The 71,590-nt window shown below is 43.4% G+C and overlaps 3 protein-coding genes and 1 long non-coding RNA gene across 5 annotated transcripts; 3 read left to right on the forward strand and 1 right to left on the reverse strand.

Annotated features, from left to right (window-relative positions):
* The first annotated feature begins 7,901 nt into the window (after positions 1 to 7,901).
* LOC110515135 (fatty acid binding protein 1-B.1) lies at positions 7,902 to 10,434 on the forward strand. 2 transcript variants are annotated; one of them, XM_090239340.1, is made up of 4 exons: positions 7,902 to 8,002; positions 9,003 to 9,182; positions 9,550 to 9,642; positions 10,343 to 10,434. In XM_090239340.1, exons 1-4 carry the CDS (start codon positions 7,970 to 7,972, stop codon positions 10,391 to 10,393), a joined length of 357 nt encoding a protein of 118 aa, XP_090095466.1. In that variant the 5' UTR covers positions 7,902 to 7,969; the 3' UTR covers positions 10,394 to 10,434. The 2 variants fall into 2 exon arrangements, with proteins under 2 accessions (XP_090095466.1, XP_036836005.1); XM_036980110.2 differs by having other exon boundaries at positions 9,010 to 9,182.
* A 10,930-nt stretch (positions 10,435 to 21,364) lies between these two features.
* On the reverse strand, positions 21,365 to 33,526 carry LOC149982852 (uncharacterized). Its single transcript, XR_016496670.1, has 4 exons — positions 33,335 to 33,526; positions 22,386 to 22,614; positions 22,116 to 22,197; positions 21,365 to 21,868 (listed from the first exon to the last, which is right to left on the reverse strand). It is a non-coding gene; the product is annotated as an uncharacterized LOC149982852 (long non-coding RNA).
* On the forward strand, positions 33,463 to 47,781 carry lzts3b (leucine zipper, putative tumor suppressor family member 3b). The gene is made up of 7 exons (XM_021606490.3): positions 33,463 to 34,317; positions 36,902 to 37,339; positions 37,555 to 37,722; positions 37,866 to 37,994; positions 38,070 to 38,261; positions 38,422 to 38,652; positions 45,003 to 47,781. Exons 1-7 carry the CDS (start codon positions 33,574 to 33,576, stop codon positions 45,867 to 45,869), a joined length of 2,769 nt encoding a protein of 922 aa, XP_021462165.2. The 5' UTR covers positions 33,463 to 33,573; the 3' UTR covers positions 45,870 to 47,781.
* Positions 47,782 to 58,645: 10,864 nt separating this feature from the next.
* ubox5 (U-box domain containing 5) lies at positions 58,646 to 64,909 on the forward strand. Its single transcript, XM_036980111.2, has 7 exons — positions 58,646 to 58,806; positions 59,868 to 59,935; positions 60,696 to 60,797; positions 60,925 to 61,658; positions 61,802 to 62,574; positions 62,734 to 62,925; positions 63,558 to 64,909. Exons 1-7 carry the CDS (start codon positions 58,704 to 58,706, stop codon positions 63,827 to 63,829), a joined length of 2,244 nt encoding a protein of 747 aa, XP_036836006.2. The 5' UTR covers positions 58,646 to 58,703; the 3' UTR covers positions 63,830 to 64,909.
* The last annotated feature ends 6,681 nt before the right edge of the window (positions 64,910 to 71,590 follow it).

Here is a 71,590-nt window from a genome sequence, read left to right on the forward strand (position 1 = left end):
TCCACCCCAGTGTAGCTGACAAGGGGCTAAAGGTGCACCATTTGAGGGTGACTGGTTTCCCAGCTACAGTGTGGTTGGAAAAGCTAAGGACCCTGGGACTAAACACCTCCCTCTGCCACCCCCAGGTGGTAAGGGTAGGCAACAACGCGTCTGCCACACTGAGCCTCAACACTTGGGCCCCTCCTGTACTCCCTGTTCACCCACGACTGCGTGGTTAAACATGACTCACACACCAAGTTTGAGGTTCACCACAACACCAGTGGTAGGCCTGGTCACTGACAATGATGAGACCTGGCAGTGTGGTGCCAGGACAACCTCTCCCTCAATGTGAGCATCAAGGAGCTGATCGTTGACTACAGGAAAAGGCGTGCTAAACAAGCCCCCATTAACATCGACAGAGCGAGTTTCAAGTTCCTTGGTGTCCACATTACCAACGAACTATCATGGTCCTAACACACCAAGACAGTTGTGAAGAGGGCACAACACCTTTTCCCCCACCCCCTCTGTTGTACACTGCTACTCGCTGTTTATCTATGCATAGTCCCTTCACATATGTACAAATTACCTCCACTAACCTCTACCCCGCATATTGACTCGGTACCGATAGCCTCGTTATTGCTACTTTTAATTTTTACTTGATTTGGTAAATATTGTATCTTGAACTGCTTTGTTAAGGGCTTGTAAGTAAGGTGTACACTTGTATTTGGCGCATGTGACAAAGTTTGATTTGACGTGTCATGGACGTAGGAATTGAAGGGTTGATTTGTCTATATTTGTATAATAACGTGAGGTCACTACTGCCGGCTGTTAGTTTCTTGACACCTGCCGCCATAGGTTCGTTCATGCTTATTGGCTAGTACTTCAGGGCCTCGTGTGTGTAGAAAATGATACTCATTCTACTTAAACATCCGTTACTCAATCTGTCTTCACAAGCTAGGCGGGTTCATGTCATAAAGATGTATTTTAATCTTGCAGATCATCCTGTGTGAGTTTCATGTCTTGGTGTGGGTTCTTTGCAGGATGGCATAGGCCTTACACATGCAGTGTCCCACCTATTTTCCATACCTGCCAGTGGGGCACCCCTGCCTTCATTGTTACCATCCCCAGAGCGGTGTTAACTTGGTATCGTTTACTGTCAAAGTAATATTGAGCCATTTATACTGCACAAATATAAACGCAGTATGTCAAGTCTTTTCATGTGCTGAAATAAAAGATCCCAGAAATGTTCTCAAAGTGCACAAATTTGTATATCCTTGTTAGTGAGCATTTCTCATTGTAATAAGATAATCCATCCACCTGACAGGCGTGGCATATCAGGACAAAAGGCCACTAAAATGTACAGTTTAATCACAATGCCGCAAATGTCTCAAGTTGAGAGAGTGTGCAATTGGCATGCTGACTGCAGGACTGTCCATCAGCGCTGTTATCAGATAACGAAATGCTAATTTCTCTACCATAGGCCACCTCCGTCATTTTAGAGAATTTGGCAGTACGTCCAAGCTGCCTCACAACCGCAGACCATGTGTTACTACACCAGCCTAGGACCTTGACAGCTGATTAAACAGGAGTATTTATGTCTAATAAAATCGGCTATCTAGTCTATAATGACTAAAGAGTAGACTCACTCCCCACATCAGGGCTTTTTAGGCTGGGGGGCTCCGGGAATGCAAACGTGGTGTGTAAGGGACATGTGGTTGGAAAAGTGAAGGTGCAATTCAGGGAGGGAGTTGACTTGTGTCCTGCTCCATCCTTTATTTTAAATCTCATAGGGCTGCAGTGTGGACCAATCTTGGAAGGCCGAGGTGGAAGGTGACAATCAAATCAGCCAATCGGAGGGAAGCATCTCTGGTGACATTTTTCTAAGGCTCCTGGACTTAGCTGACCACAGCCTTCCTATCGAGTCCACCAATGAGCTGCAAGTGATGCTAGGGTTCCATGGGGTCACTTGAGAGATTGGATGATAGGATTTGTAGTTCAAAGTTACCCACCCATTTACTGACCTCCTTCTTCAGTATATAGGCAACATCACTGGAAGGGAATAAGCTCAGAATTTCACTCTTTGACATTTCATGTATGGCAAATATTGGAGTTAAATTCTTAGCTAGATGGGACCCTGAGCACCCAAATCAAATCGAGAGAATCGAAAACAGCAGGTCTGGGACAAGGTGGCATGTCCGGTGAACAGGTCAGGGTTCCATAGCCGCAGGCAGAACAGTTGAAACTGGAGCAGCAGTACGACCAGGTGGACTGGGGACAGTCAGGAGTCATCAGGCCAGGTAGTCCTGAGACATGGTCCTAGGGCTCAGGTCCTCCGGGAGGGGAGGGAGAGAGTATTAGAGGGAGCATACTTAAATCCACACAGGACACCAGATAAGACAGGAGAATTACACCAGATATAACAAGTATGAGTATAGCCCACAAAGATCTCCTCCACTGCACGAGCCAGAAGGGGCGCAAAACCAAACAGGAAGATCATGTTAGTGACTCAACCCACTCAAGTGACGCACCCCTCCTAGGAAAGGCATGAAGAGCACTAGTAAGCCAGTGTCTCAGCCCCCGTAATAGTTTTAGAGGCAGAGAATCCCAGTGGAGAGAGGGGAGCCAGCCAGGCAGAGAGAGCAAGGGTGGTTTGACGCTCCAGTGCCTTGCCGTTCACCTTCGCACCCCTGGGCCAGACTACACTCAATTGTAGGAACTACTGAAGAGATGAGGCTAAAGTAAAGACTTAAAAGCAGAGTCTGCGTCTCTCACATCGATAGGCAGACCATTCCATAAAATCGGAGCTCTATTGGAGAATGCCCTGCTTCCAGCTGTATGCTTAGAAATTCTAGGGACAATAAGGAGACCTGTGTCTTGTGACCGTAGCGTACGTGTAGGTGTGTACGGCGGGACCAAATTGGAGAGATAGGTAGGATCAAGCCTATGTATTGCTTTGTAGGTTAGCAGTAAAATCTTGATATCAGCCCTAGCCTTAACATGATGCCAGTATATAGAGGCTAGCACTGGAGTAATTTGATACAATTTTGGTGTTCTAATCAAGATTCCAGAAGCCGTGTTCAGCACTAACTGAAGTTTATTTAGTGCTTTATCCGGGTAGCTGGAGAGTAGAGCATTTCAGTAGTCTAATCTAGAATTGACAAAAACTCGGATTAGTTTTTCTACATAATTTTTTGAAAAAAGATTACTGATTTTTGCAATGTTACAAAGATGGAAAAAAGTTGTCCTTGAAATATTCTTGATGTGTTTGTCAAAAGAGAGATGAGGGTCCAGAGTAATGCCGAGGTCCTTCACAGTTTTATTTTAGACGACTGTACAACTATCAAGATGAATTGTCAGATCCAACAGAAGATCTCTTTGTTTCTTGGGACCTAGAACTAGCAACTCTGTTTTGTCTGAGTTCAAAAGTAAAACATTTGCCGCCATCCACTTCCTTATGTCTGAAATACAGGCTTCCAGGGTAGGACATTTTGGGGCTTCACCATGTTTCATCGAAATGTACAGCTGTGTGTCGTCCGCATAGCAGTGAAAGCGGTAGAATATATATATAGTGAAAACAATAGTGGTCCTAAAACGGAACCTTGAGGCACACCAAAACTTACAAATGATTCGTCAGAGGCCAAACGTTCCACAGAGATTAACTGATATCTTTCCGACAGATACGATCTAAACGAGGCAAGAACTTGTCCGTGTAGACCAATTAGGGTTTCCTATCTCAACAAACAATTGTGGTGATCGGTGGTGTCAAAATCAGCACAAAGGTCTGGGAGCACGAGGACAGATGCAGAGCCTTGGTCTGATGCCATTAAAAGAGATGCAGGGCAATATTATTGTTATTATTTTTTTAGAGGAATAGTATATTCGATATCGGCCGGGTCAATGTTTTGCTTTTCCAAGAGAGGCTTAATTACTGCCACTTTTAGAGAGTTTGGTATATATAGAGAGCCATCCATTATGCTCAACATAGGAGGGGCAAGCACAGGAAGTAGCTCTTTAAACTACTGAGTTGGAATAGGGGCCAGTACACAGCTTGAAGGTTTAGAGGACATGACTATTTTCATGTGTCGAGATACAGGATTAGAAAACTTGAGTGTCTCCATTGATTCTACGTCCTGGCAGTTATGTGCAGACTCAGGACAACTGAGCTTTGGAGAAATACGCAGATTCAAAGTGGAGTCCGTAATTTGCTTCCTAATGATCATGATCTTTTTGTCGTAGAAGTTCAAGAATTCATCACTGATGAAGTGAAATACATCCTCTCTTAGGAAAAGCTGCTTTAAGATTGTTCTTATTCTGCTCAATTAGGTTGGAAAAATAGGATGATCGAGCAGCAGTGAGGGCTCTTTGATATTGCACAGTACTGTCTTTTCCAAGACTTCCAGTTTGCTGGAGAGCCACTTCTGTTCCAATTTTCTGGAAGCTTGCTTCACGTCTCTGATATTTTCTGTATACCAGGGAGCTAATTTCTTGTGACACATTTTCGTACTAGGGTATTACGCTAGGTTAAATTTAGATCCTCAGTTAGGTGGTTAACCGATTTTTGTACTCCGACGTCCTTGGGTAGGTGGAGGGAGTCTGGAAGGGCATTTAGGAATTGTTGGGTTGTCCGAGAATTTATAGCGTGGCTTTTGATGATCCTCGGTTGGGGTCTGAGCAGATTATTTGTTGCAATTGCAAACGTAATAAGATGGTGGTTCGATAGTCCAGGATTATGAGGAACAACATTTAGATCCACAATATTTATTCCACGGGACAAAACTAGATCCAGGGTATGACTGTGGCAATGAGTAGGCCCGGAGACATGTTGGACAAAACCCACTAAAAAGTGATTGAGTAGGCTGCATAGATTTCATGACTAGAAGCTCAAAAGACAAACATTTTGTTGTTTTTTGTTGTCAATAAAAATGTGCTGTCGTGAATATTAGAAACGCCCCCGCTTATGTGGGATATGCGGGGGATATGGTCACTAGTGTAACCAGGAGGAGAGGCCTCATTTAAACAGTAAATCCATTAGGCTTGAACCATGTTTCAGACAGGCCAGTCACATCAACATTATGATCAGTGTTTAGTTCATTGACTATGACTGCCTTGCAAGTGAGGGATCTAACATTCAGTAGCCCTATTTTGCGATGTGAGATATCACAATCTCTTTCAATAATGACCAGAATGGAGGAAGTCTTTACTCCAGTGAGGTTGCTAAGGCGAACACCGCCATGTTTAGTTTTGCCCAACATAGATCGAGGCACAGACACGATGTCAATGGGGATAGCTGAGCTGACTACACTGACAGTGCTAGTGGCAGACTCCAACAAGCTGGCTGGCTGGCTAACAGCCTGCTGCCTAGCCTGCCTGCTGCCTGGCCTGCCCTCTATCTCATTGTGGAGCTAGATGAGTTAGGGCCCTGTCTACGCGACAGATAAGATGAGAGCACCCCTCCAGCTAGGATGGAGTCCCTCAATCCTCAGCTGGCCAGGCTTGGTCCTGTTTGTGGGTGAGTCCCAGAAAGAGGGCCAATTATCTACAAAGTATATCTTTTGGGATGTAGTAAACAGTTTTCTACCAGCGATCTATCTAAGAGATGGTTGCCGTTTTACGATCCCCGAACCAATTGTGCTATTGTGTGTGTTTATCCGCTTTATTTGTAATTCATATTGTACATAATGTTTCTGCCATCATCTCCTATGACCAGAAAGAGCTTCTAGATATCAGGACAGCGATTACTCACCCCGTACTGGAAGAATATATTTTTTTCTTTAACGAGTCGGACGCAAAGGATTTACTCCAGACACCCGACAAGGCCCTCACCCCAGTCATTCGCAGGAGAAAGAGATGGAGATATCGGGGACGTGGGTCTGGGTGCCTTGTAAGGTGGGTAATCTGCCTTTACCATAGGTCCTATTAGCCAAAGTACAATCATTGGATAATAAAATAGACGAGCAACGAGCACGTACAGTATATCCTACAAATGGGACATTAAAAACGGTAATATCTTATGTTTCACTGAGTCGTGGCTGAACGACGACATGAATAACATACAGCTGGCAGGTTTTACGCTTTTTCGGCAGGATAGAACAGACGCCTCTGGTAAGACAAGGGGTCGCGGTCTATGTTTATTTGTAAACAACAGCTGGTGCACGAAATCTAAGGAAGTCTCAAGTTTTTCCTATTCTTTGTATTTATTTAAAACCACAAACCAATGCTAGCACTAAGACCACACTCAATGAGCTGTATACTGCCATAAGCAAACAGGAAAACGCTCATCCAGAGGCGGCACTCCCAGTGGCCGGGGACTTTAATGCAAGGAAACTTAAGTCCGTTTTACCTCATTCCCGCAAGCATGTTAAATGGGCAACTAGAGGGGAAAAAAACCTCTATACCTTTACTTCACACACAGAGACAAGTACAAAGCTCTCCCTCGCCCCCCATTTGGCAAATCTGACCATAATTCTATCCTCCTGTCAATACAGGACTAGGATCGAATTGTACTACACCGGCTCTGACGCTCGTCAGATGTGGCAGGGCTTGCAAACTATTACATACAACAAAGGGAAGCACAGCCGAGAGCTGCCCAGTGACACGAGCCATCCAGACGAGCTAAATTACTTCTATGCTCGCTTCGAGGCAAGTAACACTGAAACATGCATGAGAGCATCAGCTGTTCCGGACAAGTGTGTGTTCACGCTCTCCGTAGCAGATGTGAGTAAGAGCTTTAAACAGGTCAACATTCACAAGGGCTAGAACGATTACCAGGACGTGTACTCCGAGCATGCGCTGACCGACTGGCAAGTGTCTTCACTTAACCAATTGATTAATCAGTGTTATTCTCTGAGTTTGTTGGACTTCAGAAGGAAAATAAATGTAGCTAATGGGTGAACGTTTGTTCTTTCAACAAACTTTGCTCACAGTGAGCTGTATGTATAAAAACTTGTTGAGTCTAATTACAATTTCATGTTTGTTTTTGGAAGTCAACACTGTATGTTGGTTCAGCTATATTCCCAGATGTGGAGCAAACTCACAACCCTATTGCAGCTGGTTGATTTACAATTGTACGTTGAATTGTTTTCTTTTTAGACTTGTGTTGTTTCATGTACATTGATTGGTTGATTATCTTAAGCTACACCAACATAAGTAACATACATTTTTCTAAAGTAATCCAATCTGTTATTAGTTTGACTTTTTGCATCTGTTACTGAGATGGCTGTGCCAGTTATTATTGAGACTACCTAAATCAAATAGAAGTATTTCCTGGCAGCCATTGTCAGTGCAGGTTGGGGGTGATTAACGTTCTCTGGCTGGATTCCAATTTTTCAAGTTGAATTGTATGTTCACTCAACATCAAATGAAAAGTTGAGTGAACATTAAAATTCAACCTGAGAATGTATGTTGGTTCAGCTATATGCCAAACATTTTTGCAAACTCACAATCCTATTGCAGTCTGCTGCCTTACAATTGTACATTGATTCAACTTTTTTATAGTGCAGGGAGACAAAATACACCTCTCAACTCAAAGTGCAATGTAGCCTAGTTTAATTTCAACACAGGTGTATAGCGAGATAAAGTCAAGTTGAATTTGAAATGTGTTGATTGATCCATACACTTGTATTACAATGATGAGACTGCTTATCATTTTTCTAAGGAGTCGAGGAGTTCTTGTTAATCAAATCAGATCAATGATCACTCACACCGCCAAAGTAGAAGAAGAGAGGATGAGAAGTGGAGTACAATAAAGTTGACCATTGCGATGTAGATTAGTTGCCCTTGGCTGGGAAGCTGATCCTAGATCTGTGCCTACAGGCAAGTAGCAGGGAAGACATGAGGGGAGGGGTTCTCAATTATAGACACCTTTAGTTAGTTAATGAGTGCAGGGCTGGATAGATGGGGGTATAAAGACGAGCAGGGAGCTGTGGCTGACTCTACTGTCACTGTCATATAGTCACCATGTCTTTCTCAGGGAAATACCAGATGGAGTCACATGACAACTTTGAGTCTTTCATGGAGGCTGTTGGTAAGTCTTGAAGTTGGGTTTGTACATTTGATTAGACTTGGGGTGTTAATTTCAGAAGTCATAGTCCTTTCAGTAATGATGTTCAATGGTGACTGCGAATGCAATGGGTACTTGCAATGGTGTTAGATTTAACAACAAATTATAGGTTTCTTTTGAATAACTTTCACTGAATGTTTAATTTAAGACTTAACACCGCTAGTTTGGTTTGGGCTAACTATTTTGAACTTCCAGCACCAATGGGATTGTTAAATGATTTGCCTAGGCATTAATCATTTATTGTGTCATTGATATTCAAACGTATGGTCTTCTGTCCTCTATCTGTGGAATGAATCCACTGTGCCACCAGGATGGAGTTGTCATGCATTAGTTTTGTAACTATAAATTTAGTCTCTTCAGACCATTTCAACAGGAACAAGCACTCATTAAGATCAGGTGTGGCCAACTACTGTGTTCAACACACTTAAGAGAAGATGGCGTTTGTTGAAGCTGAGAACGGAATGCGTTTTGATTAGTGTTTTTGTATGGCATGTTCTTAGTGTTCTGAGAACATGACTAACTAACTATGAGAACCTACAGAACATTATGCTAAAGTACTGACATTCCCACAGGAGAATATTTAAAGTCATCTGAACAACTTGAGAACATTCCCAATGTAAAATGACTAATGTTCCTAGAACTTTACCTTAAATTAAATGTTTGAACTTTCAGGAAATATTCTGATCAAATAATGAAATGCCAAGAAAATAACATTTTGTCAAATTCCTTAATGAGAATGTTTCAAAGCCAAGCAACTGTCCTGCACCATTGCCAGAATGTGGTATGCAAAATAACCAAGCCCTAAAACGTATTGTCCTCAGAATGTTATGTGCTAGCCATCATTGTGTTGCCATATTATAGTGCATCAGCGCTTTACTTCAGTAGTAATAATTCAGTGTTCATGTCCCACTTCACTTTTTGTAGTACTAAAAAGCACCGTATATGACTCTCTCGCTGCCGCAAGCATGTAGGTCTCCCTGATGAGCTTATCCAGGAGGGCAAAGACATCAAGAGCATCTCTGAGATTGAAGAGACTGGAGACCACTTCAAGGTGACTGTCACCACGGGGACAAAGATCCTCACCAACTCCTTCACCATTGGCCAGGAGACGGAGCTCGAGTCGCCGACCGGGGAGAAGGTCAATGTGAGTGGCGCATGTCACAACCCAACCATGAGTTTCATACATGTAGCCTGGGTTTATCCATCTCCCTACATATACAGCCAGTATCTAACTACACTATAAGTTCAGCTGATGTGGGGTCACTATGGTTAGTTCAGGTCCCAGTGATGTTGTGGGAGGACTGACTTTCGTTGGCAGAATCTCCTCTGCTCTCCAGGGACTGGGCGCACAGTTACGTCTCAAAACCAACTCGCACACCTGATGCACACTGTCACACTTTTTTTTCTTCTCCATATATGGCCATCCAACTTGGGCCTGTTAAATTGGTCCTAGTTGACTGTAGTTGGTGACCACTGCTTTCAGATCTAACCGTTGACCTCTCCTGTTTCAGTCTGTGGTGACGAGGGAGGGTAACAAGCTGACGGCCATCCTGAATGGGATTGAATATGTCACAGAACTTACAGACGCAAACACCCTCGTCAACGTGAGTCTGGGGCATATGGCTGGGGGTTTCACGAAGCGACACAATTTCAGGGTTAATTTATACCATTAACAAAATGGGTAGTCTATGACAGTGCCGTGAACGCAATTCAACAGTTTGCTGCCGCCAATGTCCTAATTACATGCTGACCCCACCGCTCGCGTCGCAAAATAAATGTTCAACCTTGCACCCACACTGCTCGCGCGCCTCAGCAAGCATCTGCGTGGCCAGGTGCTAAAATAAAAATTGGTTCTATTTGATGTGCTGCAAGTCTGGCCTCTCCAATCTCCTCATTGGTTCTTAGGAGCATATACCCATGTGGGTGATTGAAAGAGGAACTTTAAGGTCCACACTCTGGTCAGTTGTAACGTTGGTTGTCAACCGCCATATAAAGGAGGCGAGATGATGAGAAACATTCGGTTTTCTGTGGCTTAATTGTCAGATTTCAGGTAAAATAACAACCCAATGTTTATATACTAGGACAAATTAGCTAGCCTAGCTAAATTGTCATAAATATGAAATGCTTTTTGCCCCAAATATAACTGTTCCGGACTTTGTTTTGATATTTCAACCTGCATGTCCTGATCGCTTCTAGTGTGGGTGAACAAAATCAATGTGAGAACGAGCGCGTCCGGTTTGGTAAGCATAGCGTACTGGCATGGATTTATTGAGTGTAATGATTACAGATGCTTTCTCTTTTCAGACCATGACTCTGTCTGGCATGTCATACAAGAGGACCAGCAAACGAATGTGAAGATCTACTGCACTCTTTGGATTAATAAAATGTGAAAGGCATTGAATGGTCTCAGCATTTCATATCAATGGGTAGAACTTCAGGGGAAAATTGAAGTTTGTAATAATGAGGCAAGGTTTGAGTTGGATGAATGTGGGATTCAATAGAATAGCGTAGTTCCGTCAACATTACACTTGGGCCAAAATGGATTTTCTACATTTTAATGTGACTGCTTTATAGCAAATGTCAACCCAGCAGTGTAGAAATGAAGGCTTTGCTAGTTCCATCTAGTCTGTTGCAATATGGGTCAGAATCCTACCACATTGGGTGCATCAGTTTAAAAGCAGATTCCTCAATTTCCAGTTATTTTTGAAAATCAAGTTTCAGGCAATGTTTTTGGACATTGCTTTCACTAGTTCCACCCCAGTGTAGCTGACAAGGGGCTAAAGGTGCACCATTTGAGGGTGACTGGTTTCCCAGCTACAGTGTGGTTGGAAAAGCTAAGGACCCTGGGACTAAACACCTCCCTCTGCCACCCCCAGGTGGTAAGGGTAGGCAACAACGCGTCTGCCACACTGAGCCTCAACACTTGGGCCCCTCCTGTACTCCCTGTTCACCCACGACTGCGTGGTTAAACATGACTCACACACCAAGTTTGAGGTGCACCACAACACCAGTGGTAGGCCTGGTCACTGACAATGATGAGACCTGGCAGTGTGGTGCCAGGACAACCTCTCCCTCAATGTGAGCACAACAAAGGAGCTGATCGTTGACTACAGGAAAAGGCGAGCTAAACAATCCTCCATTAGCATAAAAAGTCACTAATGTGCAGGTTTCTCAAGTTGAGGGAGTGGGCAATTGGCATGCTGACTACAGGATTGTCCACCAGAGTTTGTCAGAAAATGAAATGCTCATTTCTCTACCACAAACCAATGTCATTGAGAAGTTGTCAGGACGTCCAACCAGCCTCACAACCGCAGACCACGTTTAACCACACCAGCCTAGGCCCTTGACATCCGGCTTCTTCACCTGCAGGATCGTCTGAGACCTGCCACCCGGACAGCTGATTAAACTGGAGTATTTCTGTCTGTAATAAAGCCCTTTTGTGGGGAATGACTCATTCTGATTGGCTGGGTCTGGCTCCCTATTGGGTAAGACAGGCTCCCAAGTGGGTGGGCCTATGCCATACCAGTCCCATCCTTGGCTGCGCCCCTGCCCAGTCATGTTGAATCCATAGATTATGGCCTAATTAATTGATTTCAATTGACTGAATTTTTTATGAACTGTAACTCAGTTAAATTGCTACATGTTACATTTATATTCTTGTTCAGTATAGTTTCTTGCCTCTGTCACTATTGACCACTCCTATGAAAGATCTTGGCTATGTTGACTTTCTCCCCACATCAGGGCTTTTTAGGTTTTATGCTGGAGAGCTTCAGGAATGCAAATGTTATGTAAGGGACAGGTGGAGTATCATGCACTCTGTGGTTAGAAAAGTGAAGGTGCAATTCAGGGAGGGAGTTGACTTGTCTGTCCTATGCAAAATGAGGGGGGGGGTCACTAAATGACACTATTTTAGGGTTAATTTATGGTTAAAAAAAGGGATGGTCTTTGCTGCCCCTTATGTTCTAATTACAGCTGAAGCCTGCTCTACTGGGGTAGAATTACTGAGTAATGATTAAATGGATCTAGTACATGCTCTTTCTCTTTTCAGACCATGACTGTAGCGGGCATTGCTTACAAGAGGATCAGCAAACAAATGTGATGATCTACTGCACTGTTTGGATTAATAAAATGTGAAAACAATGTTCTGGTCTCAAAATATTATTTACATGGGTAGAACTTCAGGGAAATTGAGGTTCTGCAATGAAGTTTCCATTTGAGTTGGAAGAATGTGACCTAACTCAGTGGGATTCAATACAATAGCAAAGTTCATTTAAACAGTATATGCTGCCCAACATATTTCTAAACAATTAATGTGATTACTTAAAATTACATTTTAGCCCAGCAGTATTTAAATTAAGGCTTTGCTTTCACTAGTTTCTCACCAGTGTAGCTGACAAGGGGCTGAAGGTGAGGGTGACTAATTTCCCAGTTATGGTATGGTGGGTGGGAGCAATGACTATGGGTTGATTCCTCTGACAAATTCTGTGACCTCATCTCCAGGTATATACTGTTGGGTCAGTACTTCTGCTGGTGGTTTGTTTCTTGACGCCTGCTTCATTTGGTTTGTTCTTGCTTATTTGCAAGTTCTTCAGGGACTCCTGCATGTGTATTCTCCTTAACTCATCTCGGTCTGCAAAGCATGGCGGGATCATGTCGAGGAGGCATTTCAGTTTGCAGGTCGTCCCGTGTGTTTCATGTCTTACCTCCCAGATCTTTGCTGGGATGTGTGGGTTCTCTGCAGGTTGACATGCCAGTAGGTCAACACCCCCCCCCCCCCCCTCCTCTAGTTGCCATCCCAAGGGCAGACTTGTTCAGATGGTATAGTTTACTAACAAAGTAATAGTGATCCCTTTTGTACTGTGCAAAAATAGAAACGCAACATGAAGTGTTAGTCCCATGTTTCACGTACTGATAATTCCTGAAGTTGTCCTTGAGCACAAATTGCATTTAATGGTTTACATCCCTGTTAGTGAGCATTAATCCTTTAGCCAAGATAATCCAGCCATCTGATGTTTTGGCATAGCAAGATAATGATTTAAAGGCATGATCATTACACAGTTCCACCTTGCGCTGGGGAGAAAAGCCACTCAGTGTTTTTTTGTTTTTTTGTCACAGCGCCAAGGATGTCTCAAGTTCAGGGAGCGTGCAATTGGCATGCTTACTGCAGGAATGGCCACCAGTGGTTGACAGGATTGAATGTTAATTTCTCTACCATTTTAAAGAACTCTGCAGTATGTCGAACCGGTCTCCCCACTGCAGACAGTGTACCCACGCCAGCCCTCCACATCCGGCTTTACCTACGGGATCATCTGAGAACTGCCACCCGGGCAGCTGATGAAACTGGGTTTGCAGAACTGATGCATTTCTGCTCAAATTGTCTTGCGGAAGCTCATCTGCATGGTCGTCGTCGTGACCAGGGTCTTGACCTAACTGCAGTTCGATGTCGTCGCAGACTTCATTGGGCAAATGCTCAATTTCACTGGCACGCTGGAGAAGTGTCCTCTTCACGGGTTTATCAGCGGTTTGCTGACGTGAACAGAGTGCCCCATATTGGCGGTGGGTTTAGGGTATGGGTGTGCAAAAGCTACGGACAAACACAATTGCATTTAATCTATGGCAGTTTGAATGTGCAGAAATCCCATGACCTGGAGGATGTGTCGTTCAATTTATCCGCCATCACCTCATGTTTCTGCAAGAATGCAAGCCCCCATGTTGCAAGGATCTGTACACAATTCCTGGAAGCTGAAAATGTCCCTGTTCTTCCATGTCCTGCATACTCACCTGACATGTCACCCATTGATTATGTTTGGGATGATAACATTCCACAGGCACTGATGAACAGCATGATCAACTCTATGCGAAAGTGATGTTGCGCTGCTTGACTTAAATAGTGGTCACACAAGATTCTGACTGGTTTTCTGATCCACGCCCCTATAGATGTGTACACACATATACATACATAGAAATTGTTGCATTTTATATTTTTGTTCTAAGATTTTACTGAGTTACAGTGCATTCGGGAAGTATTCAGACAGACCCCTTGACTCTTGACATTTTGTTACGTTACAGCCTTATTCTGAAATTGATTACATTTTTTTCCCTCAACAATCTACACACACCGTTTTTAGAAATGTTTGCACATCCTTATTTACAGAAGTATTTAGAACTTTTGCTATAATACTCAAAATTGAGCTCAGGTGCATCCTGTTTCCATTGCTTATCCTTGATGTTTTTACAACTTGATTGGAGTCCACCAACGGTAACTTCAATTGATTGGACATGATTTGGAAAGGCGCACACCTATATCAGGTCGAAGGAATGTCCGTAAAGCTCAGAGACTGGATTGTGTCAAGGCACAAATCTGGGGGCAATGTATAGAGATCCTTGATGAAAACCTGTTCCAGAGCGCTCAGGACCACAGACTCGGGCGAAGGTTCACTTTCCAACTGGAAACAGCCCTAAGCACACAACCAAGACAATGCGGGAGTGGCTTCGGGACTCTGAATGGCCTTGAGTGGCCCAGCCAGAGCCCGGACTTGAACCCGATCTAACTTCTCTGGAGAGACCTGAAAATAGCTGTGCAACGACGCTCCCCATCCAGCCTGACAAAGCTTGAGAGGATCTGCAGAGAATAATAGGAGAAACTCCCCAAATACAGGTGTGCCAAGCTTGTAGCGTCATACCCAAGAACTCTTCCTCACTTCACATTGGCCTGCCGTCAGAACTCTTCCTCAGATGCTTGTTTGGCGTCAATTCCACTTAACGTGCTGTTGTGCGGTTTGTTGCTAACCTTACTTTGCTACCTGCCAACTTGACGGTTTTTACTTTTTAAATGGTTCTTAACTTTTTATATTTACATTTTTTTTCCCTCGCTCAACTTTTTTCATTCAACCTTTTCAACCCGGACGCTTTATCTGGACGTAGTTCGTCAGGACCTCCACCAGCCTAAGCTTAGTAGTAACATTAATATTATGCCTTCTAATTGCAGTTGCTGTATTCATAAAATACAGGAGAACAATCGTCTTACGGCAGGGATAGCTGTGCTGCAACACAAGCTTCAGACGCAATCATTAGGCAAGGGTAAATTAAGTGTCTGAAAGGATGAAACAGCATCAGTGCCACCAGTAAGTACATATAGTAGTATAAATCCCCTCGCACAGTCCCTGCAGCCGGACAACTTTCTCCTGGCTTCTGGAAGGAAATGCTGTAGGAAAGCTCAACCGGTGTCGCTCATTAAACAGACAAACTTTCAACCGGTTCTCCCCATTAAGCAACGAGTCAGAGGCCGAGCTCTGACAAATTGGAAACCCTAGTCATTGGCAACTCCATTACCCAAAGTATTAGACTTAAAACGAATCAACCTGCGATCATACACTGTTTAACAGGGGGCAGGGCTTCCGACGTTAAGGCTAATCTGAAGATGGTGCTGGCTGAGGCTAAAACTGGCGAGTGTAGAGAGTATAGAGATATTGTTATCCACGTTGGCACCAACGATATTAGGATGAAACAGTCAGAAGTCACCAAGCGCAACATAGCTTCAGCGTGTAAATCAGCTAGAAAGATGTGTCGGCATTGAGTAATTGTCTCTGGCCTCCTCCCAGTTAGGGGGAGTGATGAGCTCTACAGCAGAGTCACACAACTCAAATCGCAGGTAAACTGTTTTCTGCCCCTCACAAAATATATAATTTGTGGATTATTGGCCCTCTTTCTGGGACTCACCCACAAACAGGACCAAGCCTGGCCTGCTGAGGAGTGACGGACTCCATCCTAGCTGGAGGGGTGCTCTCATCTTATCTACGATCATTGACAGGGCTCTAACTCCCCTAGTTCCACAATGAGATAGGGTGCAGGTCGGCCAGGCGGCTTAGTGGAGTCTGCCATTAGCACTGTCAGAGTGTTGTCAGCTCAGCTATCCCCATTGAGATTGTGTCTGTGCCTCGATCTAGGTTGGGCAAAACTAAACATGGCAGTGTACGCCTTAGCAATCTCACTTGAATAAAGACCTCCTTCATTCTTGTCATTATTGAAAGAGATTGTGGTATCTCACATCGCAAAATAGGGCTACTTATTGTCAGATCCCTCACTTGCAAGGCAGTCATAAGTCATTGAACTAATCACTGATCATAATCTTGATGTGATTGGCCTGACTGAAACATTGCTGAAGCCTGATGAATTTACTATGTTAAATGAGGCCTCTCCTCCTGGTTACACTAGTGCCCATATCCCTGCGCATCCCGCAAAGGGGACGGTGTTTCAAACATTTACAATAGCAATTTTCAATAAAACATTTTTTTTTTTGTTTACGTCTGCGTTCTTGTCTTTTGAGCTTCTAGTCATGAAATCTATGCAGCCTACTCAATCACTTTTTATAGGTACTGTTTACAGGCCTCCTGGGTCATATACAGCATTCCTCACTGAGTTCCCTGAATTCCTATCGGACTTTGTAGTCATGGCAGATAATATTACAATTTTTGTGACTTTAATATTCACCCACTACAAAAGGTTTTCGGGTTTTGTCCAACAAATCTCCGGACCTACTCACTGCCACAGTCATAGTCTGGACCTAGTTTTGTCCCGTGGAATAAATGTTGTGGATCTAAATGTTTTTCCTCATAATCCTGGAATATCGGACCACCATTTTATTATGTTTGCAATTGCAACAAATAATCTGCTCAGACCCCAACCAAGGATCATCAAAAGCCGTGCAATAAATTCTCGGACAACCCAAAAATTCCTAGATGCCCTTCCAGACTTTCTCCACCTACCAAGGATGCCAGAGTACAAAAATCAGTTAACCACCTAACTGAGGAACTCAATTTAACATTGTGTAATACACTAGATGCAGTCGCACCCCTAAACAAAAACCCCTTTGTCATAAGAAAATAGCTCCCTGGTATACCCGAGCTCTGAAGCAAGCTTCCAGAAAACTGGAACGAAAATGGCCACACAAACCGGAATCTTCCAACAAGCGTGGAACGACGGTACCGTGCATTATCGAAGAGCCCTCACTGCTGCTCGATCATTCTATTTTTCCAACTTAATTGAGGAAAATAAGAACGATCCAAAATGTACAGTGCCTTGCGAAAGTATTCGGCCCCCTTGAACTTTGCGACCTTTTGCCACATTTCAGGCTTCAAACATAAAGATATAAAACTGTATTTTTTTGTGAAGAATCAACAACAAGTGGGACACAATCATGAAGTGGAACGACATTTATTGGATATTTCAAACTTTTTTAACAAATCAAAAACTGAAAAATTGGGCGTGCAAAATTATTCAGCCCCCTTAAGTTAATACTTTGTAGCGCCACCTTTTGCTGCGATTACAGCTGTAAGTCGCTTGGGGTATGTCTCTATCAGTTTTGCACATCGAGAGACTGAAATTTTTTCCCATTCCTCCTTGCAAAACAGCTCGAGCTCAGTGAGGTTGGATGGAGAGCATTTGTGAACAGCAGTTTTCAGTTCTTTCCACAGATTCTCGATTGGATTCAGGTCTGGACTTTGACTTGGCCATTCTAACACCTGGATATGTTTATTTTTGAACCATTCCATTGTAGATTTTGCTTTATGTTTTGGATCATTGTCTTGTTGGAAGACAAATCTCTGTCCCAGTCTCAGGTCTTTTGCAGACTCCATCAGGTTTTCTTCCAGAATGGTCCTGTATTTGGCTCCATCCATCTTCCCATCAATTTTAACCATCTTCCCTGTCCCTGCTGAAGAAAAGCAGGCCCAAACCATGATGCTGCCACCACCATGTTTGACAGTGGGGATGGTGTGTTCAGAGTGATGAGCTGTGTTGATTTTACACCAAACATAACGTTTTGCAATGTTCCCAAAAAGTTCAATTTTGGTTTCATCTGACCAGAGCACCTTCTTCCACATGTTTGGTGTGTCTCCCAGGTGGCTTGTGGCAAACTTTAAACGACACTTTTTATGGATATCTTTAAGAAATGGCTTTCTTCTTGCCACTCTTCCATAAAGACCAGATTTGTGCAATATACGACTGATTGTTGTCCTATGGACAGAGTCTCCCACCTCAGCTGTAGATCTCTGCAGTTCATCCAGAGTGATCATGGGCCTCTTGGCTGCATCTCTGATCAGTCTTCACCTTGTATGAGCTGAAAGTTTAGAGGGACGGCCAGGTCTTGATAGATTTGCAGTGGTCTGATACTCCTTCCATTTCAATATTATCGCTTGCACAGTGCTCCTTGGGATGTTTAAAGCTTGGGAAATCTTTTTGTATCCAAATCCGGCTTTAAACTTCTTCACAACAGTATCTCGGACCTGCCTGGTGTGTTCCTTGTTCTTCATGATGCTCTCTGCGCTTTTAACGGACCTCTGAGACTATCACAGTGCAGGTGCATTTATACAGAGACTTGATTACACACAGGTGGATTGTATTTATCATCATTAGTCATTTAGGTCAACATTGGATCATTCAGAGATCCTCACTGAACTTCTGGAGAGAGTATGCTGCACTGAAAGTAAAGGGGCTGAATAATTTTGCACGCCCAATTTTTCAGTTTTTGATTTGTTAAAAAAGTTTGAAATATCCAATAAATGTTGTTCCACTTCATGATTGTGTCCCACTTGTTGTTGATTCTTCACACAAAATACAGTTTTATATCTTTATATTTGAAGCCTGAAATGTGGCAAAAGGTCGGAAAGTTCAAGGGGGCCGAATACTTTTGCAGGGCACTGTATTTTTGATATTGTCGCAAAGCTAACTAAAAAGCAGCATTCCCCAAGAGAGGATGGCTTTCACTTCAGCAGTGATAAATTCCTGAACTTCTTTGACGAAAAGATCATGATCATTAGAAAGCAAATTACGGACTCCTCTTTAAATCTGCGTATTCCTCCAGAGCTCCGTTGTCCTGAGTTGTGCACAACACTGCCAGGACCTAGGATCAAGGCAGACACTCAAGACACTCAACCTTGACCGAGAAAATATAAAATATTCTCAGCCTATAGTGAATCTCCCATTCCTCTCAAAAAAAAAAAAGCTGTTGCACTGCAACACACTGCCTTCCTGAAGACAATGTATAGAAAACGCTTCAGTCTGGTTTTAGACCCCATCATAGCACTGAGACTGCACTTGTGAAGGTGGTAAATGACCTTTTAATGGCGTCAGGCCGAGGCTCTGCGTCTGTCCTCGTGCTCCTCTTAGTGCTGCTTTTGATAGCATAGATCACCACATTCCTTTGGAGAGATTGGAAACCCAAATTGGTCTACACAGACAAATTCTGGCCTGGTTCAGATCTTATCTGACGTAAAGATATCAGTTTGTCTCTGTAGATGGTTTGTCCTCTGACAAATCAACTGTACATTTAGGTGTTCCTCAAGGCTCCGTTTTAGGACCACTATTGTTTTCACTATATATTCTACCTCTTTTAACATGGTGAAGCCCCAAAATTTCCCATCATATTACTCCAGTGCTAGACTCTCTACACTGGCTTCCTGTTAAGGCTAGGGCTGATATCAAGGTTTTACTGCTAACCTACAAAGCAATACATGGGCTTGCTCCTACCTATCTCTCCGATTTGGTCCTGCCGTACATACCTACACGTACGCTATGGTCACAAGATGCAGGCCTCCTTACTGTCGCTAGAATTTCTAAGCAAACAGCTGGAGGCATGGCTTTCTCCTACAGAGCTACATTTTTATGAAATGGTCTGCCTATCCATATGAGAGACACAGACTCGCTCTCAACCTTTAAGTCTTTATTGAAGACTAATCTCTTCAGTAGGTCCTATGATTGAGCGTAATCTGGCCCAGGAGTGTGAAGGTGAGTTGAAAGGCACTGGAGGCACTAACCGCCCTTGCTGTCTCTGCCTGGCCATTCCCCTCTTTCCGCTGGGACTCTCTACCTCTGACCCTATTACGGGGGCTGAGTCACTGGCTTACTAATGCTATTCATGCCGTCCAAAGGAGGGGTGCGTCACTTGAGTGGGTTGAGTCACTTCCTGTCCGGGTTGGCGCCCCCTCCTTGGGTTCGTGCCGTGGTGGAGATCTTTGTGGGTTATACTCGGCCTTGTCTTAAGATAGTACATTGGTTGTTGAAGATATCCCTCTGATGTGGGGGCTGTGCTTTGGCAACGTGGGTGGGGTTGTATCCTGCCTGTTTGGCCCTGTCCTGGGGTATCGTCGGACGGGGCCACATTGTCTCCCGAACCCTCCTGTCTCAGCCTCCAGTATTTATGCAGCAGTATTTTGTGTCGGGGTGTAACGGCTGTCGTCGGTGGAAGAAGGTGAGGAACAAGGTGCAGCGTGGTGAGTGTTCATGGTTTTTAATAATACTCAAAACTGAACACTGAATAACAAAAACACAAAGAAACAACCGAAACGGTTCTGTCTGGTGCAAACACACAAAGACTGAAAACAACCACCCACAAAACACAAAGGAAAACAGGCTACCTAAATATGGCTCTCAATCAGGGACAACGATAGACAGCTGCCTCTGATTGAGAACCATATCAGGCCAAATACAGAAATATAGAAAAACTAACATAGACTGCCCACCCCAACTCACGCCCTGACCATACTAAATAAAGACAAAACAAAGGAATAAAGGTCAGAACGTGACACGGGGGCTAGGGTCAGTCTGTTATATCTGTAGTATTTCTCCTGTCTTATCTGGGGTCCTGTGTGAATTTAAGTATGCTCTCTCTCTAATTCTCTCTCTCTCTTACACTGAGAGTACCTAATCCCTAGGACCATGCCTCAGGATTACCTGGCCTGATGACTCCTTGCTGTCCCCAGTCCATCCGGTCCTGCTGCTGCTCCAGTTTCAACTGTTCTGCCTACAGCTATGGAACATTGACCTGTTTCCAGACGTGCTACTTTGTCCCAGACCTGCTGTTTTCAACTCTCTAGAGACAGCGGGAGCGGTGGAGATACTCTGAATGATCGGCATTGAAAAGCCAACTGACATTTACTCCTGAGGTGCTGACCTGTTGCACATTCGACAACCACTGTGATTATTATTATTTGACCCTGCTGGTCATCTATGAACATTTGAACATCTTGGCCATGTTCTGTTATCTCCACCCGGCACAGCCAGAAGAGGACTGGCCACCCCTCATAGCCTGGTTCTTCTCTAGGTTTCTTTCTAGGTTCCGGCCTTTCTAGGTAGTTTTTCCTGACCACCGTGTTTCTACACCTGCATTGCTTGCTGTTTGCGGTTTTAGGCTGGGTTTCTGTACAGCATTTTGTGCCATCAACTGATGTAAGAAGGGCTTTATAAATAAATGTGATTGATTGATTGACTCAGAGCTGTAATTGCTGCCAAAGGTGATTCAACAAAGAACTGAGTAAAGGGTCTGAATACTTATGTACATGTGATATTTCAGTTTTTTTTTTATTTTAAATACATTTCCAAAGATTTCTAAATGTGTTTTCCCTTTGTCATTATGGGGTATTGTGTGTAGATTGATGGAAAAAGTCAAGGGGTCTGAATACTTTCCGAATATACTGTATATTTTGCAGTAAATACAACCATGGTACAGTAGTAGCAGATACTGTAACTAATAAATCAATACGGTGATCAAACAATTTGTATTATTACAGTATAATTACAATAGTTTGTCTTTACTTTAACCCATTACCCACTATCTCCTTTCCTCCACCATGTTCTGGCAGTTTCTCTTCTCTCTCTTCTCTCTCTCTCTTTTATTTATTTATATATATCTGACCCTCTGACTAGGTGGGGTGTCAAGTAGGATAGCATAAGGCCAGGTCAGCAGCTGTCCCTGTGCATTCATGGAGGTCCAGGACAGATGCACATCCCATGAGCCCCGCCATGCCTCCGCCTGCATGTACATGTCCAGAGGACCTGTGGGAACACACAGTAGCAGAGGGATTTGGGTAGGGCCAAATGGAATCAGATGATATCTGAGGAATCATTCCTTAGAATTGCAGCTAATGCTGACAGATTATTATTAACACCCTACATTTGCTGCCAGTCATTGCTTTGTAATGTCTATTGCTTTGTAATGTCTATTGCTTTGTAATGTCTAGACCGGGCCAGGCTGGAACCTCGCACACCACCTGGTAGATCAAATACATTGGGGAGTATTTACCCTCGTTCCTCCTCAGCCAAGTCTCTGAATATCATCTCTCAGGCAGCCTTCCCTGTACAGTAGAGCACCAGTGGAGGCAGGCCTGCATGGAGAACAGAGATGAGTTACCCCAATATCCATGCAAATCTCCTGTGCAAGATTTGTGTGATAGTTCAAGTTGCATGTGAATTTTCTGTAGTTCGTGTTCAACACTAATTGATTATAACCACTCTCTCACCAGCAATCAGCAGCAGAGAGTAGAAACAGGAAGAGAGCAAGAAGGCATCTCACCGGTGTTGTTGATGAGCGGCACATGATCGACATCGAGAGTGACCTCTTCCCGGACAACCCAATCTCCTCCACCCCCTCTCTCCTGCTCAGGTCTGCAGGAACACAGCGGACCACCAGCCCCCCCTGAACCACCACAGAATCCTCCAGATCCTCCCTCTGCATTCTTAGCTGGTCCCCAGACCGAGCCACCAGGAGAAAGACCGGGCCAGGCTGGAGCCTCGCACACCACCTGGTAGATCAAATACATTGGGGAGTATTTATAGTTACTGTACTTTTCTGACAGTGGTCTGGTTTCTCCACAGATGGATTGATGGACAGACAGAAACAAAGAAAGAACTCAAAGCCGCGCTGTTGGAGTCAGAAAAGAGGAGGTTGGACATGGACATTAGATCAGCCTGCATCCTCGGACTAGAAAGGAACAAAGAGAAAGAGAGATTAGCGCTGATGAAGGGAGAATATGCAACGAGAGGGATTGTGGGTTTTGCCAATGAGAGATGAGTGTATTTTATGATGGAATGGACATTGCACTCTGGCAGAACTAACACTATCTCGTGTGGATGCTATATTTTGCATGACTAAATGTCTTAAGATACATCCTGAGATATCGATTAGATGTTGATAGTTGGCCAGTTAATATTGTGTCACAGAATGTTACGTGTCATGGAATGGGAAAACATTATGATTCTTTTCATCCATGACAAACAAATTGACAAACAATATTTTTCATTTTGTGAATAATGTGTTAAAGGGACTCAGATTTGAAGGAAATTGACAGGATATGACATATTTAAAGGTATCATTAACATACTGTATGACCTATTTGAGATATGGGCAATTCCACAGTAACAGGGGGATGCTGAGACTCAGTTTTTTAACTTTCACGTGCCGATCCCCCACACTTTCCTCTTGTCCCATAACCCTTGCTTCATGTACAGTAACAACAGAGCTGCCAGCTATAGAGGACACTGACACGACCAGTGCAAACCATGAGGCACATCAACTTCAAACTTTAAAAAAAGAAAAAAACTATGTAGCTAGACTGTAACACGCTAGTAAACAAATGAAGTTAATTATGGGATTTCACTTTTTCACTTAACAGCCTGTGTTTACTGTAGGCTACGTATATAACAATGTTGACCTCACAATTTATTTTTTTATAGCAGAACATTACTATGTTCGTATCCATAACCACATCCTAGGATGCATCTCCAATCTGCCTTAGTCACCGTGCAGATTTGCAGCCTCCACACATGGTGCAGTCAGACAATGCATTATTTCCGGGTTTCAGGTTGTCACTGATCTCTTTGTTTCCTGTCAACCCTGCTATGTCACATTTCAGTGTCACCTTCATTTCTATTACATAAAGGATATCCAGTTCTTTTGGGATCGAGATAAAACTGGGCAATACGTTCTTCTTCTTCTTCACATACACTCTCTTCCCTCTCCTCTTCCTTGCTGCATTGCAACCCCTTCCCCATCTGCTTGACATGATCACAGAGCAGATGAAGCATGTTTCCATGGCAACTCCAACGTGTTGGTATCACTTGAGAGAGAGAGATTGTCATGTTTGGGGCTCCATTCATCTCTGTTACCCTGAAGTACAATTCTCCAGAAAGTTTGTCACGGCCTGTTTTACACAGAATCTGTTTAAGAGCAATTAGGGCTCCATAGAGTTATCAGAACGTTCTGCTACATTAGGCTACATCCACAAGGTTTCCAGCATGCTTCTAATTAGCATGATGTCCTTTAATAACTAAATTTGCCCTTGCACTCCTAAACAACGCATTTTTTAGAGAATTTGGCAAAGGTTAAAGTCTACAAAAATTAGTCCACTCTGTAACATATTCTAGTTTGGAAATTTTTTATTTTGTATTTAACCTTTAACTAGGCAAGTCAGTTAGGAACAAATTATTATTTAAAATGACGGCCTGGAAACAGAAAATTGTATTGAAAAACTGTATTCACTGATGAGAAGATTTGCAGAATGTCGGCCAAAATCCATCTCACTCCATCTTCTACCACTTCCAGCCACTGGGCTTCCTCTCACCACCATATTTGGTAGTGAGTGGAAACGCCAACCGAATGCTTCACATTTATACATCCAGTGAAATATCTGTCTCATTGTTCTATCTGTGGCAAAACTGTCCCTCACGCTCTCAGCTTCTGGTTATCCATCCATATGCTGCGTTCATAAGTTGGAAACTCAGAAAATATTACTGGAAACTGGAAACGAGTAACGAGTTGTGTGCGTTCATGTGCTTTGAACCCGTTGAGAATGGCTTTTGACTAATGGCAATAGCTATCATGCTCGCAAACAAATTATAGTGTTCAAAAAACATATTAATTGATTGTTTTTTTATAAATAATGTTTTGTTGTTGCATATAACTGCCGAAAATGATGAGTTCAGCATGAGAGAGTCGAAGCCATAGAGATACAGTATATAGAGGACTCTTTTTTTCTCTTTTTATTTAAAAAAAATATTTCACCTTTATTTAACCAGGTAGGCCAGTTGAGAACAAGTTCTCATTTGCAACTGTGACCTGGCCAAGATAAAGCAAAGCAGTTCGACACAAACAACAACACAGAGTTACACATGGAATAAAGAAACGTACGGTCAATAACACAATAGAAAAGTCTATATACAGTGTGTGCAAATGAGGTAAGATGAGAGAGGTAAGGCAATAAATAGGCCGTAGTGGCGAAGTAATTACAATTTAGCAATTAAACACTGGAGTGACAGATGTGCAGAAGATGAATGTGCAAGTAAAATACTGGGGTGCAAAGGAGCAAAAAATATAACAATATGGGGATGAGGTAGTTGGATGGGCTATTTACAGGTGGGCTATGTACAGGTGCAATGATCTGCAAGCTGCTCAAACAGCTGATGCTTAAAGTTAGTGAGGGAGATATGAGTCTCCAGCTTCAGTGATTTTTGCAATTCGTTCCAGTCATTGGCAGCAGAGAACTGGAAGGAAAGGCGGCCAAAGGAGGAATTGGCTTTGGGGGTGACCAGTGAAATATACCTTGCTGGAGAGGGTGGTATGGGTGGGTGCTGCTATGGTGACCAATGAGCTGAGATAAGGTGGGGCATTACCTAGCAAAGAGTTATAGATGACCTGGAGCCAGTAGTCGGTTTGGTGACAAATATGAAGCGAGGGCCAGCCAACGAGAGCCAGCTAACGAGAGCATACAGGTCGCAGTGGTGGGTGGTATATTGGGCTTTGGTGACACAACGGGTGTCACTGTGATAGACTGCATCCAGTTTGGTGATTAGAGTGTTGGAGGCTATTTTGTAAAGGACATTGCCGAAGTCAAGGATCAGTAGGATAGTAATTTTTATGAGGGTATGTTTGGCAGAATGAGTAAAGGATGCTTTGTTGCAAAATAGGAATCCGATTCTAGATTTAATTTTGGATTGGAGATGCTTAATGTGAGTCTGGAAGGAGAGTGTAAAGTCTAGCCAGACACCTATGTATTTGTAGTTGTCCTCATATTCTATGTCCGAACCGTCCAGAGTAGTGATGCTAGACGAGCAGGCAGGTGCGGGCAGCGATCGGTTGAAGAGCATGCATTTAGTTTTACTTGCTTTTAAGAGCAGTTGAAGGCCACAGAAGGAGAGTTGTATGGAGGTTAGTTAACACAGTGTCCAAAGAAGGGACAGAAGTATACAGACTGGTTTCGTCTGAGTAGAGGTGGATCTGAGAATCACCCGCAGCAAGAGCGACATCATTGATGTATACAGAGACAAGAGTCGGCCTGAGAATTGAACCCTGTGGCACCCCCATTTGACACACTGAACTCTATCTGAGAAGTAGTTAGTGAACCAGGCGGGGCAGTTATTTGAAAAACCAAGCCTGTTTAGTCTGCCGATACGAATGTGGTGATTGACAGAGACGAAAGCCTTGGCCAGGTAAATGAATACGGCTGTACAGTATTGTCTTTTATCGATGGCGGTTATGATATCGTTTAGGACCTTGAATGTGGCTGAGGTGCACCCATGACCAGCTCGGAAACCAGATTGCATAGCGGAGAAGGTACGGTGGGATTCGAAATGGTCGGTGATCTGTTTGTTAACTTGGCTTTCGAAGATCTTAGAAATTAAGGGTGGGATAGATATAGGTCTGTAACAGTTTGGGTCTAGAGTGTCTCCCCCTTTGAAGAGGGGGATGACCTCGGCAGCTTTCCAATGGAAAGCTTCTTTGGTAATCTCAGACAATACAAAAGAGAGGTTGAACAGGCTAGTAATAAGGGTTGCAACAATTGCAGCGGATATTTTAGAAAGAGAAGGTCCAGATTGTCTAGCCCAGTTGATTTGTAGGGGTCCAGATTTTACAGCTCTTTCAGAACATCAGCTATCTGGATTTGGGTGAAGGAGAAATGGGGGAGGCTTAGGCAAGTTGTGTGCATTATATCATCTGTGACTGCATGGGCAGCGTGTGGAGGCTATAACTCATAGGAATCCCTCCCCAGTTCACTACTTTGACTAATTAAAATGTCGGAGGCATGGTGGAAGCCCTCAAAGGCCCTGCCCATGCTAAAATTGCATTTTTGCCACTAGAGGCCTCTATCATTCTCTATGGGTGGGGCTCAGCGATGGCAAGAATTTCCCATTATTTTCTAATTGGAGGGGCCTTCAAGTGGATTATTCCCAGTGGTATGCTGGTATTTGCACATTTACGAGGTGTTATGAACACAGCAATAAACCTCTCAACCCTGTAGCAGTATGGACAGTCACTTAACAGCCATGACATCTTGATGAACACTGTCCATGTCTCAGACTCTGTGTGTTGACTTGAGTTTCTCTCTTCAACATACTGTTACACCACAAATTACTTTATGCACCTAGAGTCAATAATACTGGTAGGAATATATTCCCAATTTCCTTTAATTGCGCCATCCCAGACAAATTGTATTTAAAGGACTATAGGTGGTCGAAAATATGATTACAGCTATTTCCAATACTTTTGATTGATAGATGATGACAGTAGCCTGTAGTCTTTGCTCTTGTATGGTTGAGTGGTGCAAAAAGGGGCGTTTCTGTCGTGCAGAAGAAGAGGCGTGTCTGGTTGTTTGGTTACAGCTGATTATCGCGACATCCGCTGCCTCCATCATCAATACAACACCGACTGCGACTATTATCGGGGAAAAAAACATCCACTGACAACATTTCATTATCCTTCAGAACCGACCGGAACGGGGCCAAGGCTATTTTTAACGAACAAACGCCTGTTACGATCATCGTGTCTCGAAACCAACAGTGGTGCTGAAAACAGTGAGTAGGCTATGTTATAGACAGGGCATACGGATGTAATGGTTCGATACGGTATCCCAGGCTACATCAAAGCGGCTCAGATAATGACAAATACGTGTTATTTGACTTCAACTGTAATCATTTCAATCTAATAATAACTGTTGATGTTTCAGGAAACCCAGTCGTGCTATTCGAATCCTGATATAGTCACGTTGAGATGGAGAGAGAAGGTGGGAGGGATGAGAGATGTGGATAGAATCATGGGTGAGAGTAAAGGAGACCATATCAGTAGAGAGACCGTGTGTTAGTTAGGCTGCTACTATAGCTTACCCGAGTGGAATTAAATAGTGTTGAAGGACATGGAGTGGGGGTTATAGCCTATCTGGCAGGAGCGACTCATTCTTTCTCTCCCTCTCTCTCTCTCTCTCTCTCTCTCTCTTATCTTCTCTTCCTCTCTCATGTCACTGCATTGAGCGTACTATTGAATACTGTATGCCGTCACACATTACAGTGTGTAATGTCTTGACCGCAGGGGAGAGTTAGTTAGCAATCGCTCCATCTAAATTTCATTGCAGATTGAAAGGTGCAAGAGTAGCAAGATGTCACCTAGTGTAGTTGTCAACAATTGTGTACCTACGCACACACAACCACACTTCATAACAGCACGTGCCTCTTTGCCGCGCTCTCACTCACTGCCTTGTAGGCAGGACCTAATCGCCCACTCAAGCTGCACAAAGATACGCACGTGCACACACACACACACACATTCACACACACACACAAGTAATTTATAAGTTCAGAAACAACCTGAATAGTAACTAATAGTAACTGAATGTTTGCTATTCTGTACAGTTTATTGCTCAATCTTGGTCAGGTCCTTTTTGTAAAAGAGAATGTGTTCTCAATGTCTTACCTGGTTAAATAAAGGCAAAATAAATATAAATATTGGACGTTGCATACAGTGGTTGCTCCACTAAAAGATTTGCGATTATGCTGCTGTACTTAAGAGGTAATTTATGGTTTAGTACGATACCCTGCGTCATCACTTCATTGTTCCAGACCAGCGCAAGGGGGAGTTAGAGCACTGATTATGCTTTTGGGGCCTACTGTCTCTCTAACTGACAATGAATGGGTGACATAAACCTAAATAGAAACTGATAATTGTGCACGACTTCAGTATTACTTACTTAAACTGTAGTTACACTAAGGTTTTTATTATTTTATTTTATTAGAATTATTTTGCTCTTACTGTAGTAGTGAAGCCCACTCCCGACCGCACCTGAGTGGCGCAACGGTCTAAGACGCTGCATAGCAGTGCAAGCTGTGCTGATGCTGGTTCAATACCTGTGCCAGCCTTGACTGGGGGACTCATGAGACGACTGTAGGTTTTTGGTTTCTCTCCCTCTAAAAAAATAAATTGTCACACCCTGATCTGTTTAGCCTTTTTGGGATTGTCTCCACCCCCCTCCAGGTGTCGCCCATCTTCCCCATTATCCCCTGTATTTATACCTGTGTTCTCTGTTTGTCTGTTGCCAGTTCGTTTTGTTTCGTCAAGCCTACCATCGTTTTCCCCTCTGTTCTTGTCTCTCGATTGTTCCTGTTTTCTAGTTTTCTGCCTGCCCAGACCCTGAGCCTGCCTGCATTTCTGTACTTTTGCCACACCTATCTGGATTACTCCGCCCCTGCCTGCCTTGACCTGTCGTTTGCCTGCCCCTGTTGGATTAATAAACTGTTGCTAATTCAACATTGTCTGCATCTGGGTCTTACCTGAAACGTGATATAAATAAATAATTCTAAATAGCAAACTGGCTTTATTTACAAATTAGTAACAATGTCACCCGATGTTCAAGAATGGCCCTTTTCTCACTCATTTTACGTTATATGGAATAATCTCCAAAATATTGTTATTTTTTAAATAAACTGTTATTATTCATTTTGAATTATATAAAAGCATTAGATATTCTCACAGATATATTATTAATCCTGTTATTAGCAGGACAATATATATTGGTCATATTGGTCATGGCTCATGAGTGGCGCACAATGGGATTGCCTTGCATTTCTCCAGCTGTATCCACTGAAAGCATGCAAGGTTCAAGGCACTAGGGCAGGGGGCATGGGAGGGGCCGCAGTGCCGCGCACAGAAGATGGATCTAGCCCATGGGGAAGGCAGGGGGAGGGGTGGAGCCACACTGGGTAGCACAGAGTAACACTGTAAGGGTCACTGTAAGGGAGCTGACTAGGGAAATGTTCCCGCTGTTCTTAGTGCCAGTCTGCACTAAGTCAAACTAAAACAATGTAACTAATAATGTCATCTTTATGCTTTCGTTAATTAAATAATGATAAAAAATACTCTTTCAGAAGCCGATGTTTATTTAGTTATGGATCCATAATGAATTACTATGGGAATAAATATCACTGAATTACAGAAATATTGGAACAAAGTTGTCTAATGCAGTTAAACAAATGGTTGATTACTGGAAAATACCTTTTCAAACTCACACGGTCACGTTGTACAGTGCCATTATGGCTATTAGCAGGTAGTTGGACAATAGACTTGCCTAGAAGGAGAGTAGGGGGATAACTCTATCGTCAAATGTATTTCTTAGTTAGGTTGGCTGTATCACAACCGGCCATGATTGGTTGCAATTTCAGTTTAATCCACCAGAAAAGACTAAACAAATAATACTACAAAATGTATTATTATAATGTATCACATCCAACCGTGATTGGGAGTCCCATAGGGACTTTGCCTTTACAAATATTATTTTGGCCATTATTCAGATTACAATCGCTCACTTTTGTTTTTTTGAAAACAAAATAACCTCCAAAATATTGTTATATATTATCAAGTTGATGGCACAGTCATTTAAAAAATATATATATTTCACCTTTATTTAACCAGGTAGGCCAGTTTAACCATGTAGGCCAGTTGAGAAGTTCTCATTTACAACTGCGACCTGGCCAAGATAAAGCAAAGCAGTGCGACATAAACAACAACACAGAGTTACACTTGGAATAAACAAACGCACAATCAATAACACAATAGGAAAAAATATATATATACAGTGTGTGCAAATGGCGTGAATAGGCCATAGTAGCGAAGTAATTACAATTTAGCAAATTAACACTGGAGTGATAGATGTGCAGATGATGATGTGCAAGTAGAAATACTTGTGTGCAAAAGAGCAAAAAAGTAAATATAAACAATATGGGGATGAGGTAGGTAGATTGGATGGGCTATTTACAGATAGGGTGTGCACAGCTGTAGTGATCGGTTAGCTGCTCCGATAGCTGATGTTTAAAGTTAGTGAGGGAGATATAAATCTCCAACTTCAGCGATTTTTGCAATTCATTCCAGTCATTGGCAGCAGAGAACTGGAAGGAAAGGTGACCAAAGAGGTGTTAGCTTTGGGGATGACCAGTGAGATATACCTGCTGGAGCACGTGCTACGAGTGGGTGTTGTTATCGTGACCAGTGAGCTGAGTTAAAGCAGAGCTTTACTGGTCTGGCGACGAATATGTAACGAGGGCCAGCCGACGAGAGCATACAGGTCGCAGTGGTGGGTGGTATATGGGGCTTTGGTGACGAAACAGATGGCTATGTGATAGACTGCATCCCATTTGCTGAATAGAGTGTTGGAGGCTATTTTGTAAACAACATCGTCGAAGATCGGTAGGATAGTCAGTTTTACAAGGGTATTTTTGGCGGCATGAGTGAAGGAGGCTTTGATGTGAAATAGGAAGGAGAGTTTACAGTTTAGCCAGACACCTAGGTATTTGTAGTTGGCCACATATTCTAAGTAAGAACCGTCCAGAGTAGTGATGCTAGTCTGGCGGGCGGGTGCGGGCAGCGATCGGTTGAAAAGCAAGCATTTAGTTTTACTAGCGTTTAAGAGCAGTTGGAGGCCACGGAAGGAGTGTTGTATGGCATTGAAGCTCGTCTGGAGGTTAGTTAACAGTGTCCAAAGAAGGGCCAGATGTATACAGAATGGTGTCGTCTGCGTAGAGGTGGATCAGAGAATCACCCGCAGCAAGAGCGACATCGTTGATATATACAGAGAAAAGAGTCGGCCCGAGAATTGAACCCTGTGGTACCCCCCATAGAGACTGCCAGAGGTCCGGGCAACAGGCCCTCCGATTTGACACACTGAACTCTATCTGAGAAGTAGTTGGTGAACCAGGCGAGGCAGTCATTAGAGAAACCTAGGCTGTTGAGTCTGCCGATAAGAATACAGTGATTGACAGAGTCGAAAGCCTTGGCCAGGTCGATGAAGACGGCTGCACAGTACTGTCTTTTATCGATGGCGGTTATGATATCGTTTAGTACCTTGAGCGTGGCTGAGGTGCCCCCGTAACCAGCTCGGAAACCGGATTGCACAGCGGAGAAGGTATGGTGGGATTCGAAATGGTCAGTGATCTGTTTATTAACTTGGCGGCACCTATATAAAGCTGAGTGACTCGCTCATTCATGGCTTTGGATCAAAATAAATAAGTACCAACATTCTTTCTGATCGTCTTTAGCAAAGAAATGTTTTGGTTATTCTGACCTGGACACCATGCACAGTATTATAATAACCCATTTTGGGCTATTAGCATGACAATATACCTTGACCAACACCTGTCTGTATTTTGATCATTTGTGGATGGGGCCTCCCCAGTGGTGCAGCTGTCTAAGTCACCACATCGCAATGCAAAATGCGTTGCTACAGATACCCGTGCCGGCCGCCACCGGGAGACCCATGAGGCGGCTTTTGGTTTTAATTTAGAATCCTCCAATCCTCTATATGTAATTATTTGCGGAGAGTCACGTCATATTTTTCAATATACTGTAGGCCTACCGTAGGCGACATGAGTCTCACTCGTGTTGAGTAATGTGCTGTTAAAAGTGGTGTAGGTCTTATTTATTTAAAGAGCATATTGAAGTCTAGAAGGATTTAAAGCAATAGCCTACAACTATTTTAGCACCATTTTGCACTGCTCTGAGACAAGCATGGGGACTGGTCTTGATAAATCAATGAGATTTTTATTTTCACTGAATCTCCGTTTGGATATTGGTTAGACTAGATTTAGAAAATGTGTGTGTAGAAATGTTATGCTCTTAGCGTAACCTTTATTTAACTAGGCAAGTCCATTAAGAACAAATTCTTATTTACAATGACAGCCTACTCCTTCCTTCCTGTCGGGGAAATTGAACCCCAGTCTCCCACAACACAGGGATTCTTTAGCTAAATGTAGTACTGTAGTCTACTCCCGACCATCACATTGTACAGCGAAATATTTTCCGGAGGGTTCGTTTTTCTTGGAATAGAAACACCATAATATTAATCTAATTAATTAAGCAACATTTCTTAAAATCAGTCCCATATACTTTGTTCTTACAATAAAAGGTTTTACATTCTCTAGTACAGCCTCTATTGAAGACTATCAAATGCTTCTCATAGATGCCCTCTGGTGGTCAAACTAGCACTAACTAGCAATAATGGTACCAGTGGTTGGCACTTAAATAACCTGCCATAGAATTCTGCGGCACCACGCAAGCTGTGCTGCAGTAGGCTGCAACTTTTAAAGGACGAACCACTGTACTACAGCACCATTTGACCGGAACTGTTATATTTTTAAACATTGTTTTTCACTGTGTAGCATAATTGTTTAGACAGATGATCCAACCTCATTCATAGACGTCAGTGTAAATACCTGTATTACTGCCTCTGCCTTCTGCTACCATCTGGATGAACAGTCTATTTGCATGAGGGTACTTATGAAGAGCACATTATTAACTTCTCTCTCTCTCTCTTCCTCCTCCTCCTCCTCCTCCTCCTCAGTGTGTGTGCCTCCAGTACCTCCTTTAGCCCTTGATGACCCACACTGCTTCCCAGTGTGTGAGGCTGAGTGACTCTCTGTCCCCTCTAACCCCTCACCCCTGACCCCTCATCATGGGCAGTGTGGGTAGTGGAGTGGCAGGGGAGCAGGAGTTTGCCATGAAGTCCGTGGGCACTAGGACCACCCTGCCTCGCGCTCCGCCCCTGTCTCGCCGTTGCCCCGCCGACCGTAGCTGCAGCGCCGAACGACTCCCCCCACCCCCAGCGACAGCCTCCGAGGGAACCGTGTCTAGTGAAGAACGAGGAAGTATTAGTATTGGGACCGTAACTGGGAAAGACCGGCCTCCGGACTCTGACACAGACCGTACCACTACAACTGCATCCAACTGTGACCGGGGGGATACAGGGGTGGGATACGGAAATGGAGCAGGAAGGAGGGAGAGTGGAGAGAGGGAGAGTGGAGGGAGGGAGAGTGGAGGGAGGGAAAGGGAGAGTAGAGAGAAGGATAGGGAGAGTAGAGAGTGGGAGAAAGAGAGGGAGAGAGAAAGGGAGTGGGAGAGGGAAAGAGAAAAGGAGAGGGCAGAAAGGGATAGAGACAGGGTAGAGAGGGAGAGGGATAGAGAGAGGGTAGAGAGGACGAGAGAGAGGGTTGAGAGAGTGAGGGAAAGAGAGCCACGAGGAGGGGTTGTGAGTCTGGATGTATGCAGTAACTTGGTGGGACTGGGAGGAAAGGATATTGGTACTGGGATGACCCCCCACCAACAAAGAGACACTGGAGGGACCAAAACAGACAATCACAACAACCCTCCAAACCACAACCCACCCAAAATCCTGCCTGTCTCTGGCAAACTAGAGCAGGTATGTTCCTTTTCTCAAACAATTATGTTTGTAGCTAGGGTCATGTGGCTTATTGGCATAGTGAGTTAGTTCACAATTAGATCACAGCAAAACCAGGGTTGTGTGGGTTTGATTCCTGCATGGGACACACATACTCTGCTGTATCCCTATATCATTGCAGTTACATAAAGACTGTATAATTACACTGTTATATAATTACTTGACTATCTTATAATAACTGATGAAATAGAATTTGACATGGTGAAAAGGTCTTACAAATAAATATTGCCATAGTATTTCATAATGATTTCTAGTGTTTACTGATTTTAGACATTGACGTTAATGCTTTAAACGAGAATAACGGCACATTTCGAAAATCAAATACGCACATCTCGGTCACTCGGAGAAAACGCTCACTTCAGCTCTAGATAGAACTTAGCTCTGTCACGGGGAAAATACTCCATTCGGCAAGTCCAATCGATTGTGAGATATGGCATATACATTTTACGTCATAAATTTGGGTCATTGGTTCACTATTTGACCTTTTCTGAGATCTCTGCCAAGCAAGGCGGTAACCGCAGCTAACTCCTGCAACAACACACGCACGAGGGTTGCTCCTCATGAACACAACACCGGCAGTTTTCAAAATAGCCCAAATCAGACTTTAGCACATCACCCGACCCAACACAACACCCCTCAGTAGTAGCCTATTTCATTTGTCTTCTTTCATTGCTCTGGAAACCAATCAGAAAATGATGTGCACTAAAGATGGTATTGTAGCCACACAAATACAATAGAAGACCATTGTCGATCTCATCGGAAACACTGATCACAACCTTTATCTCCTAAATTATGTCGCTGGTGTCATTTTGTTAGAATTTTGGAATATATAAGGTTTTTACCAGTTTCGAGTCTATCCAGGCTCGAGTCCCGTAAGCGAAACAACACAGCTGAAGCAAAGTTTCAACCAAATTTGTATTTATTCTTTTTATATATTTTTTGTAATTTTACCTCCTTTTTTTCTCATCAATTTCCCGATATTACGATCTTGTCTCATCACTGCAACTCCCCAACGGGCTCGGGAGAGGCGAAGGTCAAGTCATGCGTCCTGCCGAACATGACCCGCCAAACCATCCTTCTTAACACCCGCTCGCTTAACCCGGAAGTCAGCCGCCCCAATGTGTCAGAGAAAACACAGTTCAACTGACGACTGAAGTCAGCCTGCAGGCGCCCGGGCCCGCCACAAGGAGTCGCTAAAGCACAATGAGCCAAGTAAAGCCCCCCCGGCCAAACCCTCCCCTAACCCAGATGACGCTGGACCTATTGGGTGCCGCCTTATGGGACTCCCAATCCCGGACGGTTGTGATACAGTCTGGGATCAAACTCCAGGCTGTAGTGACGGCGCAACACTGCAATGCTGTGCCTTAGACCGCTGGAGGTGTTTCACCCACATTTTCGTTTAGAAAGTATCCACCTAGCTTTGTCATGTCACCCATCCAAATCAAATAATTCCATGTGTCTGCCTTTTGTCTTTATAAACTTGTACATAGCCTATTCCATGACATGGTGTATTCCAATGACAAACACTGCAGCTGTTGATTGCAGTGATCATTATTCATCACATATGCTATATATAATCAATACACAACTTTGAAGGAGTAGGGTATTTGATGCAAACATAGGCTGTTCATTTGATAAAATTAGCCTACATTTTCACATTCTCTTGCTCGCTCGAGGAAGGCAATTTGTCCCTGCTTGCAAACGTAATCTCCTGCATAATTTCTGTAAATTATTGTCATTATTCTACCAATTTGTAAATGTAGGCTCATAATAAATGTAAATAAATCATATTTGATCTACCCCAATGAGCATCAATCACATACTGTATCTATCTATCTATATCTCCAATGATATGTTTGCTGTCAGCTGGCTACTGTAGAAAAGTTAGAATGTCATGAAACATTTGTTGCATAACTTAGCCTTTTAGCCCATATGTGTCATGCTATGAAGTAGACAATTATGTGGCACACTCAGTAGTCTTTCCCTCTCCTTTTAGTAGATATATTTTGCTGTAATGATCTGATCACACCATGCAACGAGGGATGTAGCCTACAGTCAGAGAGGGAAGATGGACAATGTTGACAGGCAGGTTAAATTATGTCCAATGGGGTGTGAGGCGGGATTAGGTCGGCTCCTTCCCTCTTTGCTTGGCAGAGATCTCAGAAAAGGTCAAATTGTGAACCAGCGAGCCAAATTTATCACATATATCACAATCGATTGGACTTCCCAAATGTAGTATTTTTGCTGTGACAGAACGTTTATATTTTTCATAGATTTGCGTTATTCCACAAAGTTTTCTCTAGCGCTGCAATGAGTGTGGGATGTCTAACCCTGTGACATTGCTCTGCCTCTACCTCGCTCTCTCTGAGTGAGAGAGGTTCGCACTTTGACAGAATTTTTTTCCTTTGAAATTTGCTGTTATTCCCCTTTAATGTGTTGTTTTGCTAACAGTTTCCTCTCCTGTTTCTTTATAACCATCTCTACCCGTATCGCTCTTTACCCAAATCTCTCTCTCCTTCCTCCCCCTTTGCCTTCAACTCTTTAGAACAACTCCGGGCTGGTTCGTCCTTCTGCCTTCAAACCAGTGGTTCCCAAAAGCTTTCACTCCATGCAGAACCTCGTAGGCCAAACCAGTAGTGGTGAGGGTAGGGGTGCGGGGGGGCGTAGAGAAGGAGGAGCAGGGGGAGGAGAACCAGGGGCAGTTCCAGAGGCCCTCCTTCTAGACCAGGACAGCCCAGGAAGAGGCAGCTTCCGGGCAGAGGGAGCAGGAGTGGGTGAGGGTAAAGGAGGGGTCCAGGGGGGGATGTCAGATTCGGGGAGAAACTCCTTGACCAGCCTGCCCACCTACACAGGCTCTGGGTCGGGCTATGTGCCCCCAGCGGCCCTGGGTACTCTCAGTGCTTCTACCAGCCATATCAACAGACTGGGGACCACAGCTGGAGCTGCAGTGGCTCAGGACAAGCTGGAGAAACCAGGCTACCAGGTGGGTAGGGTCTTTTGAACATAATTACAGACACTGCAGTCGACTCCAAATGAGTTCACATTTAATAAGCATTAACATACTTTTAGCGTAGTGCAGTTTACCAGCAGCGATTCATATACCGTACATTGTTTTTACTTGCTCTGGGTATCTGCACCTATCCAGTTTGGTATCAGTCCAGTGTGGACTGTATATGAATCTATGTGAGACTATTCCAGAATGGGCTGAGTGCCTCGGACAGTGGCCACTCCTCTTCAGGAAAGAGCTCCTCATCCTATCAGAGGCTCTGCCACCTGGGGGACACCCCAGCACCCCTTCGCCCCTCGCCTTCCTCTGATGACGTCATCCAAGACCTGGAGGACCGGCTCTGGGAGAAGGAGCAAGAGGTGAGAGGTGAAAGGTCATTTAGTGGTCAAGGGTGATTTATTTTAGTAGATTTCATGGATGTAGCAATTATCATTGCTTCAGTCAGTGCCAACAATCCTTCCCTCCTCTCCTGAGCTCTCTCTCCTCTCCTCCCCTCTCCCAGGTGCAGCACATGCATCGTAACTTGGACCAGAGCGAGGCAGCCATCGTCCAGGTTTTTGAGGAGAAGCAGCGCGTGTGGGAGAGACAGATGGAAGAGCTGAGACAGAACTATGCCTCCCGCCTGCAGCAGGTGACCACACATTCCACAGCGGCATTAACCAATAAGAATCCACCAAATGTTGTTAATCTCTTCCTCTGTGTACAGGTGACGCGCCGCGCCCAGCGCTCCCAGAATGCCCTGCAGGCCCAGATCACCCGTCTGTCGCAGGACAAGCGGCGCCTGCAGGAGGAGATGCCTGCCTTGCTGGCCCAGAGAGAAGAGCTGGAGAGGAAGTGTCTGGACTTCAGGAAGGAGCAGGCCGACATACTGCCACGCCTGGAGGAGACCAAGTGGGAGGTGTGTGTGGTGGGTGGGTGGGTGGGTGGGTGGGTGGGTGGGTGGGTGGGTGTGTGTGTGTGTGTGTGTGTGTTTGTGCATGGTGCGTCGGTGTGAACAGCCCCATAACACTGCAGCTCTACCTTACAACACTATATGCTTTCCCTGCTGTGTGGTCCAGGTATGTCAGAAAGCGGGGGAGATCTCCCTGCTGAAGCAGCAGCTGAGGGAGAGCCAGGTGGAGGTGACCCAGCGGGCGGGAGAGATGGTGGCCCTCAGGGGTCAGCTGAAAGAGGCCAACGCTCAGCTGAGAGACCGTGAGGAGGTCATGCTGGGCCTCAAGGACTCCTACACCAACAAGAGCCTGGAGCTGGAGCGCTGCCAGGGAGAGCTGAGAAGGACGCTGACTGAGGTAGCTATACACATACAGACCTGTAAGTCAAATTTCTGATGACACAAATATGTGACACTAGATGGGATATCCTGTTGTTTTAGAGTTAGGGGCCATACACACACAAACAGTATATGCACACTAGTGCTGAGTGATTAAACAACTCATTGACCGACGTCGGTTCAATTATTTGAATTCCCTTGATGTATTTATTTTTCTGTGAGCTCAATGTGCACATTACACAGTTCCTTTAGTGACAAATGAGATCCAAACTTAACAGTTCATTTACGCCTACTAAGTTAGGTCAGTGTGGTGCAGACACGGAGAGGAACAGAAGAATGTGTGATCGTGACGTGATATATAGAGAAGCTGTTGCTTCGCAAAGTGTCTCTACCTGAAAATACATGCTCTAAGTGATTGATAGTTGGTATTCAGCAGTCTTAAAAGTATGCCTTATTTACTTTGAAGAACTACAAAACAGTGATTTTGTCAGACAGTGTAGGCAGCAGCTCTATAGAGATGAGATGATGACTTGGAATGAAATGATAAAGTCAGCAAATAAAACAAATGTACTATACACAACAATTTTATTAAAGCAAAGTGAATAAATGATGGTAGTAAGCAGTAATGAGCAGTCACTACTAAGGTTTCAGATTTGGGGGAATATTCAAAGGTGGAAACTTTCCGTGGGAATTAACGGGAATATATGGGAATTAACGGGAATATATGGGAATTAACAGAAATATATGCAAATTAATATTAATATAATTTAAATATAGATGTTTTTTGCATTGGATATATTTACCATATCATATGGAGACAGAAACATAAACCTTTTACCTTATCATAAGTAGACATAATTGCAAATTATTAAATCCTTCCGATATAAATGTTAAAAACTATTTAGTTAGGAATTGAACTTTAATTAAATGAGTTGACTCTTCACATGGGATGATTTCACTGAACAACAAAAGAAAGGGAATATTGAATGATCCCCAATGATCCATCGCATCTCCCAAAAACGTTTTCAACATGAGAGTCTAGAAACTAAAGCTTTGGTTGTCTGCCTCTCAGGCTTCCATGTCCTCTCCCTGGACCTTGTCAATGTCCACCTCTTGAACATCAGACTCTGAAGCCTCATCTTCACTGTCACTTTCCAACCTTGTTGAGGATGGCTCATTGTCAGGCTCAAAAAGCCTCAAATTTGCCCAGATGGCCACCAATTTTTCAACCCTTGTATTGGTCAGCCTGTTGCTTTCTTTGGTGTGTGTGTTCCCAAACAAGGACCAGTTGCGCTCTGAGGCGGCTGATGTTGGTGGGATTTGGAGGATGATGGAGGCAACAGAAGAAAGAACCTCAGATTCACAAAAGTCCCTTCCATCAGGTAGCTGATGAGATATGTTGGCACGATTGCCATATTGCATCTCCATCCCAAAGCCCTTGTTGGAAGTGTACTTCGCCAGACTGCCAAGAACCTTGCCCTCATCCATATGTGATATGGCCATTTCTTGGAGAGACTCCTTCCCCTCCAGGAGACTGTCAAACATGATGACAAAACCACCCCAATGGGTGTTGCTGGGCAGCTTCAATGTGATGCTCTTATTCCTCTCACTTACAGTGCCTTGCGAAAGTATTCGGCCCCCTTGAACTTTGCGACCTTTTGCCACATTTCAGGCTTCAAACATAAAGATATAAAACTGTATTTTTTGTGGGACACAATCATGAAGTGGAACAACATTTATTGGATATTTCAAACTTTTTTAACAAATCAAAAACTGAAAAATTGGGCGTGCAAAATGATTCAGCCCCCTTAAGTTAATACTTTGTAGTGCCACCTTTTGCTGCGATTACAGCTGTAAGTCGCTTGGGGTATGTCCCTATCAGTTTTGCACATCGAGAGACTGACATTTTTTCCCATTCCTCCTTGCAAAACAGCTCGAGCTCAGTGAGGTTGGATGGAAAGCATTTGTGAACAGCAGTTTTCAGTTCTTTCCACAGATTCTCGATTGGATTCAGGTCTGGACTTTGACTTGGCCATTCTAACACCCGGATATGTTTATTTTTGAACCATTCCATTGTAGATTTTGCTTTATGTTTTAGATCATTGTCTTGTTGGAAGACAAATCTCCGTCCCAGTCTCAGGTCTTTTGCAGACGATCAGGTTTTCTTCCAGAATGGTCCTGTATTTGGCTCCATCCATCTTCCCATCAATTTTAACCATCTTCCCTGTCCCTGCTGAAGAAAAGCAGGCCCAAACCATGATGCTGCCACCACCATGTTTGACAGTGGGGATGGTATGTTCAGCTGTGTTGCTTTTACGCCAAACATAACGTTTTGCATTGTTGCCAAAAAGTTCAATTTTGGTTTCATCTGACCAGAGCATCTTCTTCCACATGTTTGGTGTGTCTCCCAGGTGGCTTGTGGCAAACTTTAAACGACACTTTTTATGGATATCTTTAAGAAATGGCTTTCTTCTTGCCACTCTTCCATAAAGGCCAGATTTGTGCAATATACGACTGATTGTTGTCCTATGGACAGAGTCTCCCACCTCAGCTGTAGATCTCTGCAGTTCATCCAGAGTGATCATGGGCCTCTTGGCTGCATCTCTGATCAGTCTTCTCCTTGTATGAGCTGAAAGTTTAGAGGGAAGGCCAGGTCTTGGTAGATTTGCAGTGGTCTGATACTCCTTCCATTTCAATATTATCGCTTGCACAGTGCTCCTTGGGATGTTTAAAGCTTGGGAAATCTTTTTGTATCCAAATCCGGCTTTAAACTTCTTCACAACAGTATCTCGGACCTGCCTGGTGTGTTCCTTGTTCTTCATGATGCTCTCTGCGCTTTTAACGGACCTCTGAGACTATCACAGTGCAGGTGCATTTATACGGAGACTTGATTACACACAGGTGGATTGTATTTATCATCATTAGTCATTTAGGTCAACATTGGATCATTCAGAGATCCTCACTGAACTTCTGGAGAGAGTTTGCTGCACTGAAAGTAAAGGGGCTGAATAATTTTGCACGCCCAATTTTTCAGTTTTTGATTTGTTAAAAAAGTTTGAAATATCCAATACATGTCGTTCCACTTCATGATTGTATCCCACTTGTTGTTGATTCTTCACAAAAAAATATGGTTTTATATCTTTATGTTTGAAGCCTGAAATGTGGCAAAAGGTCGCAAAGTTCAAGGGGGCCGAATACTTTCGCAAGGCACTGTAGTTAATTATTCCTTGCCAACGAACAATCGACCACCCATCAGAGATGATTGCAATACAGTCTGCTTTCTCTATGATTTTCTTGACCTTCACTTGAACTCTGTTGAACTCTGCACCCAGCAAATGAGTAGATAAAGCATGTCTGGTTGGAGGGGTGTATGCTGGGCGAAGAACATTCAGAAATCTCTTCCAATACACATTGCCTGTGAGCATCAGAGTTGCATAGTTGCATACACAGCTCGAGCAAGACATTCATCAGCATTTCTCTGACTACGTCACTCCATTGAGTCAAAAAAACGTCTAATTCCAGGAGGACCATGAACTATTGCTATCGATAAGGTGTCTGATTTATCATTTTCACCTCAAATAAAAGTAGAGGGACTTTTGTCAGAGGTTGCTTGTTGTGAGCGCTGAGGGAACTATATGCACTTGGCCAGATGAGTCTGCATCTTTGTTGCATTCTTCACGTATGATTTGGCACTGTATTTGCAAATGTACACAGCTTTTCCTTCTACATTAGCTGCAGTGAAATGTCTCCACACATCAGATAGTGCCCGTTGCATTTTCCTGTCAAGATTAGGGAATTTTTTTTTAATAAAAAACAAATCCAATTCCATGTACAGATAAATAGTTAAGCAATTAGATTATACAACTCCTTTGTAAGATAAATGTTTTAAAATGAAACATGTATGGAAACAGGTGAATTAACACTCCTCAGTTAGCAGGCTCAAGCAAGCTAAAACCCACATGGTAGCAAATACTAACTAGCAGAAATTGTTAACAAGTTAGAAATTATTTTAACACACTTTTCTGTGTTCTACTATTTACTAGTTAATAAATCATCATGTATGTCATATAAAATACACTGCTCAAAAAAATAAAGGGAACACTTAAACAACACAATGTAACTCCAAGGCAATCATACTTCTGTAAAATCAAACTGTCCACTTAGGAAGCAACACTGATTGACAATAAATTTCACATGCTGTTGTGCAAATGGATTAGACAACAGGTGGAAATTATAGGCAATTAGCAAGACACCCCCAATAAAGGAGTGGTTCTGCAGGTGATAACCACAGACCACTTCTCAGTTCCTATGCTTCCTGGCTGATGTTTTGGTCACTTTTGAATGCTGGCGGTGCTTTCACTCTAGTGGTAGCATGAGACGGAGTCTACAACCCACACAAGTGGCTCAGGTAGTGCAGCTCATCCAGGATGGCACATCAATGCGAGCTGTGGCAAGAAGGTTTGCTGTGTCTGTCAGCGTAGTGTCCAGAGCATGGAGGCGCTACCAGGACACAGGCGACGTGGAGGAGGCCGTAGAAGGGCAACAATCCAGTAGCAGGACCGCTACATCCGCCTTTGTGCAAGAAGGAGCAGGAGGAGCACTGCCAGAGCCCTGCAAAATGACCTCCAGCAGGCCACAAATGTGCATGTGTCTGCTCAAACGGTCAGAAATAGACTCCATGAGGGTGGTATGAGGGCCCGACGTCCACAGGTGGGGGTTGTGCTTCCAGCCCAACACCGTGCAGGACGTTTGGCATTTGCTAGAGAACACCAAGATTGCCAAATTCGCCACTGGCGCCCTGTGCTCTTCACAGATGAAAGCAGGTTCACACTGAGCACATGTGACCAACGTGGCAGTCTGGAGACGCCGTGGAGAACGTTCTGCTGCCTGCAACATCCTCCAGCATGACCGGTTTGGCGGTGGGTCAGTCATGGTGTGGGGTGGCATTTCTTTGGGAGGACGCACAGCCCTCCATGTGCTCGCCAGAGGTAGCCTGACTGCCATTAGGTACCGAGATGAGATCCTCAGACCCCTTGTGAGACCATATGCTGGTGCGGTTGGCCCTGGGTTCCTCCTAATGCAAGACAATGCTAGACCTCATGTGGCTGGAGTGTGTCAGCAGTTCCTGCAAGAGGAAGGCATTGATGCTATGGACTGGCCCGCCCGTTCCCCAGACCTGAAACCAATTGAGCACATCTGGGACATCATGTCTCGCTCCATCCACCAACGCCACGTTGCACCACAGACTGTCCAGGAGTTGGCGGATGCTTTAGTCCAGGTCTGGGAGGAGATCCCTCAGGAGACCATCCGCCACCTCATCAGGAGCATGCCCAGGCTTTGTAGGGAGGTCATACAGGCACGTGGAGGCCACATACACTACTGAGCCTCATTTTGACTTGTTTTAAGGACATTACATCAAAGTTGGATCAGCCTGTAGTGTGGATTTTCCATTTAATTTTGAGTGTGACTCCAAATCCAGACCTCCATGGGTTGATAAATTTGATTTCCATTGATACTTTTTGTGTGATTTTGTTGTCAGCACATTCAACTATATAAAGAAAAAAGTATTTATTAAGAATATTTAATTAATTCAGATCTAGGATGTGTTATTTTAGTGTTCCCTTTATTTTTTTGAGCAGTGTATATTCACCCCACCCAGTATTGTAATCAAAATTTATCAGAAAGCATGTAGTCCTTGACTCAGACAGTGTAGTAGTGTGGGCTCAATAGCATCTCATTAGTGTGCAAGATCTTGAGAATCAGCTGGAAGAATGGAAGAATACACTGTGCATGCAGGGGGTTGCAATTCCATTGAATTGGGGATAGTTTAACCAAAATATGCCACAAAACCTAGAATTGTCCAGGCTTAACTTCCCATGGAAAATTTCTGGAAAAATTCAGGGAAATTTACCAGAAAGTTTCCGACCTTTTGAAACCCAGTCACGACCATCATTGGACTTGTATTAATTGTTTTATTCTGTGTTGTTACAGTATTCAACCCAAATAATTTAACCAAAATTGAAAACCGGGATTATTTTTAAATGTTGAAATATTGTTTTATACCGAACCAACCTCAAAAAGAACGAATCTCTCAGCACTACTCTATAGAGATGAGATGATGACTTGGAATCAAATAAAACAAACGTAATATGCACAACAACTGTTTTTTTTAAGTACTATGAATAAATTATGGTTAATAAGTGATGTGCAGTAATGGACATTCACTACCATCATGGGACTTTTACGAATTGTTTTATTGTGTGTTGTTACAGCATTCAAGCCAAATAATCAAAATTTAAAACAGTGAACCAACCTCAAAAAGCTCAGAGACAGCACTAACGCACACTAAAACCTCCTTTTCTTTGTCAGGTGTCTATCCTGAGGGAGAAGCTGGGTGTGTTTGAGGCTGAGGTTCTGGGTCTTAAACGAACTCTTGGGGAGCTGGGCGGAGCGGTTGATCCTGCCATAACCCAAACCCTAGCAGCAGGAAGGCTACTCCCCCCCTGGGGGGCTCCATACTGCCTCCGCACCCCCACTGAGCCCTCATCCACCCCCCTTACCCACACCTCAGATGCCCTGCTCAGCTTTCAGAGTGATGAGGCAAAAGCCCAGAGGCAAGAGACACAGAGACAGGAGAGGCAGCAGCGTGAAGAGGCCCAGTGGTGTGACATGCAGCCACGCCAGGAGGCCCATCTCCATCAGGAATCCCAACTGCGTAAGGAAGCTCAACTTCGTCAGGAAGCCTACTTGCGTCAGGAGGCCCAGCAGCAGCAGCGCCAGGAGGCCCAGTGGGAGGAATCAGGGAACCTGCGTGAGCAGCTGGAACAGCTCCAGGGGGCCTTACGTCTAGAACGTCAGCAGAGAGAGCTCCAGGCCCACAGTTTTGACCAGGAGCGACACACCTGGATTGACGAGAAGGAGCGTGTGCTGAAATACCAGGCGCAGCTTCAGGTCAGCTATGTGGAGACTCTACAGAAAAACCAGGCTCTAGAGCAACAGGTGGGACAGCTGGGGACCAAACTTACCCCCTCCCCCTCATCTTCCATCTCCCCTCCCCCACCACCAGCACTGTCAACCCTCCCTCCCCTGCCCTCAGTCCCTCTCCCAGCCCCCATTGCACTCACCCTCTCACCCCCGCACTGTGAGGACCAGAAAGGCCCCCCTTCCCTCCTCCAGCTGCCCCCACCCTGGGCAGGTCCCTCGCGCCTGGAGAGGATAGAGTCCACTGAGATTTAGAGAGGCTCCATTCCACTGAAAATCAACTTGATTACAAACAACAAAAGACATATTAAGCTACAAAACAGAACTGCAACGCAAACTGTACCATTGAATATTGTACAGTTAAAACAACCAATGCAAACTGAACAGCAGAGAACAATACAATAGAGTTTAGACTATGAACACAAACTATAATTGATTACAATACAGTATTAAAAGAAAACAACAGAAAAATAAAATCAGCGGCTACATTATAGAATGCAATATAAACTACATTACAAGAAAAGTACACTATATCTGAATATTAAAACTAAACTACTCAATCCTGTCAATGATAGAGTATCCATTGCTTACCAGGCAGTCTTGGTGGGAAGCAGTGACACTCAAAATGGAAGCAAGATTGGCACCAAAAGTTCCAAGATGATAACATTCTAGTTTGAATGCAAATAATCATGTTATTGTTCTGGAAGGCTTGGTACCAACCTGGAGGGTAGTTTGCCAAACTGCATGTCTATGATAATGGGACATGAAGTCGGGGAAACCAGAATCATATTTTAGAGGATAATCAGGGGCGATGTTTTGCAGAATGTGCTTGTCTTTTCCATTTCTAGGACGATGTTTCTCTCAGAAGGTGTGTGAGAGGATTGTGATGAGAAAGTGGATGTGTCGGAAAGTGACAATTGGGGATGAAAAATCAAAAGTGTTTTTTAATAGGAGGAAATTAGGAGAATAGTAGTATAGTTGATTGGTAGTTGTTTGGTTGGTTCCATTTCAGCTCATTTCCTGAAGTGGCTTGAGATTAAATTTAGTCGAACTCTGAATGATTCTTAATGTAGATTCAGGGATATTGGAGAACCTCCCACTAGGCACAGATGTCATTTCAACGTCTCTTCGACATTGGTTCTTCGTCATTTCATTGAAATGATGTGGAAACAACATTGATTAAACCAGTATGTGCCCAGTGGGCTGGCTCTCTGGCACTACAAACTGTCCGCGGTGACTAAAGATGAACACAAGGGGTCAGCATTGAGCTGTGTCAGAGCTCCCCACCAGCAGAGAAAATTACTTGAAAATGACTGTTTATTCCGGGGTCTGCGAAAGAGACACAGAAACACACTGGCTTTACTCGGATAGTGTCATTATTTATACTTTCAGATCATGCTTTTATGACCAAGAGTGGGAGGAGAGGAGAAGACCAAGTGACAAGAGTGAGTAGAAAGAATGAGGTGAAAAAAGTGAGGACGGGGGCTGAAACTGCCTTCATATGTAAAAATAGGAGGCAAGTGAGAGTACAATAGTGAAAGAATGAGAGGCTTGGTCCAGAGAAAGGCTGAATTAACTTTCACCCACCCAGCCCTTTCAAATCAGCAAAGGTGCAAGTTTTCAAAATGGGATGCATCCCAAAGGAAGACATTGCCTTCCTGAGGTAGGGTTCAGACTTACTGCACTTTGTCCTATTGAGGAGATCAGACCGGAAGTAGACTCAATTAGATGTGAATAGTATGGCTTTTATGTGTTCATGTGTATTCCAGCATACCAAGACACTGCGTGTGAATATTTAATGAAATCAAATTATTACTATTACAATTGTTATTATTATTCTTGTGAATCGGACAAGTATTATAAGCTTTTCTTGAATGTTTCTTAACTGTATATGAATGCTAGTTTAGATCTACTACATGGCTCAACCATATTGTAAGAATATGTCGAACATCAACTACTAACAATATCAACTATATCCAAAGCCATTGTTAGTTTCTTTTTTCTTGTTGGTGATGTCAACGTAATTACTGTATTGTTTTAGAGAGGAAATTGCCACCAATGTTTTTGTACTTATTTTAACGGTTTGAATTTATGTTACTGCAATGGCTTGATGAAGATCACTCCTGGGTAAAATCAAACGGAATCAATAAAGATGCAAGTAAATAAACATGGCTTCATTTCCAATAAGGTGATTATACACAGTGTACAAAACATTAGGAACACCTTCCTAATATTAGGTTACACCCTCTTTGCCCTCAGAACAGCCTCAATTCGTCGGGGCATGGCCTGACTCTACAAGGTGTCGAAAGCGTTCCACAGGGATGCTGGCCCATGTTGACTCCAATGCTTCCAACAGTTGTGTCAAGTTGGCTGGATGTCTTTTGAGTGGTGGACCAACAGCTGTGTCAAGTTGGCTGGATGGTGGACCATTCTAGATACACAAGGGAATGTGAAAAACCCAGCAGCGTTGCAGTTCTTGACACGTTCAAACCGGTGCACCTGGCACCTACTACAATATGATCTTGTTGCCATCTGATGCACATTCAGATGTCATAAAACAGCACTGCAAAGCTCTCCCTGCCTTGATTGTGCCTTGATTATATTACCGTTGATGAAATCTGAAAATGTGCATGTACACCCTGGCCCATCTACTGTTGCTTGCCCAAATTCTGACTTGTGCTGTGATATCTGGTTCACTGATTTCTGCTCTCATAAAAGCCTGGGTTTTCTGCACACTAACACTAGAAGCTTATTACCTAAAAATTGATCAATTGGGTTCACAGCTCCAATCCAGATGTGTTGCTCATTACTGAGACGTGGTTAAGAAAGAGTGTTTTGAATACTGATGTTAACTTTTCTGGTTATAACCTTTCTCGGCAAAACAGATCTTCCAAAGGTTGGGGAGTGGCAATCTTTACCAAGGATCACCTTCAGTGCTCGGTTGTCCCCAGCAAGTCTGTCCCCAAACTATTTGATTTGCTGGTTTTAAGCATTAAACTTTCAAATAACTCTTTGTTGACTGTTGCTGGGTGCTATATTCCTCCATCAGCACCGGCCTGTACCCTACCTGCCCTAAGCTCTCTCCTGGCCCCTTTACACTAAGTCTGAATTTGTCCTGCTAGGTTACCTAAACTGTTACATGCTTAAACCACCTGTCCTAAAGCAATGGGACTCCCTAAATCTTTCTCAGATTATCACCAATCCCACAAAGTATTACTCCAAACACCCAGAAAAAGCTACTCTCCCCGATGTTATCCTCACAAATAATCCTGATAGGTATCAGTCTGGTGTTTTCTGTAATGACCTTAGTGATCACTGTTTTACAGTCTGTGTTTGTAATGGCTGCTCAGTGAAACGACCTGTCCTGATTTGTCATAGACTCTTGCTAAAAAACTTTAATGAGCAAGCATTCCTTCTTGACCTGGCCTTCTTGACCTGGTATAGAATCAGCTTGATCCACTCTGTCGAAGACACTTGAACCTTCTTTTTTTATATTTTCAATGGTATTGTTAACAAACACGCCCTCATAAAGAAAAGGAGAATTAAAAGCAGCTTCAACCCCTGGTTTGATCGTGATCTTGCAGAGTTACTCCACCTCAAGAATTGCATTTGGTGAAAGGCTCGGCACACGCATACTCAGGCTGACTTGCTATCGTTCAGGCAAATGAGAAATAAGTGCACTCAGGCTATCCGGAAGGCCAAAGTAAGTTACTTTAAGGAGCAGTTCTCTCTCTGTGGGTCTAACCCCAAGAAGTTCTGGAAAACGGTTAAAGACCTGGAGAATAAACCCTCCTCCTCATTGCTGCCCATGTCCCTTAATGTTGATGATGTGGTTATTACTGACAAGAAGAACATGGCTGAGCTCTTTAATCACCATTTCATTAAGTCAGGATTCCTATTTGACTCAGCCATTCCTCCTTGCCCGTCCAACATTTCCTCATCTCCCACCCCTTCTAATGCGACTATCCCCGATGCTATTCCATAATTTCCCCTGCCCCGCAACAAGGTTTCTCCCTGCAGTCACTGAGTCCGAGGTGCTAAAGGAGCTCCTTAAACTTGACCCCCCCCAAAAAATCTGGGTCAGATGGTTTAGACCCTTTCTTCTTTAAGGTTGCTGCCCCTATCATCGCCAAGCCTATCTCCAACCTTTTTAACCTGTCTCTCCTTTCTGGGGAGGTTCCCATTGCTTGGAAGGAAGCCACAGTTCATTCTTTATTTAAAGGGGGAGATCAAGCTGATCCTAACTGTTATAGGCCTATTTCTATGTTGCCCTGTTTATCAAAAGTGTTGGAAAAACAGTCAATAATCAACTGACTGGCTTTCTTGATGTCTATAGTATTCTCTCGGGTATGCAATCTGGTTTCCGCTCAGGTTATGGATGTGTCACTGCAACCTTAAAAGTCCTGAATGATGTCACCATTGCCCTTGATTCTAAGCAATATTGTGCTGCTATTTATATTGACTTGGCCAAAGCTTTTGATACGGTAGACCATTCCATTCTTGTGGGCCGGTTAAGGGTTATTGGTGTCTCTGAGGGGTTTTTGGCCTGGTTTGCTAACTACCTCTCTCAAAGAGTGCAGTGTTTAACTGTGGCTGCCTCAGCCACTGCCTGTCACCAAGGGAGTACCCCAAGGCTCAATCCTAGGCCCCACACTCTTCACAATTTACATCAACAACATAGCTCAGGCAGTAGGAAGCTCTCTCATCCATTTATATGCAGATGATACAGTCTTATACTCAGCTGGCCCCTCCCCGGATTTTGTGTTAAATGCTCTTCAACAAAGATTTCTTAGTGTCCAACAAGCTATCTCTACCCTTAACCTTGTTCTGAATGCCCCTTTTCCCACAGGTGTTATTACTACCTCTGATGGTTTAGAGCTTGAGGTAGTCACCTCATACAAGTACTTGGGAGTATGGCTAGATGGTGCACTGTCCTTCTCTCAGCACATATCAAAGATACAGGCTAAAGTTAAATCTAGTCTTGGTTTCCTCTATTGTAATCGCTCCTCTTTCACCCCAGCTGTCAAACTAACCCTGATTCAGATGACCATCCTACCCATGCTAGATTACGGAGACATCATTTATACATCGGCTGGTAAGGGTGCTAATGTTCTTTACCATTCGGCCATCAGATTTGCCACCAATGCTCCTTATAGGACACATCACTGCACTCTATACTCCTCTGTAAACTGGTCATCTCTGTATACCCGTCGCAAGACCCACTGGTTGATGCCTATTTATAAAATCCTCTTCGGACTCACTCTCCACTATCTGAAATATCTACTGCAGCCCACATCCTACACATACAACACCTGTTCTGCCAGTCACATTATGTTAAAGGTCCCCAAAGCACACATATCCCTGGGTCACTCCTCTTTTCAGTTCGCTGCAGCTAGCGACTGGAAGGTGCTGCAACAAATACTCAAACTGGACAGTTTTATTTCAATCTCTTCATTCAAAGACTCAATCATGGACACTCTTACTGACAGTTGTGGCTGTTTTGTGTAATGTATTGTTGTCTCTACCTTCTTGAACTTTGTGCTGTTGACTGTGCCCAATAATGTTTGTACCATGATTTGTGCTGCTACCATGTTGTGTTGCTACCATGTTTCTGTCATGTTGTGTTGCTACCATGTTTCTGTCATGTTGTGTTGCTACCATGCTGTTGTCATGTGTTGCTGCCTTGCTATGTTGTTGTCTCAAGTCTCTCTTTATGTAGTGTTGTGTTGTCTCTAATGTTGTGATGTGTGTTTTGTCCTATATTTATATTGTATTTATTTATTTATTTTAATGCCAGGCCCCTGTCCCCACAGGAGGCCTTTTTCCTTTTGGTAGGCCGTCATTGTAAATAAGAATTTGTTCTTAACTGACTTGCCTAGTTAAATAAAGGTTAAATAAATGCTACAATACCCAGTTCAAAGGCACATAAATCTTGTGTCTTGCCCATTCACCCTCTGAATGGCACACATACACAATCCATGTCTCATGGCTTAACAGTCCTTCTCTAACCTGTGTCCTCCCCTCCATCTACACTGATTGAAGTGAATTTAGCAAGTGACATCAATAAGGGATCATATTCACCTGGATTCACCTGGTCAGTCTGTCATGGAAAGAGCAAGTGTTCCTAGTGTTTTGTATACTCAGTGTAGTTTTGTGGTTTTAAATTTGTTATTATTTCAGTTTTTTATTTTAAATTTAGTTTCAGTTTTTAGACCTGATTTGCTGGTTTTTATTTAGTTTTAGTTCTATACAAATACATCTTTAGTTGTTATATTATTTTTGGTTTTAGTGTTAGGGACAGAAAGTATGTGTGGGAGCATAGGAGGGGCCATTTGTGTTAAATACTGTAGTTTTGTGTGATTTTTGGGATGTCTCTTCTTGCCACTGGGGCCGGGGGACAGGTGGGGGGTCAGGTCATAGGTTACTTTAGGTTAGGTTTAAATTGTAAAGCCAATCTCGATGTAACTTGGATTAAAAATAAATGTTTACACCAATCCAATGCTTTAAAAACAATATATACACATGCCAGCGGAGGCTGCTGAGGGGAGGACGACTCATAATAAAACCATGTGTTTGATACCATTTGTAACGGATCTCGTCCTCCTCTTCTGAGGAGAAGCGAGAAGGATCGGAGGACCAAAACGCAGCGTGGTAAGTGTCCATAATGTTTATTTTAAACATAAACTGAACACTACGAAAATACAAAACAATAAACGTGAAATTAACGAAACAGTCCCGTGTGGCGACAAACACTGACACGGAAGACAAACACCCACAACCCAAAACTGAAACCCAGGCTACCTAAGTATGATTCTCAATCAGGGACAACAATTGACAGCTGCCTCTGATTGAGAACCATACTAGGCCGAACTCAAAAACAAACATAGAAAAACAAACATAGACTGCCCACCCAACTCACGCCCTGACCATACTAAAACAAAGATAAAATAACAGAACTATGGTCAGAAGGTGACACCATTCCAACTATTCCGCTCCAGCCATTACCACGAGCCGGTCCTACCCTAATGAGGGTGCCACCAACCTCCTGTGATACATGCTTACATATATACAAGACATACAGTTGAAGTCGGAAGTTTACATACACTTAGGTTGGAGTCATTAACTAGTTTTTCAAACACTCCACAAATTTCTTGTTAACAAACTATAGTTTTGGCAAGTACAACTATTTGTTTACAGACAGATTATTTCACTTATAATTCACTGTATCACAATTCCAGTGGGTCAGAAGTTACCATACACTAAATTGACTGTGCCTTTAAACAGCTTGGAAAATTCCAGAAAATTATGTCATGGCTTTAGAAGCTTCTGATAGGCTAATTGACATCATTTGAGTCAATTGGAGGTGTACCTGTGGATGTATTTCAAGGCCTACCTTCAAACTCAGTGCCTCTTTGCTTGACATCATGGGAAAATCAAAAGAAATCAGCCAAGACCTCAGAAAAAAATTGTAGACCTCCACAAATCTGGTTCATCCTTGAGAGCAATTTCCAAACACCTGAAGAAACCACGTTCATCTGTACAAACAATAGTACGCAAGGATAAACACCATGGGACCACGCAGACGTCATATCGCTCAGGAAGGAGAGAGGCGTTCTTTCTCCTAGAGATGAACATACTTTGGTGTGAAAAGTGCAAATCAATCCCAGAACAACAGCAGAGGACCTTGTGAAGATGCTGGAGGAAACAGGTACAAAAGTATCTATGTCCACAGTAAAACGAGTCCTATATTGACATAACCTGAAAGGCCGCTCAGCAAGGAAGAAGCCACTGCTCCAATACCACCGTAAAAAAGCCAGACTACGGTTTGCAACTGCACATGGGGACAAAGATCGTACTTTTTGGAGAATTGTCCTCTGGACTGATGAAACAAAAATAGAACTGTTTGGCCATAATGACCATCGTTATGTTTGGAGGAAAAGGGGGAGGCTTGCAAGCTAACAAACACCATCCCAACCGTGAAGCACTGGGGTGGCAGCGTCATGTTGTGGGGGTGCTTTGCTGCAGGAGGGACTGGTGCACTTCACAAAATAGATGGCATCATGAGGGAGGAGAATTATGTGGATATATTGAAGCAAAATCTCAAGACATCAGTCAGGAAGTTAAAGCTTGGTCGCAAATGGGTCTTCCAAATGGACAATGACCCCAAGCATACTTCCAAAGTTGTGGCAAAATGTCTTAAGGACATCAAAGTCAAGGTATTGGAGTGGCCAACACAAAGCACTGACCTAAATCCTATAGAACATTTGTGGGCAGAACTGAAAAAGTGTGTGCGAGCAAGGAAGCCTATAAACCTGACGCACCAGCTCTGTCAGGAGGAATGGGCCAAAATTCACCCAACTTATTGTGGGAAGCTTGTGGAAGTCTACCCGAAATGTTTGACCCAAGTTAAACAATTTAAAGGCAATGCTACCAGATACTAATTGAGTGTATGTAAACTTCTGACCCACTGGGAATGTGATGAAAGAAATAAAAGCTGAAAGAAATCATTCTCTCTACTATTATTCTGACATTTCACATTCTTAAAATAAAGTGGTGATCCTAACTGACCAAAGACAGGGAATTTTTACTAGGATTAAATGTCAGGAATTGTGAAAAACTGAGTTTAAATGTATTTGGCTTAGGTGTATGTAAACTTTCGACTTCAACTGTACATACATACCAATGGAGGCTGGTGGTGGGAGCTATAGGAGGACGGGCTCATTGTAATGGCTGGAATGGAATAATTGGAACGGTATCAAACATATAGAAACCACATTTGACTCTGTTCCATTTATTCCAGTCCAGCCATTACAATAAGCCTGTCCTCCTATAGCTCCTCCCACCAGCCTCCACTGATACATACAGACAGTACATGCATACATACATACATACATACATACATACATACATATAGTACATACAGTGGCAAGAAAAAGTATGTGAACCCTTTGTAATTAAATGGATTTCTGCATAAATTTGACCTAAAATTTGATCTTCATCTAAGTCACAACAATAGACAAACAATGTGCTTAAACCAATAACACAAATTATTGTGTTTTTCTTGTCTACTTTGAATACATAATTTAAACAATCACAGTGTAGGTTGGAAAAAGTATGTGAACCCCTAGGCTAATGACTTCTGCAAAAGCTAATTGGAGTCAGGAGTCAACTAACCTGGAGTTGAATCAATAAGACGAGATTGGAGATTTTGGTTAGAGCTGCCCTACCCCATGAAAAACTCACAAAATTTGAGTTTGCTATTCACAAGAAGCATTACCTGATGTGAACTGTTGCTACTCTCCCTAGAAGTGGAGGTCCTGCAAAGATGACTGCAAGAGCACAGCGCAGAATGCTCAATGAGGTTAAGAAGAATCCTAGAGTGTCAGCTAAAGACATACAGAAATCTCTGGAAAATTCTATCTCTGTTGACGAGTATACAATACATAAAGCACTAATCAAGAATGGTGTTCTTGGGAGGACATCATGGAAGAAGCCACTGCTGACCAAAAAAAAAATAGCTGCACATCTGAAGTTTGCAAAAGAGCACCTGGATGTTCCACAGCGCTACTGGCAAAATATTCTGTGGACAAACTAAAGTTGAGTTGTTTGGAAGTAACACACAACACTATGTGTGGAGAGAGAAAAAAGGCAGAGCACACCAACATCAAAACCTCATCCCAACTGTAAAGTATGGTGGAGGGAGCATCATGGTTTGGGGCTGCTTTGCTGCATCAGGGCATGGACAGCTTGCTATCAACGCCGGAAAAATGAATTCCCAAGTTTATCAAGACATTTTGCAGGAGAATGTAAGGCAATATGTCTGCCAATTGAAGCTCAACAGAAGTTAGGTGATGCAACTAGACAACGACCCAAAGACAGAAGTAAATCAACAACAGAATGGCTTGAACAGAAGAAAATACCCCTTCTGGAGTGGCCCAGTCAGTTCTGACCTCAACCCGATTGAGATGCTGTAGCTTGACCTCCAGTGAGCGGTTCACACCAGACATCCCAAGAGTATTGTGGAACTGAAACAGTTTTGAAAAGAGGAATAGTCCAAAATTCCTCCTGAACGTTGTGCAGGTCTGATCTGCAACTACAGAAAACATTTGGGGAAGGTTATTGCTGCCAAAGGAGGGTCAACCTGTAATTAAATCCAAGGGTTCACATTATTTTTCCAACCTGTACTGTGAATGTGTGTTCAATAAAGATATGACATTTTTTAATTGTTTGTATGTTCTTAGTTTAAGCAGACTATGTTTGTCTATTGTTGTGACTTAGATGAAGATCAGATAACATTTTATGACCAATTTATGCAGAAATCCAGGTAATTCTAAAGGGTTCACATAATTTTTCTTCCCACTGTACTTACATATACCATACAGGCTTATACTACAGACTTGTGTTCTGACCTGACAGTAAGAAAAATCTAGTTAGCTACCTAGCTTTTTCCCCCGCTGTTAGCTAGTGATAGCTAATGTAAAAAAAACTAAAACTGAACATAATTCATGATGATTTTATTTTTGAAGTCAAAGATAATAATTTAAGTATAGTTTTGTTAATAATTTTATTTCAGTTTACAAAAAATATAAGAATTGAAGCTTACCAGTCAAGGCCATGTCAATATCAGCAGTTTTCTGGCAGGAAAACCAGCATCCACCTTTATAATATGTGCCATTTAGAAGAGGCTTTTTTACATTTGAGTCATTTAGCAGACACTCTTATCCAGAACGACTTACAGCAGTGAGTGCATATATATTTTCCGTACTGGTCCCCCTTGACAATCAAGCACAACTCTGGCCTCGCAAGTGCCATGCTCTACCAACTGAGCCACATGGGACCCAAAGCAACTTACAGACATGCCTGCATTTATTTTAGGTAGGGAAGAGTGGGGTAAATTGAGCCATTTTTTTACATTCAGCATAACTCGGTCAATCAATCAATCAAATGTACTTATAAAGCCCTTCTTACATCAGCTGCTGTCACAAAGTGCTGTACAGAAACCAAGCCTAAAACCCCAAACAGCAAGCAATGCAGGTGTAGAAGCACAGTGGCTAGGAAAAACTCCCTAGAAAGGTCAGAACCTAGGAAGAAACCTAGAGAGGAACTAGGCTATGAGGGGTGGCCAGTCCTCTTCTGGCTGTGCCAGGTGGAGATTATAACAGAACATGGCCAAGATGATCAAATGTTCATAGATGACCAGCAGGGTCAAATAATAATAATCACAGTGGTTGTCGAGGGTGCAACAGGTCAGCACCTCAGGAGTAAATATCAGTTGGCTTTTCATAGCCGATCATTCAGAGTATCTCTGCCGCTCCTGCTGTCTCTAGAGAGTTGAAAACAGCAGGTCTGGGACAGGTAGCAAGTCCAGTGAACAGGTCAGGGTACCATAACCACAGGCAGAACAGTTGAAACTGGAGCAGCAGCACGGCTAGGTGGACTGGGGACAGCAAGGAGTCATCAGGCCAGGTAGTCCTGAGGCATGGTCCTAGCGCTCAGGTCCTCCGAGAGAGAGAAAGAAAGAAAGAAAGCAAAAAAGAAAGAAAGACAGAAAGAAAGAAAGAAAGAGAGAAAGAGAGGAAAATAGAAAAAAAGAGAGAAAGAGAGAGAATACTTAAATTCACACTGGACACTGGATAAGACAGGAGAAATAATCCAGATATAACAGACTGACCCTAGCCCCCCGACACATAAACTACTGCGGCATAAATACTGGAGGCTGAGACAGGAGGGGTAGGGAGACACGGTCAAGGGCAGTAGCTGTGCGTGGGTAAAATCACCGGGGAAGCCAAGCCCCCCCCCCCCCCCCCCCAGAAGCCATATTACAACCTATGTGGTGTGATAATTGCATTGTTTGCTCTATAACCTGTTAGTTCATATGCCTTGCCACCATGATGTGTGCAAGTATGTATTTTTTTTGACTCACCCTACTTGTAGAGAAATGCCAATGCCATCCTCCACTCTTTCATGTTGACGAAACAGTCTATGACTGTCATATAGTGCATGCTTTTAGTTTTTGTTGTCCTAGGCTACCTGGTTAAAATGCTTTCTCACTAGCCTAACTTCCTTTCATGGGCAACGATAAGCCATCTGGTTAACATTAGCCTACTACATCTAGTCCAAATCCCTATCTCCATCCATGGCTAATTTAGGAAAGGGCCCATTTTAGCTAGCTAGCCACCAGAGGACAATGACACAACGAGATGCAACAATTCAACAAGCTTGGCTTCCCTTGGCAACCATGAATACACACCACAGGTCAAGGGAAATATAGTATTCTTTCTAACAAAGATATGAACATATATTTAAGGATGTTGTGTATCCCTGGAAATAATCAGAATTCATGTAAACATTAAAGGTTTGAAAGCATAGCTTGTCCAAAAAAATGGGTTAAGTTGAGTCATGGGACAGAGTAAATTAAGCTGCTTACACATTTTTTTAACTTAATGAAGTATTAAAATTACCTTTTAAAACCATTTCCCAAACACAATTCAATGCAATCACAACGCTTTTTTGCCTTTAATACTTTTAAGCAACTTTTAACACAGGCTTAACAAATTACAAACCCAAACTTTTTGGAAACACTTAACATAGGCCGGACCCTGTTCCCCAGTCATAATTATTATTTTTTTACCTAATTTGCGTACCACTTTTCCCATGTGGTTTCTTACTTCACAGACTCCATGAAATGATTACCTTTTCCTAAATATTTGTTAAAATTATTAATTTTGTGTTTGATTCCCTAGAAACAATAGTGGCTCAACTTGCACCAATCTCCCCTAGGCACCATTATCTAAGAAATCTGTCAAGGTACTGCTGCTATTCTGATGTAAACCTATCTTGCCACATCGAAACAATTAACCATTTAGAATTAAGAAAAATACTTTAATTCATAGCAGAGAAGCTGTAAGAACAGCTTTAACATTGTAGGCCTATCTGCTTTTGGCATCATAGTGCCATACTCAGAGCCATTTTATTAGAACTGTCACAAGGTAGTAGCAATCGTGAAAACAGTTGACGAAGTGAAATTTGTCCCTCTGCTCTTTCCTTACATTAGCTAGCTAGCTAGTAGTCAGTGTTTTGGTTAAATGCATGCCAAAGTGGTCCCTCCAGAGAAAAGCTCAAGTGATTGTATCTTCATATATTTCAGACAGTTCGTGTGAGCTCTTCTACGAGAACATTAGCAGGAAGCACGGTAAACTCAGATAGCTTGATAGCAAACTTTCTGCAAGAAGTTGACGTTAGACCGGTTTCTGTAAACAAAACCTAGCTAGCTAGGTAGCTAGCGAACGTTCGCTGGCAATTAAGCAACCAACGTTAGCCAGAGAGACCCCATCGTCGGGTCTATGGCTAGGAAACAACCAATGAAGTACTACCTAACTAGTTGGTTATCTTTAGAGATGAAAGGGCCAACATAAATGACAGAATATTGTCATTAGTCGACCGTTTGTATGTGGAATAGGCTATAATGTGTTCAAATGCTATTATGTAGCTAGCATATATGCCTCTGTAGCGTTATCTAGCTAGCTAACGTGTCTATGTTGTGGAGGAATAGCTAGGCTAACTGAACATGACTATATAACTCCAGATAGGCTACTGAATGGCATAATTGTATATATATATTTTTTACTGTTATGTCCTTTTTCTTTGTGTTCTATTAGAATGTAGTGTCATCCTCCTTACGATTTATTGGATGTAACATAGTGCTATGAGTTATATTGCTTCCCAAGAGATTGCCTACTTGATTCAAGGAAACAATCGTTGTAAATTAATGTGAAACTAAATAAAAGTGCCACTTCCTAGGACAAGTTCACCTGACCGCTCACAGTGGAGAGAGGTCAAGGGTTATTGCAATTCTGAAGAGAAACAATTTCGTTCAGTTTGTAGCTATTACTGCCTGTATAGAACTTCATTGTGTGTTTATGATTCACAACACACTGGCCTTACTCTTCCCCTTGTCACTGTAAGAAATATTTGCTGTGTAGATGTATGTCTTTTTTCTTTTTACACTGAACAAGAATTTACCTTTAGGGACAATAAATATCTAGGCAATTTAATGGAATTATTCATCTCTGTCATACATCCACACACGTGCTGCCCTGTGTGATCAGTAGGGTTGGCACTTGTTTTGCTACGCCTGGTTTAGACTTGTCTGAAAGATTTTCATAATTCCACCGAGTAAGTTGGTAACCCTTATGAGGAGAGCAATCTCTAGTGTAGAAGTTAACATTGATTTTAGTTTTTTTTTTCTTTCAGCAAGTGTGAAGACCATGGTGGTGAATCTCTGCCTGCCACATTTCAAGACCACCATCCAGTGTGACAAGGTACAAAACATTTTACATTGCGTTAGGATTGTATGGACCGGAGCTGACATTATCCCCGCTTCCATGGGTTGTTTTCTAGCGTTGGTTCAACGTGTCGGCTAACAATCTGAACAAAGGTTGTATGCTTTATTTAAAAAAATAAAAATATGATTTAACCATTTAATGAACTAGGCAAGTCGGGGGGGGGTGCGCATCTAAGTAAAACATCTATAATGAGCATTCTTATTGGAAAAGTTCAGATACTTGCTTTCCTCCTGGGTGCGAACCTGGCATCCAACTGAAAAAGCCACCTTTACTTTTTGTCTCGTCTCACCCTCTTCTCCTTCTTTAATACATCTGTGGTCATGTTCTGTCTTCTGGGTATTATGGAGAGGAGGAGGAAAAAGAGCTAGGGTGAGAGATGTGCGCTAGAATGAGAGGAAGAGGTTGGGAGGAGAGGGACAAGTGTGGGAGGTTGAATCACAGCTGACCTTGCTCTGTTCCTCGCTTTGTATTATAGGCTGAATGATACTCTCTTGGCTAGTCCTTATTATTGTTCTGGGAGTGAATCTTCAACCTTTTCTCTTTTGCCTCTCCCTCTCCTTTCATTCTCCACCTCTTTGCCCTTCCTGTCTCCTCTTTCCCTTACCTCACTTTACCCCTCATAACTTCTCTCTTCAACCCTACCTATCTCCTTCTCCTCCTCCTTTCCATCCCTCTCCCCTTCCTCACTCTTCACCCTCCTCTCTCCTCTCTACCTTTCCCACTCTCCCTCATCTAGCTGTGTGCAGATGGGTATGACGTCACCAACCTCCTATCGGCCGACCCAACAGTCCGGAGGCGGGGTTTTAAGCTGGAGTACTTCCTTCGGCCACCTGTTCAGGTGAGCTTACGCTCTAGAATATTTAGAGGTTAATCTTAGGACATTACTGTCTTATTCATCATCTCTTTCTAGAAAAGTGGTCATTTTGGGTGTGTTTCTGTCTAATCTTCCCTTTATCTGACCCTAGGTGACACTGCAGTTTGGTTTCCAGGTGGAAGTGTGTCGGGTGGATGTGGAGCTGTGGCCCTGGGGGATGGACCGTGGACAGGCCTGCAAGAGGCTGGAGATCAGCACCAGCTCTGATCCCCCACTCCCTCACAACCACAGCCTAGAGCAGGGCCAAAGTCAGGTCCAACAAGGCCAAGAGAAGGGCCAGCAATGGGATCAAGCCAAGTCCCAATTCAAAGGCCACCAATGGAGCCTCCAGGCCCAACAATGGAGCCTACAAGGCCAGGAGAAGAGCCAGCAATGGGCCCAACGTGGCCAAACTCAGAGTCACACAGACACCAGCCAGGGGGATTTCCGCCTAGTGGGACGCTGTGAACTAAGAGAAGAGACCCATGTCAGTTTCTCCCATCCCTGTTTCCGCCCGCGCCCTCCCTTTCCCTCCCTGCCACCGCCCCCCCGAGAGGGGTGTAGACAAGAGGAGCTGTGGAGCAGGGGGCCGCTCTCACTAGGCTCTGTGAAGCAGCTCCGTGTGTCAGTGCCGTACGGTGCGGGTGCCTCCGCGATGGGGCTCAAGGCACTGGCAGTGTGGGGGCTGCCTTCTCGCTGCTGCCCCCCAGAGGAGGCGGAGAGGGTGAGAATAGCACATGAGAATGCTAGCCTGAGACCAGCGCCACAGCTTAGCCACTTGGCATCAGCGCAGTCTCCACCTGTCGTTCAACCACAGCCACTGTCACAGACGACAACAGCAACTAGGTAAAGTGTGTATTAAATGCTGACTTGTTTTCAACACAATATATGATGCAAGGTGAATTGTAATTCTGTTCCACAAGCCAAAGGCAAGATCTCTGGGACGATAATAATGTTCTGTATTTTTCTCGGTCCAACCCCCCTCCCAGCCTTCTGCAGGTCCCTGAGGATTTCCTGGACCCCCTGACCCAGGAAGTGATGCTGCTCCCTATGCTGCTGCCCAGCGGAGTGTCTGTGGACAGCTCCACTCTGGAGGAGTACCAGAGGAGGGAAGCTACCTGGGGTCGTGTCCCCAACGACCCCTTCACCGGTGTCCCCTTCATCCCTGAGGCACAGGCCCTCCCCAACCCCCACCTGAAGAGCCGCATCGACCGCTTCCTGCTTCAGACAGGGTTAGAGGTCAGGGAGGGGATGGTGGGGAGGCAGGTCCAGGGGGAGAGTCCGCACACCTCCAGGCTCATACCCCCAGAGAGGACTGGGGACAGTGGGGACTCTGCTGTCACTACTGCTGCTGCTGCTATAGAGTCAGCCAACCACCAGGGTGCACTTAGCAGAAACAGTGGGACACTCGCACAGACTACCCAAAAACGTGCAGAAAGTGTAAATACTGAGAGGAGCCACTCTACACAGCAAAGGGGAACCGGAGCTTTTAACAACAGGGTGAAGAATGGGAAGGACCGGTGTGCTGGTAAAGTTGGTCATAAAGAAGGGGTAGTGGATAGAGTGAGTCCCCAGGATATAGGGCCAGATTTGGGGAGTAGGAGGAAGAGAGAGCTGGAGGTTTGGGCCACTCTGATCCGCTCTAAGGGAAAGGGTGAGCCCACCGCGGCCAAAGCAGCCTCTGCTAGTGCTGGTCACGCCAAGGAGCTACTTCCTGACTCGAAAAGACTAAGAACAGACACAAACTCCACTATCTCCACAGGTAAGTGGTAAACTGGTGTAGACAATTCAAAAAGCTTGAGAGCAAAACATCAAGGCATTCATTCTCTTGCTAGTTCAAAGGCCTTTATTGAAGGTTGGATCTATCAAATATTTGAATGTGTCACTCATGAGAGTTGCTGTGTTATTCCTTTTGTTCCAGCCACCATTCCCAGCGGTAGCTCCCATGAGCATTGTTCGTCTGCCAGTCTAGACCATGAGCAGCGTTTGTCTGCCAGTCTAGACCAGGCCCTTCTCTCAGCCCTGCAGGGTCGACCCTCCTTTACCTCCTACACCTCCCAAACCCCCCAGGTCCAACACAAACACACAGACACACCCGCTGACACCCCAACAGGTAGGAGCAGTGGCTAGTGGCTGGTATGAATATGGCTAAGATGTATCTTTTCCTCTAAGTAATCACTGATCTGACAAGGAAAAACAATTCAGTGGAATCCTGTTTTTTCTCTTCTCCAATCCCGTTCAGAAAAGTGATTACTTCAATTAAAATGGCTGTAATGCTTTTATAAGGTTTTCCATCAACTTCAGGGTTGAGAGTACGAATGAATGATGGAGAAAAGTATTGAGTTGACTAGTCATTAGTTGAACAAGTTAGATGGTTAAGTAGTGGGATGTTGCCTAGTTACCAGGGAGAAAGACACTTAAAACATAGAGGCAGTCCAACGGCAGGATTTTCAGGCCTACTACACTGTACCAAGGTCTTTCAGTTTGTTATTTTCACCTACAGTATGTGTGCAGAGATGGGTCAAGATGGGTCTTTCTTTATACTGGATCCTCTGCGCATAAAAGCGTTATTTCCATTGCTGTAATTCCTGTAGTTTGTTGATAGCCTTTTTTCAATAATGTTTCAGTTGATGGAGAGTGAATACAGTGGTCTGTGAGAGAGAAAATAAAAACGGAACAGATACTCATTCAAGGTTATATGTACTGCTCAATACATGTTCTCTTTCTCTCCTTCACCCTCTATAGCTTTTCCTATTTCTCTCCTTCCCCCCCTTCTCTCTCCCCTTCCCTTTCTCTCTCTCCCAGGTGAGAACAGGTGTGGTTCATGTTCCTGCTCTCTGTCCGTCTACTCGACCTCTCCGTCAGCATACCGCCTGCCCTGTGGTCACTTCCTGTGCCGCCCCTGTCTACACAGGAAGTCCCGCCCACTTGTCACCACAGCAATGCCCAATCACATCCTATGTCCCACCTGCAATATCCCTGCCTCTTCCAGTAACATCACACGCGTGCATCACTGAATGAAAAAATGTGTGGCATTAACCACTGAACAACCCTACTCACTGAAAACGTGTGTTGTTAACCACCACCGGACTCCCACTCACTGTACATGCCTGTGCTCTTCACTGCAAATGTGAGGGGTGGACATTGGAGGAAACAGATTACAATGGGACTCTTTATTATCCCTTGGGCCTTGATAAACAAATACACCTGTCTTGTGCTGCCCCTCTACCCCACTCTCCAACAGAAGTCATTAAAACGTTTACAGACTAAACTTCTTAAATGTATGTTTTAGTTTGTTTTATTAATTGTGGTGATGTGGGTCGTACTTGCACCCAAGTGTCATAACTTAAGGAGAGTGTGTTTCTGCTTTATCTAACTTGTCTTGCTAAACAAGGCAATATTGTAGCGCCACAGCCTTTTGTCAGCTGCCTTTGTATAGATTGATCAGAGAGGAATAGAAAAGTGTGTTCAGTCACAAAGAAAGGTTGGGGGAGATGGAGAATGAGAGAGAACAGAGTGGTCCAAGGTTGCTGTATCTGAGTGGCCAGTACAGAAAAACCTCTTTGCTGATCCCGCCCCCCCCTGTTTTCAAGATTCAAAATATATTTTGCCACAATAGTCTCAAACATAAAGACAAAAATGTTAATTGACTGGGACTTCATACATAGGTCATTTAAAGCAACTTCATAGGTGAATAGATTTATCTATACTATTCTCCCTCATTCTCTTCGGCCTTTTCACATTTGGGCAAAAGTCCGTCCTCTCTCCTCCGTGACCCGGAAACTGAAAAGTGGTTGAGGATAGTGTCAATATGATAGTAGGTGAACGCGAGAGTGTGTCTCCCCCCCCCCCCCCCCCCCCCCCCGATAGCCACCTTTCATCGAGGACAGTCGTGTATCCTACCCGAGTCCAGTTTTGAAATCTGCCACATCCCGTTTGAATAAGCTATTGTTTTGTAAGAGAAGGACATGTTCATGTTAAAAATGATAAGTAGCATGTTGTTTTTATCTAGAAAATGTATTGCGCAACTAACTTTGTTTTTATAATTGTACACATTCATTTTGGGATCCACCCTGTAAAAGTAATTTGCTTGATGACGCACGAGTGGAGGAGAGTCTCATTTCATATTTTCGTCCACTTTCTCTCAATTTACCTTTTTCAAAAGGAGGTGAGTGAGGACGGAGCAGAGGACGCATGAGTTCAGCTAATACAGTTGAGGGAAAGGCCCTTGCCTTCTCTATTCCTCTCATCCGTCTCATTGTGAGGACCCTTGAGTTGTTTGCTGAAGGCTAAAACACCTCAAATCTCTAGGCAATCGATGAAGAGTGAGAGGTAGAGAAAGTGACAGTGAACAGAGTGCTCCCAAGGCTGACGTGTCATTGTGAGGGAACAAAGCAGAACCATGTGCTGAACTGACCCCTGGAGGCCTGTACTAGATCAACATCCCTCTGCTCCCTCTCCTCCTTTCTACCATCTCAACTGACAGAAGGAGGCCAGTACAACATGGAACTCGTCTACACCTGTTTATTCAATCCAATTCAGTTGTATACTTTATTTATTTTACAAGGTGTTATACAAATCTGGGAAGAAAGCTCTGGGCATTTTGTGATCCTGAGGTGAAAGAAACACACACCCATTTAGGTGAGGTACTGGCAAGCAGAGTAGAACACTTTAAAAAATAAAGGAGAACCGCACACTCTAGGAGCTCAGATGCAAAAATATTTATGTCCAACATGTCAAAAGACAAGCTGTCTTCATCAGGGTATAATGACAAACACTATTGAGATGACTCATTTATATAGTGTCAAAAGAGACACACAGGTGTCTAATCATGGCCAGTTGTGGCCTGATATCATTGGTTAATTCTCATATATTAAAATAGCATACAAAAAACATAAATGGATAGCGTACGATCATAGATACAATTTGGCTACATAAGCCTACAAACATTTACAATAGCAAAATCACAATAATCACAAGAATGGCTTCAGATCAAAGTTTACGTTGAGACCATTTTGTGATCCCCACACCGCAATCCTTACAAAGTATAGGAGTTAGGAAGTTGAGGTTGCAAGGGCAACGTAAAGCTGGACAAGTGTCTTGTCCCTGGTTCTCTGTAATGAGTGACTTGGCAGACAGCAATGCTGGTGTTCTTTCTCTCTCACTGACACTCATTTTGGGGTTATATGGGTAGAATTGGAGATAGTTTTTTCACTAAACATTGAGATCATAAGGTCTATGCAGACAGACACCAGTCAAACTAATCTTCAACAGTGCACAAATTATGTGTACTGCTGTTATGAGGCTGATAGGCTACAATATATATATATATATATTAAACATGCTCTCACATGTAAACCTTCCTTTGAACCACCTCAACCACATACACTTGAAAGTATAGCAGAATGAGGTAATGTACTTATAATGTATAGACCTGTTTTTACGAAGGTATCTTGAAGTGATTTTCTACTTATCAGAGGACCAGCCTCAACTCCCTATCACTCTCAGGAAGATAACAAGAACACAGTTACCCTCCTACTAAGCATCTTTTGCCCTTTTGTATTTCTGAACAATCTGCCTGCTTAATTTCATTTGCTATTTACAAGTTAATCAGCAACATAATGACAGTTTATAAGAAGAACACCAACCTAAGCATGCATCAAGACTCTCATCTAGAATACAATAATTAATCTGGTCATTTAAATGTCAGTTTGAGATGCAAATCTATATTGGCAGACATGTTTTGCTTCTTCAGACATCAATAAATAGAAACACATCTGAAGGGAAACTTATTTGTCACATTGTCCATGGAACACGTTCGCTGTGATATCATGTTTAAGTCTGTTTTACCTCTTGGACTTTTCTTTCCACATCATGTAAAGTAGTGTATTAAGGAACACTTTAGAAATATGCCATATAAATACCTAAACAATGATTACGCAATGATATTTTGTTCAAATAAAATCATACCCCCCCCCCCTCACTGGGCACAGACGTTAATTCAACGTCTATTCCACATTGCTTCAAATGACGAGGAAACGACGTTGATTCAACCAGTGTATGCCCAGTGGGTTGCTTTCATGCCACCTAGCTAGCTGCCACATACAGGTAACTGCCAACATAAAGGAAATCTCAACATCAAGTGTCTTAATGTAGCGTTGGCCCACCATGAGCCAGAACAGCTTCAGTGCACCGTGGCATAGATTCTACAAGGGTCTAGAATTCTATTGGAGGATTGTCACTAGTTACCACAGCCACAAAGTCGTAAACCTGACTATTTCTACAATAGATTTTCTTAAAATGTGATTTTAAACTTAAACTTAACCACACTGCTGATCTAATTAAGACCAAAAAGCTAATGTTTGTTTTCATGAACTTTTACGATAGCCCATTTTGACTGTGTGGCTGTGGTAACTAGATGTGAGACTCAATGAATGGCCAAAACCATCGATTACGTTTTTCCGTTCATATGTGAAGACTCAATAGCGCAGGAGAGGAAGAAGCGAAGCGAGAGGTTGTACATAGGCCAAAATCTGTCCACAAAAATAATCCCACAAAGTGAGGAAGTTTTGTATGGAGGTCAATGAGAGTGTCGAATTTGGTCAACGAAAAATATACTTACTAATTTGCTACGTGGGGGTTATTTCGTAACGGTTAGGGTGTTACGAATGCACTGATAAAACTGGACGCACGTGGAATTTCGGCAACTTTAAAAATAACAATTATATCGGAGGAGTGCTTGTTGTCATAGAGCTAGATAGATGACTCATCGGGGATATAATTCACTTTAGCATGGACATTGCCATTGAGGGATTGCACCATTTTAAAGTTGTCAACTGTGCGGGAATGAAGAAGAAAATTGACCTCTTTAAAATGGAGATAGCCTCAATGGCGCTGTCAATGCTGTTACAGACACAATAATGGCACAGATACAAAGATATCTCTATTACCCGTTGTTCACACACGTATCTGCCCTCTCATTTGCTAGAACAGACTTTCTTAATTTAAAGTATGGGTCGACGTGTTAGAGTAAATTTATAATTATTTAATGAATTACTTTAATATTTTTTGACCAAGAGCAACAGCTCTCTGTTTAGCGGTGTCAGTTTGGCAGCTGCGCGAGTGGGAGGGAGATACCCGTGTACTTCGCGGTTTACCAGATATTTTTTCTGCAGTTTCCTTGAAGATCACTCCGCGACCCGAACGCTACAGCGCTGTCATTCAGCCAATGACTTGTCATTCCCACTCGCCGCTGCCTTAAATTTGTACCATTTGTAGCTAGGCTACTTAGATTTGTTATTATGGAGACACACTTTTCCCGTATAACATTAACGCACTAGAACCGATAATGGCGACAAATCATTGGAGAATGACTTTTGGCGCACAAGAGCTCTTTAGATAAATTCGCTCTGAAATAACATGTTGGCCTTTTTCAGGGGCTATAATATAGGCTACCTGCATCTAGCTCAGCATACCATGGCAAAGTTTAATTACAATTTTAAACCCAGATGTTAGTCAGTATGCCTAGCCAATGCCTATTGATATAAGTAAATCTCGCAAATAGGCCATTAATAACGGTTTGTTGTCTTAACATCTGGCAAAATTGCCAGAAATGCTCGGGTCCCAGGAAAACACAGAATTTCTCATTTGGGTCCCAGGTTGAAAAAGTTTAAGAACCCGTGGGCTAGAATGGTCCCACCAGATCTCGCCTAGTCCCGCTTGCCTTCCATTTGTGAGGACAGGTATTTCCATTGTTTAACCTTGTTCACATTGCAGGCCTTAATGCTCAAATCAGTTTTGTTTTTCTAATCTGTTTTGGAATACTGACTGTCCAAACAGCAAGTAACAAGTGACTGTTCAGACAGCCGTCATTTGCTGACATGGCTACGCTAATTGTTGTAACGTTGGGTGTGTGTGCAGTAGTAGCTCGTGCTTCCTACTCAGAAGTTATGTAGCAAGCTAAGGTGACAATGCCTGCCATAGACTTTTCCCAGTTGCTTTGCATGTTCAAAATCATAGTGTAAGAACACAAGGGGACTCACGAGTGGCACAACGGTCTAAAGCAGTGCTTGAGGCGTCACTACAGACCCATGTTCGAGCCCAGGCTGTGTCACAGCCAGCCGTGACCGGGAGACCCATGAGGCGGCACACAATTGGCCCAGCGTCGTCCGAGTTAGGGGAGGGTTTGGGTTTTGGAATTCCTTGTCCTATAACGCTCTAGCGACTCCTTGAGGCGCCTGCAACTGACTCCGGTCGCCAGCTGGACGGTGTTTCCTACGACACATTGGTGCAGCTGGCTTCCGGGTTAGCGAGCAGTGTGTCAAGAAGCGGTGCGACTTGGCAGGGTCGTGATTCGGAGGACGTATGGCTCTCCAACTTCACCTCTCCTGAGTCCGTAGGGGAGTTGCAGCAATGGCACAAGACCAATTGGTGAGAAAAAGGGGTACAAAAAATACAAAACAACAACAACAATTATACACTTTTAAAGCCTCAGGATAAGATGATCCAACTTTCAAAATAAGTCATTTTTGGTGAGCCACAGCAGACTACTAGCTTCTTAGGTAGCTGTTAAATAACATTAAAATAACATTCTAAAAGCCACTTGAGGGCAATTAAATCAGATTTGACCATCCAGGAATCAGATTTGTATCTGACTTCAAACAACCTACAAAGGTGGCTTGAAATGTGGCTTGAAATATCCGATTGCATGTGCTTTTAAGCTCTTCAGACTGAAGGAAGAAGAACAGATTTTAATTGGATATGCCATAAAATAGGATTTGAGTCACTTCAAACTGCCAATGTGAACATGGCTTTACTCAAGTTGACGGCCGCCCAGGGTACTGCAGGCTGCCATTAGCAACTAAATTAGGCCTATCCTTATAAATTCTTCTGTGTGCGATTGTAAAATAATCGGTTCAATAACATACACAATCCCCACGCTATGGAAGGCACCTACCATCGTCCCCATTCCCAAAAAGTCTCCCCCGACTGAGTTCAACCATTACCGACTTGTTCCTCTCACATCACTGATCATGAAATGCTTGGAAATACTGGTTCTTAACATCCTACTGGCCACTGTTCACTCCTCCCTTGATCCCTACCAGTTTGTTTACAAACCTCAGGTGAGCGCATCAGTAGTGACTGTACTGCAGCTCACCTCCACTTGATCCGGCTGATCCCTCACAACACACAACTTAAAAGTCAAATAATGGAATTAAGGAATATATAAGTATTAGGATGAGCAATGTCAGAGTGGCATCACTGCGCGTTTCGGGAGGAGTTTCAGTTTCATGGTATCACCATAGTGAAAAATTCCATGTATTTTCTCCGATTTATGCCTTTGGTCTGTTTCATATTTGTTTTATCAATTCATGTGTGAGCTGTGCCAATAGTTTCCTCTTGAAGGACAATACATGTGATTCTGATTCTACATCTGGTGTATTAGAAGCAATTATTGGTACCATGGTTGTCTTCAATTTTTTTTTTTTTTTTACACTAAGATTGACCCCGAAGATTAAAATGTTATATTCACTATAGTGGGGATCCTGTTTTCTGCTAATAATGCCTGCAGTACAGCTGTAGGCCTTTAACTTCCATGTCTTCAATGAGAGGGAGCAGTCATTCTCCCCTGGCAACACCATTCTTCCACAAGAAATTCCATAATTTGTGTTTTGTTGGTGGTGGTGAAAAACACTGTCTCAGGCGCCGCTCTAGAAGTGTTCAATTTGGTTGAGATCTGGTGACTGAAACCGCCATGTCACATGGTTAACATCATTTTCATGCTCATCAAACCATTCAATGACCACCCGTGTCCTGTGGATGGGAGCATTGTAATCCTATGGGGATGCCAAAATAGTGGCCTGCCCAGCCTTTTTATACATGACCCTAAGCATAATGGGATGTTAATTGCTTAATTAACTCAGGAACCACACCTGTGTGGAAGCACCTTCTTTCAATATAGACAACTTTATCCCTCATTTTCTCAAGTGTTTCCATTCATTTGGCAGTTACTTGTACATAAATAATTCATAAAAATTAAATCAAATTAGTGTACATGCAGTTTTGAATACAGACTAGATGTTTTCTTCTGCCAGGTTCAAAGTTCTCTTTTGTTGCTCAGATAATTTAGAATTTTGGATGCAGAGACAGACACTGTGTGACGTCTCTTTCTCTTCCCTTTCCCTTTCCCTCTCATTCCCTTGTTCTCTCTTTCTATTAACTTTCTATCAACCCTCTCCAAGCTCTGTGGTGTCCTGAAAACAAGTGACCACCTCCACAGCTCTATTCGTAGGGTCATACAGTCAAGGCCATTACGTGCCAGTTGTATAGACTACCTTGGCCAGGCAGTGCCTATACATCCCACCCCTGCACTGAGTGTTCTGCTATCTAGCTATCAGAACAGGTTATCTTTGGCTCTGTCCAGAAACATTTAAACAACCTCTAGCCCCTAACCCCCAGGCCCTTGTGCATGGCTCTGACTTATGCCGATCTAAAAGGATTGGATAGGTACAGTGTTTCCCATATGATATTCTTCAGCATCAGTGGCATAGGTAGCAGGGAATTTTTGGGGTTAATGACTGTGAGAAGGTCACTTGTGGTGGGACATTCTACACCAAAATGCATGAAAATGTTTTCTTCCTTTGAAACTCATCTGAATATCAAGGACAATTTAATTGTATCTATTGATCTCAATGACATCACCAGATAATTCTATGTTACCCCCAAAAATTATTTAGCTAGTGTAACTTTACTGTATCTTAGCAAACAATTATTACAGC

Source organism: Oncorhynchus mykiss, chromosome 6, assembly GCF_057628025.1.
Source record: "Oncorhynchus mykiss isolate SJ-2025 chromosome 6, ASM5762802v1, whole genome shotgun sequence".
Lineage (NCBI taxonomy): Eukaryota > Metazoa > Chordata > Actinopteri > Salmoniformes > Salmonidae > Oncorhynchus > Oncorhynchus mykiss.

What these genes read in the sequence shown, in the direction of transcription:
- LOC110515135 (XM_036980110.2), top strand. Translation starts at nt 7,936, where the DNA reads ATGTCTTTCTCAGGGAAATACCAGATGGAGTCACATGACAACTTTGAG. An exon ending in CGACCGGGGAGAAGGTCAAT is followed by an intron (nt 9,183 to 9,549) that starts GTGAGTGGCGCA and finishes CTCCTGTTTCAG; the next exon opens with TCTGTGGTGACGAGGGAGGG. An exon ending in ACGCAAACACCCTCGTCAAC is followed by an intron (nt 9,643 to 10,342) that starts GTGAGTCTGGGG and finishes TTCTCTTTTCAG; the next exon opens with ACCATGACTCTGTCTGGCAT.
- ubox5 (XM_036980111.2), top strand. Translation starts at nt 58,704, where the DNA reads ATGCCAAAGTGGTCCCTCCAGAGAAAAGCTCAAGTGATTGTATCTTCA. An exon ending in CCACCATCCAGTGTGACAAG is followed by an intron (nt 59,936 to 60,695) that starts GTACAAAACATT and finishes TCCCTCATCTAG; the next exon opens with CTGTGTGCAGATGGGTATGA. An exon ending in TCCTTCGGCCACCTGTTCAG is followed by an intron (nt 60,798 to 60,924) that starts GTGAGCTTACGC and finishes ATCTGACCCTAG; the next exon opens with GTGACACTGCAGTTTGGTTT.
- lzts3b (XM_021606490.3), top strand. Translation starts at nt 33,574, where the DNA reads ATGGGCAGTGTGGGTAGTGGAGTGGCAGGGGAGCAGGAGTTTGCCATG. An exon ending in TGGAGAAACCAGGCTACCAG is followed by an intron (nt 37,340 to 37,554) that starts GTGGGTAGGGTC and finishes AGACTATTCCAG; the next exon opens with AATGGGCTGAGTGCCTCGGA. An exon ending in TGGAGGAGACCAAGTGGGAG is followed by an intron (nt 38,262 to 38,421) that starts GTGTGTGTGGTG and finishes TGTGTGGTCCAG; the next exon opens with GTATGTCAGAAAGCGGGGGA.